General features: G+C 41.4%; 3 protein-coding genes across 5 annotated transcripts in view; 2 read left to right on the plus strand and 1 right to left on the minus strand.

The window, feature by feature from the left end:
* Nucleotides 1-8,133: 8,133 nt before the first annotated feature.
* Nucleotides 8,134-8,972, minus strand: rprma (reprimo, TP53 dependent G2 arrest mediator candidate a). The gene has a single exon (XM_084084666.1). The coding sequence runs from the start codon at nt 8,884-8,886 to the stop codon at nt 8,566-8,568; it is 321 nt and encodes a 106-aa protein (XP_083940792.1). The 5' UTR covers nt 8,887-8,972; the 3' UTR covers nt 8,134-8,565.
* An 11,058-nt stretch (nt 8,973-20,030) lies between these two features.
* galnt13 (polypeptide N-acetylgalactosaminyltransferase 13) lies at nt 20,031-58,517 on the plus strand (the record flags this gene model as incomplete). 3 transcript variants are annotated; one of them, XM_084083825.1, is made up of 12 exons in its annotated part: nt 20,031-20,172; nt 29,657-29,825; nt 32,891-33,057; nt 35,507-35,714; nt 38,299-38,469; nt 39,854-39,971; nt 40,285-40,465; nt 44,450-44,589; nt 45,881-45,979; nt 46,482-46,616; nt 48,109-48,138; nt 51,478-51,663. In XM_084083825.1, 12 exons carry the CDS (start codon nt 20,031-20,033, stop codon nt 51,661-51,663), a joined length of 1,746 nt encoding a protein of 581 aa, XP_083939951.1. The 3 variants fall into 3 exon arrangements, with proteins under 3 accessions (XP_083939951.1, XP_083939953.1, XP_083939952.1); XM_084083827.1 differs by lacking the exons at nt 48,109-48,138; nt 51,478-51,663 and adding an exon at nt 58,377-58,517; XM_084083826.1 differs by lacking the exon at nt 48,109-48,138.
* A 12,343-nt stretch (nt 58,518-70,860) lies between these two features.
* Nucleotides 70,861-72,089, plus strand: part of kcnj3a (potassium inwardly rectifying channel subfamily J member 3a) — a gene marked incomplete at both ends in the record, with an annotated part of 25,701 nt that continues 24,472 nt past the window's right edge. Inside the window, one exon of the mRNA XM_084084731.1 lies at nt 70,861-71,532. Coding sequence (XP_083940857.1) covers nt 70,861-71,532 — 672 coding nt within the window. The remainder of the gene's footprint in view (nt 71,533-72,089) is intronic.

Genomic DNA, 72,089 nt, shown 5'->3' on the forward strand with positions numbered 1-72,089 from the left:
ATATATATATATATACACTAGATGTTCATGCCGCTACGAGGCCCTCACGCCTACGTTGCACCGCCGATCCGACTGATATGCCCATATATGGAGATCTCTGTATCTGTCATTCCCTTTTATGCCCATATACTGTATGGAAATCCCTGAATCAGTATATGCCCATATATGGGCATGGTGATATGCCCATATATGGAGATTTATGTATCTGTCAGTCCTTGTCCATTTTATGCCCATTTATGGAGCTGATGTGTCATCATGATGCCATAATGACACATTGAGGTTAGACAACACACTCCATATTTGGGCGTAGCTGCATTGGGAACTCCTTATATGGTTATGGCTGAGTCATGGTGACATGAGCGTGACGACATAGTCACATGAGCGTGACGTCAGAGGTCTGCCGGCCGGTCATCCCTTATCCAATTTATTTTAAAGATATTTTTGGGGGCTTAATACAGTGTATAGACAATGGGGGGAGAGAGACGGGGAGTGACACGCAGCAAAGGTCGTCGGGATCTCTCTCTCTCTCTCTCTCTCTCTTATATAGTGCTTATAAATATATTATTATGCATATAATAGATGAAAGATTAGCTAATTGCTTTTGCTACGCTATGCATGTTTCTCTATTTTTGCCCAGTGGCATTTGAGCATGTCATTTGTCATCTTAAATGGTTGTGAGCTCACACACACAGCATGTGAGGTGGATGATTTTGACATTGAGTGATTGAAACTGTCTTTCCGTATTAAGAATATATCTTTTGCATAGAGTGACTTTTTTTTTTAATGTAGTGTAACTTTCTGAATCCTTTTCCCCCTTTACAATCTGTATGTTCTTACCTACCCCCCATTTCTTAGTTTTTATGACAGATGTCCTCTGTCAGTAAAACGGCTTATCTTTCCCCACACAGTCGACTCACAAGGGCTCTGCCTTCCACAAATCTGTCTCTTCAGTCCAAATCTGAGAGTAATTGTTCTCTTCAAAGAAAAAAGACAACGGGAAGTGTAAGGTGTCCCTATTTTTAAACGGTATCTCTTCACTCTACCCATTTTGTAAACAACATAATCAGCACAAAACTATGGATGCCATTAGCCTACAGCATTACATTTTGGCTTTCATATTTGAACCATCTGAACCTGTATCTGTTACATCTTTCTTTGTTGATGTGTTTAGTTTGGGCCCGTTGTTTATCACCAACAACACTGTGGTTGTGTTGCTTTCTAAAAGTTAAGCTGCAGCAGGGTTTAAATGGACGCTGACAGTGGTGTGATGGCAGGGCACCTGCAGACATTGCCAAGTGATAATGGAGACCAGGCTTGGGAGGGGGCACAGCTTCCGGCACAGCGAGAAGCAATCTGAGGAAGCTCAATAAGTCATGACCCTGAAGCGGTTTTATCATAGAGCACTCAGACAAACTTTCATGTGCTGTGACAGTACCAGAGAGCGCACCATTAGGCATGAATTCCCAAGGCAGTACCGCGGCTCTAAAACACAGGACACTTTGCTCAGCTGGCAAATCAGATTAGAGCTGGTATACCTTGCTTCTCTACGGTGTCATGCACTCGGTGCTCCTCCTGTTCCGCTTATCTCACAGAGCATTTGTATTGCTTCCGCATTCTGTTTTAGAAAACGACACAACAGTTATTTTAGTTATCTATTCTGTATCTTATCATTGCAAAAAATATTTACTGCCCTAGGGAAATGGTCTACAGTGTAACGCCAACATCATCAGTTTGCCCTTTAGCCACTATTTTTATTGAAGATGTTGTCCACTCCATAGGATAATCAGAGAAAGATGTGGGTAATGTGGCAAAAGATGCTTTAGCCAAAGGTTGTTCATTACTGGTATAGTGACGGAGTGAAGCTGACAGCCGGGGCTCAGGAGTGCAACGTGGAGACAGCCAGGACACCACTAGTTGGCAGGCAGGTCCGTACTGTCACCGGCGATTTCTACGGCTGCAACTGAAGAGAACACTATTCATCAGTGTATCTTTGCTCACCCAGGAGTTCATTTCTTCAGTACAGATGCTGGGGAGGAACATTTGTATATTAAGAAGACATTTTTCGTAGTTTTTTCTTCAATATTAATGATGTTGATTGCCTTTGTTTCGATGGGACAATGGCGAGAGAGAGACAAGAAACGGGAGAGAATCAGGGAGTGGCATGCAGCAAATCCGCCGCCGGGCTCTTGAAACCGGGACATACTGTTAGGCGCAAAAGCCTACGTGGTGCGCGTCTTAACCACTCGGCCATTGGCACCCACATGGGATTGTTCAAGAGGCATACAGTCACACATCAAGCATGAAGCACTGGTGTTTATAAACATGCCTTCAAATATCAACATTAAATGTGCCTTTGGCAGAATTCTGCACTCAATTAACATTTACAGCATTTGCAGTCATGTCTTGCTCATTCTTTGGTGGTGGTCTGGGAACAGAATAATATCTTCCCCACATCAGGCCCCAGGAGAGCTGACATGGCACTGAGCTAAAGAATGCCTCTCTGTGAGGCTGGCATGGAGATCCTCTGGTGGCCTTCACAGACACTGAGACAGCCTGTCAGAGCTCAACACAAAGAGCTCCGGGCAAAAGCGTATCAACGGAAGACCTTTTCAACGGTTTGATGAAAAATACATGTTCCAATACACTTGAGTCTTGGTGGCAGGTCAGAAGACAATGTGGTGCAGAAAGCTATAAAACGGTGGAGTTGCTGGCCGGACCTGGGTCTTATGTTCAAGTAGTGATCACATGAAATACAAATGATAATGTGCACAGGTTATGAAAAAGAAGTACCTAAAAAAGTAGAGGTATGCCTCTGCTTTTGATATCCCCCCTCTGGTCATTCATTTTGATAACGGGTGAAGAAATGTTTTATTCCTGCTTCTGGTCAGACTGAATTAAATACATAAATTTCCTTTTGGGAAATATAGTCTGCCTGATATGTATGATATGCATCACAGTTTTACAATTTAATTAAAACTTCATGTTAGCCACATTAACACTGGTGTCCCTGTTTTAGGCATATTTTCAAAACTAGACCCATATTGCACTGATCAGAGGAGCAATGGTCACTGACTTATGGTCATTTGAAGTGTTAAACACTGATGTAACACTGCTGTTACAGCAGCGACCCACATGCGTGCAATTTAGGCCTTTTGGTGTGACTATTCTCTTGTGTGCCTGTGGTCCCCAGGTGCCCTAACCTGGCCCCTGGTGTTACTACTGTCATGGCAGACCTCTGAACAGTGTTTGTGCCCAGTTTGTTGCGAATCGGAGCAACGGTGTGCCTCCCAAGTCTGCATGTTTGTGGCGTCCACTGGACCACTGTCCACCCATTAGGCAATTTTAATATAGGATGTCAAAATCCAAAAACGGCACTCTGGAGTGCATGGTCTGATTTGAGAGATCACTTTCACTTACAGGGAAATTAAGATCTTGTGGAGTATGTTGCATGTAGATGTAACCCTAACCCAGGTGATGATGAAACATTACGGAAAGATGTGTAGGCCGTGCTGACCCTATGGGAGACAATGTATATCCATTAAAAGTCACCTATCTGTCAGTGTTTACACAGAATAAACACTGCCATGGAAAAGGCTTCACATTCTCAAGTTTGGAATTTAAAGGCCACCTTCTTAAGTTTATCTTAAGATCCACAGGAAAATAAGCTCTTCAAACCCCTCACATCTGTGCCTTGAGGGCTGCCTGGTGGGTGGGGGGTGGGGGTGGTTACTTGTACTAATATTGTTTGGATCATTCCTCTGAATTTTTTTAATGAAAGGAAAAATATAGTTCATTTTCAGACGCGAAGCTGTGATGAATCTGCATGATTATTAAGTCAATAAAGCCTGAACAAGGATTGAAATGGAGTTTGTGATCAATATCACATCGTTACAGCCACTAATTTAGAAAGTGACTATTCCTGTTTTTTTTATGACAAAAAGAGTAACGAGTTACTGCTGGCTGTCCACCATAATGTCAAATGGTACAGTGTGAGAAATACCTTTTGAGGGTCATTTCAATACAGAATGAGTTTGTTTCATGTCCTCTATTTTATTTCAACAAGAGGACGATGGACTAACATGCTCACGCATGCTAAACAATACCATATTTTGATCAGTAATGATTAGATTACCTTCAATCACACTGAGTCCATTTTGAAGTGACACTACACAGTTCTAATTTATTACATTACTGCTGGCTTATTGTTGAATAAAGTTCTGACAGCATATGGCACTGGCACACACACACACACACACACACACACACACACACACACACACACACACACACACACACACACACACACGCACACGCAATGGGATTATGGTGGATTTAACAAGAGTAGGACTGGATTGTTCAGATGTTATATCCCTGTGATGTTTCACTGTGAAACAATCAACAGTGCATGAGTACCATGACTCATCCTGTGGCTGGGACCCAGCTGAGACGACAAGTAATGGAATTATTCTCCAAAACCAGTCCATGGAGATTTATCACAGCTTGAGCCCCCTGATTACTGATGCTGTCATAGAATCACGATGTCACATAATGCTTATTTTAGATCAACTACCCTCGGATCCCCTGATGGAAATGTCTGTATTTTGCTGGTAAGCGCGTGACCTGTGTTCGCTTTTTAAAAATCTATGAGCCACCACCACTGAAATGTGCAGCTCCTACTGAGGTCAGAGACCTAGTATTTCATGGCTTTGAAAGCAATAGCAAAGCAAAATCAATATGCTGTACTGTACATCAGATAGTATCAGCTACAATTAGCTACAATATGGGACTTATTTTAATGAATAAAATGTTATTTTAACCAATCTTTAAGATAGACTATGTTAATACAATATAACTAGCACATCTGCAGTGGTTGAGGTGGTCTACCTACTCTTCCATTGAGAAATGTTATGACAATGACTAGGTGACGACCATTTTATTGTAGTTGGGACATCATTGCAATTACCCGCCTGTTGGGAGAGGGTGACAAGGGACATAAAACGTATGGACTGTTGCTTTAACACAAATACATACTGTATAAGAAAATAAACAAACAAAAATGTTATAAAATCCCATAAATAAACCAATAATAGCTGTATTGTATTGTTTATGAGCTATCAGCATTTATTTGCAAAACCTTTCCTACATCACATGACAGCACTTGGCTGAAAGAAAAATAGGGAAGAGTGAAAGCAGATGAGGGGAAGAGTGTGACTGTGAACAGAAGTGAACTGGGTGAACAGATGATTGTAGCTGCCACGCAGCTATCTGCTGCTCTCAGTAGCTATCCAGTTCATCAACTGAGCTTCTACCAGCCAGCCAATCATAGGAAGGCAACCCAGGACCTGGGGCCATTTTTAGTCTATAATCAACACCCTGCAGATGCTGTGTCTGTGAAATGGAGTTCACATGCAGTAGACACGGATAGGGCTTAAAGTAGTCCTACCGTATGCTGTTTTGATCAGCGATATACTTCTGCTTCTTGCGTGGGGTATGAAATGGGCTTACCTAGACTGCAGGTACATACTGATTAGGTGAACAGGCTTTATTTAACTTATTTATTTAAAAGAAAAAGAAAAAAAAAGTAAAAAGTGAAACCATTAAGCTTGGGTTTGCCTTAAGAGGAACAATGCCTGTGATTATTGCACCTGCTGAATTCTGAGCAATTAGATCAAATCTCTGGCTTGGAAAACTCCCTCATTAAATCAACAGCTCAGACTAGAGATGCAAGGCAGAGTTTCTCGAAAGCCCATTGGCGGACTATCTGTTTGTTTTTAGTAAGAGTGCCATGGGTGTAGATGTGTTTTTGGTGTTGCTATCCTCTAAAGATCTATAGGGACACTAGGGAATTTTGAGTTGTCTGTGTCTGCCACCTAGGTAGGGAACTAAAGTGCATTTCACATGTAAAGAAATCTGAGGAAAAGTTGCTATGATACAGGTCTGCTGTTCAGCCTCAATATACAGCCACCTAATAAAGGCTCTCCAAAATGTTCAAAAAGAAGCTTTTTTCCCCCCGTTCTGAGAAAAGTGCATCAGGCAGGGGAAGAAAAAAAAGGATGGTGTTATATATCACCATGAAACACGGTTTACAATGGTGCCGCTGCAGACAGAAAATTGTTCTCTGCTGGATATTAAACTGGCACAACACTTTCCTGGAAGCTATTCCCTTGCACTCTAATGAAACAATCACAAGGTGTACAGGGAAACAGTCAGCACCATGTACAGAATATAATTGTCAGCTGTTTTGACCTGAAATTGTTAATTTCTGTCGGACTCATACCCATTGCATCATGAAGACAACCTGCGTCAGGGGAATTAAATATGGTTCTATATAGCTTCTATTTCTTTTTTTCTTTTCTTTGTATAGGTGTGCAGGTCCCCCGTATATTAGGTTTGGCTTTCATTCATGCTTCGGTTTCAGCATGAATCAAAACGGTATCATACACTCCACAGAAATGTATCTCAATAGTATGTATAGATGTTTTTAGGTGCATTCAAGTGTAAGGTAACATATACAGACACATACGATACTTGGTACTATTAACTACTGTATGCACACTTTGGACCTCATTATGTGATTTTCATATTTACAATGCCTCTTTAGTTATTTGCTTTTCCTTTTCTAAGACATGTTGCATGTTTCAGTTTGCATCACTGGGAAGTGTGTCGATAGAGGAATTTATTTATGGAGTGCTTTATGACCACTCAAAATTATTTAGGCATAATAATGTCATATTGTCATTTTCATGTTACTGTGTACGTTCAAATTACTGTAAGTAATATACACTTAACAAATAATACTTGCAGCAGCAAAAGACAGCAGTTACTGACACAGCCTCCATGTTGTGCTCATCAATGACAATACATCATACAGTAATAGGAATTGTCGAATAAAATACAATATTGTGATAAATCATCAGATTGATCTGTCCACTGTGATTTGAGGCAGGAAGAATTGAGGCGGTGGTTTTAGGGGGTGTAAGTGGAATCAAACAATATGAATCTGTATATGGAGCACAGGTGGGCAATCAGACTGCAGCATATTGCAGCGGCTTCATCATCCCTGGCTTGACAAGGCAAGTCATTTCTGAAGCTGTTAGTTTTACCCCGGGGACTTGGTGACCAGGTGAGCCAGGGGCAGATGCTTCCACCGAAGGGAGAAAATATGCAAAATGCTCCATGGATCAACATGATGTACTTTGTATTAGCTACTGTATGTGTCGCGTGTGTAATTTTGACCTGCCAAAAGGACTGCAGATGAAAATTTGCTATAACTCTGGTACTGAACACTACATGGTTCCTTACGAATCAAATCAAATAAATAAATTAAGACAAAGTGTCACTTTCAAAATGACAATTTTTCCAAATTACACAAAAGGGTCATTTCTGAATCCGATGTCTTTATATACATTTGATCAGTGAGTTGCCTTGTCAAAAAAAGTAAGAAACTCAGTGAATCAACTGAACACAGACCAGTAATAGCAGTTCTTTCAGTAAATACATTATTTCTGGGTTTATTGCACTAAATATGACTATAACTTAAGTCTTCTCAAATAGACGGTGAACTGAAATCATTGGAATCTCACAAAACCTATGATTCAATCAAAGTAATAGTCTAATTCTTCTTTAAAAAAAGGCTAGGATTCAGTCTCACAAGCTGGTCAAAGTAGGATATGCATAATTAATTGAGAACAAATGTCTTGAGTGGTATTGGATTGTCTTTGGATATTTAAAAGCTAATTATGAATTTTGGAACAGAGAATATGTAGGTATGTTTTCAACTATAGGAAAATAGGTCTACTTATAGTGAAAACAAAAGCTTTAATTACACAATGAATTTATTCCAATTATTACCAAGATACATGGGTATGCTGGGCTTTCTCTAGCTACTGCCCATGCTGTCAATCATAATTTACAAATGTCATCAGGAAACTTGGATAGGCAATTACATTGATTAACATAATGCATGTTGTATGCAAAAACACATACAAAAACACATGTTAAACACTCATTTCCTCAAAATTACTTTAGCAATATGCAAGAGGATTTAGCAGCAAAAAAAACTACCAAATTGTCACTGCTATGACAATAGGATGCTGCTAGACAAATAAGGTGTTCCAACTACAGTAGGCCTACTCAAATTACAACAGTGATTGAATACTTTATAAGACCAGGTGTTTAAACACACCACCTCATGGAGACTTTGTTTGTTGGCATATAAGATTTTAGTCACAGAAAACAACCTGTGCCTCATCAGTCACCTGCGGGATTCAAAAAAACACCATAATGACAGGTTTTTCTAAAGTTATTTTACCCAACAAGAAAGCATGTTCGTTTGGGTAATTAATCACCGTCTTGTCTCCCGGCCGTATCGTCATTGTAGTGTGGGACGCGTCAGCTGAAAATAGCCGATCAACAAGCTCACAACGCGTCCCTTTGCGACGCATTGTGAGCTTGTAGATCTGCTATTTTCAAAAAGACATTGAAGAAAATGTGAATTAAAAGCAGTTTCACACAACTTTAACGCCATGGTCCATATCAGGTCCATGCACATCCAGGTCCACATCATCAGTAGGCACCGACAATAACGGCTTCCACTTCTTTCGACGGTCTCCTGTCCGTCACCAAAAAGTTGATCATCCCCTCTGACTTTATGAGAAGGTTGCAGCCCAAGAAGAAGATGCCGAAGACGACCGTCAGCGACAGCACGCACATCACGGCGATCTGGACCACCCTCATGATGAAGAGACTCCTCTCATCCGGAGCGGTCGTTGCCACAGAGCCGCCGTTATCAGTCACCACGGAGGAAAAGTTACAGCAAAAGAAATCCTCCGTTTTATTGAAGAGCCCTAGAGCAGCGTCCGTCTGATTGAATCCGGTCAAATTCATCTCAAAATCTTGAACTTTGTGGGTTTTTTTTTTTTACAAAAAAAATTACAGACCTCTTTGTATTTATTACTTCTCACGATTTCTTGTTTTTTTTGTTGTCAGCGCAAAATAAAGTAATAAAGAGATTTGTAAAAAAGAAAAGAAAAAGAGAAAAATAATCTTGAACTTTATTTAGGTATCACCGATTATGCAAAGAATGGTAAAAGACAGGAACAAAAAACGCTTGACGCGAACCCAGAAAAAATGTCTCCAAGATGAGTGATGAGTTGTGGAAGTTTCATTTGATGCCGTCAAATCGGGTACATGCTCTTGTTGTGCAGTTTATGAATCTGCTTTGGCATCGCATATTAGGCTACTGGAGACTGATCATGCGTCCTCTACCCAGTTTCAGTGCAGTGTGAACGGCTACAGCAACCCGTGGTTATTATAGCCTACCTGTTTGGGTGAAACCTAGGGTTGCCAAGTCCGCTTACTATAAGCGACGTTGGGCTTCTTTTTCTGTAAGGTTGCTTGTTGTAAATATTGGTAGTTGCGAGTTGCGTTTTTTGGGGGGTTTGTTTCTAAAGCCCCTTACAGACCAAAACAGACTGGTTCTGACTACTTCAGACTACTTCAGACTGCAACAGACTGGTATTTGGTTGGCTGTTTGGTTGGTTGTTAAAGTGCAGTTGCTTATTTTGGGCTTGCTTCCCAAATGTCGTTTAAAAACAGTGGTTCTCAAAACATTTTCATGTCATGGACCCCCAAATTAATATGTATTTGTCTGCAGACCCCTCATCTGAAAGTATTTTATACCAGGGACCCCCATACAATATATAAAAACATTGTTAAAATGTTTTTTTTTAATTAGGCGCTTTGGTTTCTTGTTTCTCTCGCAATACCTGGCAACACTGGTGAAACCATTCTAGGGAGGGCAAGGAGCTCAGCGATGCTTGAGTAGGAGCGTCAAGAGCGCCATCATGAGACTGAACCAGCTGGTGTAAAGTAACTAAGTACATTTCCTTAAGTACAATTTTGAGGTATTTGTACTACTACTTTACTTGACTATTTCCAATTTCCAATTTCCAATTTCCAATACACACACACACACACACACACACACACACACACACACACACACACACACAATCTCAAGATTGCTGCAGGTTTCAAACGCCAGCTGGAATAGTAGTTGGATGTTGTCATTGCAAGAATTTCAACCATACACAGTTAGCCAGGCTTACTGCAAGGCTACCGCTATACTAGGCAATGATAGTTTGGGGTCTTAATGGGAACTTCAGTGAAGAATCGTGTTTGTTCCCCTGATACTGAAACATTACATACAATTAAATAAAAGAAAAGAAAAAATATTCGAAAGGGCCATAGCCTATTTTTCAACTACATTTTTGCACTTTGCAGCTCAGTGAAATCAGTAACCTAAAGCAATTATCATCAAGAGGTACACTGACATCTAGTGGACGTTTTCCATCCAAGTTGTATTTTAAGTGCACGGGGTTTTGGCATAGAGTTAGCTACTACTCTTTGTAAGGCACATTCTTAATATTGCAGCAGGGCTGCACAAAAAAGGTGAATATAACTCACTACCAGAAGAAACGTTGTATAATTGATAATACACATTTGATCAGGTTAGAGGAAAATATGAATAATGATTAATCATTTACACATAATCGCATCGAATAGTTTTTATTTAATATTGGCCTGGCTGCAGTTATCATTAAAATCTCTATGGTAGCAGAAGATGGCAGCATTGTCTACACGATGTCAAAATACAAATCGATCTAGTGCAAAACGAGTTAGTCATACAGATATGCTATTGACTGCAATGTTTTTTCTCATAGCCTAATAACCTAATGAACGCACCACAGACCCACGCACACACACGCACACGCACACACACACACACACACACACACACACACACACACACACACACACACACACACACACACACACACACACACACACACACAACCAAGAGGGAATGCACTGCAGGGAATGTTAAGAGCTTCTAGGCAAATACGTGAGCACATGTAGGCACGCAAAACCAAGAGGGAATGCACTACAGGGATGTAAAGAGCTTCTAGGCAAATAAGTGAGCACATGTAGGCCTATGCAAACATTCATGTAGGCCTATGCCTATGCAAACATTCATTATCTGCAATAGGCTATAGCCTAAATTTCGTTTATTTCTTAAATGTTTGTGTCATAGTGATAGGGTTATTCTTACACAGCCCATGCAGTTGCAAATGTTACACTCAATCCTGCAATCTAGCTTAAATGTTGTTAGTCATTACACTTGGGAAATTGGGACATGCCAAGTAAGCAGAATCTCATCTCGCCTCTATAAATGAAACCGCACCTTGCTGTGTAAATGAAACACACAGATGGGCTATTGAAGACCAAATTGCTGTTGGATGAAGCTCAAGTTAATTTAGCATTTTTCTTTTGTCATCAGACTATAATAAATGCTAAATAGGGAAACATTTATAACCCCCATATGAAAATAAATGACATATATAAAAATAATGACATAGCGCCATTATATGTGTCAACATTTCAACATGAGTAGCCTATTAATAGGTGTTTTCATTTTTGTACAGCCAAGGGGTCAAACATTTCTGTTTAGCCTCACACACAAACTTAATTGCTTTAATAACGGAATCTTCCTAGATCAGTAAAACATGATGTGTGTGTTAAATGTTAATACAATTTGCAATTATATATTTGCAGCTGTATAGCCTAGAGGTGCCTATGGGGTTAGTGATGCTTTAATTGGGACGTGCGACGAGTCCGACTACAGAAATGTCTACATTTACCAGATTCCCATGACCAGTGGTGGAAAAGTTTTTTTTTTTTTTTACCTAAGTAAACGTATCAATACTGCCATTTAGAAATACTCTGTTACAGTAAAAGTCCGGAATTAAACATTTACTTGAGTAAAAGTACAAAAGTATTGGTATCAAAATGTACAAAGTATCAAAAGTAGAAAGTAGCCTACTTATTATGCAGAATGTCCCATTTCACAAGTTGTATGAAAAAGATTTAAAATGTAAAAATGTAAAAAAGTATAAAAATCATTTGAAAAATGTATAGGGCTGAAGTGGTTAATGTATGTTTTGTAATAATAATCAAAATCTACAAAGTAACTATAACTAAAGTTTTCAAATAATTGTAGTGGAGTAAAAGTACAAATTTGCCTCCGAGATGTAGTGGAGTAGAACCCAAGTAAAAGTATTGGAAATTGGAAACACTCCAGTTAAGTAAAAACACCTCAACATTGTATTAAGTACAGTACTTGAGTAAATGTACAACTTAGTTACTTTACACCACTGATCCCCAATTCCCCATGACGCTCCGCCACAAGAGGATCTTATGATCGACACCGTTTTACAACCAATGACAGAGGAGGTATTTTCTCCTTTCCCACCAGGGTTGCCATGTCCGCTTATTATAAGCGACTTTGGGCTTGTTTTTCTGTAAAGTTTTGATTGATTGATTGATGTACTTTATTTAGTAAGACATGAGAACAACAGTACATGGAAGTACAAATTCACAATACAAGGTCTACTAAACTGGAAGACTCATTAAGCACTGAGCTTGTTCAAGATGAGATCCCCATGCACACAAATCATGATGACATATAAGAGACAGACAGATATACACACTGACACTACTATACAGAACGTCATACAATCAGCTTACAGGTTACTGGTATGAAGAGTGAAAAATATGTACAAGAGAAGAAAAAAAAGGCAGTTTTGAAAGTGAGTAGGGTTTTACACTCCTTTACTCCTTTTGGTAGGGCATTCCACATGTTTGTTGAATAGCATGAGAACGAGTTCATTCCCTTTGTTGAGACAAATCTGGGTTGAACATGATTCGTGGAGCTGCCTCTGGTGTTATGATCGTGGACTTCATTAACGTTTTGGAAGTATTTTGACAAATACAGGGGGATACCAATGTTGTGGTGTATCTTGAAGACCAGGCCCATTGTAAGTTGCTGTACTCTGTCCTCAACCCTAAGCCATCCAATCGTAGGCAAATGAGCAGGGGTTAGATGGGTTTTGTGATTGAGGCCAAGAAGTAGCCTTACTAGTTTGTTTTGGGATGTTTGGAGCCTTGTTTTTAAGGCCTTGGTGGTGTTGTGATACCATGAGGAGCATGCATAATCGTAATAACCTTGTATGAGGGCCCCTGCAAGAATCTTCACAGTATTCTTACTGACTAGACGGCCAATCCTAAACAAAAAACGTGTTCTTTGGTTGACCTTTTTGATCACTCTTTCGGACATTTTGTCACCGGAGAGGTTTGCCTCCAAGATGGAACCCAGGTAGGTAATGTCCTCCTTTCTTGTGATAACATCATCACCCGCTTTGATCGTGAAACTCTAAGCCTTGCTAAGGTTAGAACTGGACCCAAAGAGGATGGATTCAGTTTTACCCAGGTGTAATGATATTTGTTGTCGGAGAGCCAGATACGGATACGGATACGGAGATACGGTCGAGTTCAGAGCTGAGAGTTTTCTCAACCTGCGGCCTGTCCGTGTCCGAGACCAGCAGAGCCGAGTCATCTGCGAACAGGAACAGTTTGCAGTCGCAAGCTGAAGACATATCGTTCACATATATCAGGAACAGTAAAGGTCCTAGTATACTTCCTTGAGGAACACCACAAGTCACTGGGAGGGGAGGGGACTGGGTGCCGTTTACTTCCACCACTTGCTCCCTCCCTTCCAGGTAGGATCTCATCCAGCTCACCGACGTATCATCAAAACCTATTGTTTTAAGCTTATCGATCATAATTGGGTAATTAACGGTGTCAAAGGCCTTCTGGAGGTCCAGCATGACCATGCCGCAATATTTGCCATTGTCGACATCTTGTTTGATAGAGTCGTTCAAATAGAGAAGGCATGTGTCAGTGGAGTGTTTTTTTCTGAAACCAGATTGGAATTTGTAAATTAGATTTTTCTCTGCAAGATATTTATCGACCTGTTCATAGACTATTTTTTACATGACTTTCGAGATGGAGCTAAGAATAGAAATAGGGCGGTAGTTGCCAGGGTCTAATTGGTTTCCTTTTTTGTACAGAGGGGTCACCCTTGCTTTTTTGAAGTCGTTAGGGACCCGTCCCTGTTTGATGGAGAGGTTTATTATGTGAGTAATGATTGGAGCAATGGAGGCGGCTGAGTCTTTAAGAAATTTGGAGGGGATATTATCGAGGCCTGTGGCTCTGTGTTGTTGTAGTGCGCTCAATGTTTTTAAACACCTCATCTGTAGTCACAGGGGAGAGTTTAAAATCATCTTTAAGTATACCTAGTTTTTCGTAAAACGAGTCAACATACTCTTTAGCTCCCAGAGTGAGGGGGTAGTTTTTCAACCAGTTCTGAGGCTATGGTCGTAAAGAATATGTTGAGGATTTTACTCACTTCCCGATTTGTTGTAGAAACCTCAAGGTGAAGTAGTCTCCTTCACCTTGAGGTTTATGTTTGCGAACCTGGTTTATTTTTTTTTGCTGCAGCCTAGTTGGTTGTTGAATAGCTTTGTTAAAATTTTCTAAAAATTATAAAAAAGTACTCTTTTTTTCCTACCTTATTATGATATATATTTTTTTAAATAGCAGATCTACAAGCTCACAATGCGTCGCAGCTTGCTTCTTTTGGCCTTGTTTTCATAGACCTAGTTGCTTGTTTGAGTTGTTTCTCTCGCTAAATCTGGCAACACTGCTCTCCACTCAACGCTTCTAGGTTCGGTGCTGAGGTTAGATTGTGCTAGAAGCCAGAGTTGCCATGTCCGCTTATTATAGGCAACTTTGGGCTTCTTTTTCTGTAAAGTTGTTAGTAAATATTGGTAGTTGCGTATTGCGTTTTTTCTTTCTTTTTTTCGGAAGTGTAGTTGCTTATTTGGGCTCGTTTCCTTATGTTTTGATTAATTAATTAATTAAATTAATATGTATTTGTCTGCGGACCCGGCCCCCATCTGGAAATATTTTGTTCCAGGGATTTTTGGAAATAGCAGATCTACAAGTTCACAACGCGACGCGTTGTGAGCTTGTAGATCGGCTATTTTATTTCAAATAGCCGTTGTACGTTGTGTTTAAAGGGCGAAGTTCTCGCTTCTTTTGGACTTGTTTTCATAGACCTGGTTGCTTGTTTCTCTCGCAACACCTGGCAACGCTGCTAGAAGCATATCTTCGCCTGTCCGTTATAGCTAACATAGATGATTCTGTCGGAGAACAGGTGCATAGATACCTTAGACATATCTTATTTTGCACTGACTGACTGCATATAGAACTGGACCGTGTACAAAATGACTCGTTGAGATTGTAGTGCACGTGACGGGGCGACTGCAAAATAACTAGGGACAAATTACATTAAAGGAGTGTATAAATAGGTTTCATCATGCAAGCTATAATCGAACTGGACTATCATCAATTGACTACAGTGGACTACCGAGATTATGGACTATCTGGCTAGTGAATTAACTGCGTGGTTGCTATACGCTAATTTATTCAGTTTCATGTAATAATTATCGTCTTATTAGGTTATGTTTTGTTATGCCTATTCAACACGTTGCTGGAAAGCAAGACTGGAACAGCCTTAGGTTCATTCACTGCACCAGTGATTTCTGTAAGTAGCATGTTGTTATTTTGGCTTCATCAAAACAATGCTTGAATTCATAGCATATACAACACATTTATAGGCTATATATAAGTATATGTTTGACAGTGATGATGATAATGATAATATTGATAATAATGGTGGTGGTGGTGGTGGTGGTGATGATGATGATGATGATGATGATGATGTTGATGCAATAGTTAGTTTCAAGTTAGCCTTTTATCCAGTGTAGGCTATGTACAACAGGTGAGTACCATACATGTTATCTCACTCCCATCCCACAGCTGATAGCACAGCACATGATAAAATCAACATGCATCAACATTATAAGTACAAATGGATGTTTGCATTTATATTGAAAAATATGTTTTTTTTCAATTTTACACTTAGCAATGAGAATGATGTTGTACATGGTGTCTAATTACACAATGTCCTATTATCTATTGGGGAAAATGGTGAGTTCAATGGTGATGTTCAAGAGCACACTCATATGAACACGCCTCTACCTTTGCTGTTGTAGTGGTGTGTGGTGTTCAGAGCAGTTTGGGCTTAAGGATTATCCCTCCAGTCTGATAATCACCTGCTGTTCCTGCTGGTGGTGGTAGCTGTAACACTAGGGAAGGAAGTATATGTGTCTGAAAGGTTGCTGGTTTGAATCCCTGGTGTTGTGGGTCATCAAAAAGAGAATTACCCCCCCCCCTCCCCCTCCCACACATGCCTAAGTGTACCACTGTCTGAGGCGCCTTTTAGCAAGGCACTCAAACTTCAGTCTCCTCCATGTGAAACGTGTTCATTGACCAACCATGAAGGTTGTCTCATGTGTGAATGTGTTACTGCATGAATTTTAAATAAGCCATTGCTGGAAAAACTGCATGCATGCACAGCACAACAAAGATGTACTTGTACTGTATACTATTCTAATCTAATCAGTGGAGAGCACATACATTTCAAACACCTCTCTCATTAGGCCTGGCAATTGATGGATCTAGTTATGCATCATGTAGATTACTCAGGGATAGTAATTACTATTGTTAGCACAGTCTGGTATTCATCTTGCTGTACCCTTGTTAAATCATCAATACATATATAAATGCCTGGACGGCCTAGCACCAACTAGCGCACACACACACACACACACACACACACACACACACACACACACACACACACACACACACACACACACACACACACACACACACACACACACACACACACACACACACACACACACACACACACACACACACACACACACACACACACACACACACACACACAGAGAGAGAGCAGAGGGTGGCACGTGGTCAATAACGTCTGGGTGTTAAGGCATGTTGATGTTTTCAGTGGGATATGTGGCTGATAATGAGTGGAGAGACCTCATTGTAGCACACTGCCCAGCGGACAGGAAATATTCATTTGTGCAGATGGTTGGACTAATGACCCAGGCAACTTCAGAGGAGGCTATGAGTGCGGCACATGTGAGCTGCCCGTAGTGTTGTCGGTGGCACCAGACCTAAACACCACTCTGCCACTGATACGCCAAGCAGATGGTCCAAGATCCAGACAGACATGGTCAGATTGCTGAGGTGGAATTACCATAAAACTTAGTATGATGAGAGTGCAAGTGCTTTATACATTAAGAAAGTGTGGAGTTGCGAGCCCTTTAAAGCATCCACTTATTTTGTTGAGAATGGAATAGACATTTTTTTTTATCACTTATCTGTATGTCTGTGATCTTTCCTCTGTACTCTGAGCTCTTGATACGGACGGACAGACACAGTCTTGTTTTTGAAATTAGATAATAGTTAGCCCAGGGCCGTGGTGACAGCTCTTGTGATGGACATTCAGACAGAGACCATGGCGTGTGTGTTTGTGGAGTGCAAAGCCGACAGTAGTACGCTGCAGGAGTAAGATATGGAAATTAGTCAAATTCCCCTCAGGAGATGCTCAAGGTAGCGTGCATTGATATGGAAGTAAAGGACTATGAGAAGCTATCACTCGCACGCACGCACGTGCACACACACGCACGCACGCACGCACGCACGCACGCACGCACGCACGCACGCACGCACGCACGCAACGCCACAGATGCATGAGGTGTGTATATGCATCCACGCAAAGGAACAAACAGATCTCGCATGCACACATGCACGCACACCCACACAGCAGGAGTTATAATGACATTTTGTTTGTATAGAAATATGAATATCGATTGAAAACAGTCTTTTCAAAGTATGCATCTTAGAAATCAGAAAGTTGAAAGGGTTCTGAATGGAGTCTATTAGCCTGACAGAATGAATCTGAATGAATTTACTTTCCTCCGATATCCTTTGATATTCAAATCAGCATACTGCATCTTCAATGTACTGTTCTATGCACTTTATGTTGTGGCCTATACACAGTAAAATCCTCAGTGTTCATTTATCCCTTAGCGTGTATAAATGTAACCAAATAGCCCTTACAGGTTCATTTGGTTACATTTGTAAACTCTCAGTGAAATGAACACTCAAGATGTTACAGTGTATGTCATATGGATATGCATTTGTAATGCACTGCCGCCTTTGTTTACGTGCTGCTACTTTATATGCTTGAATCCGTTTCTCTCTCCTCAAATAAAATAAGTATTTCTTTGTTACATTTGGTTTCTACTGTATATTCATATCAGCTTCGCTTGTAGAAGTAGGCTAGATGTTCCTTCACCAGTCTATAATTTAGGCGTAAGTGAAAGTCATGTTCAATAGCAAATCATTCTGTTTTTCATCTAGACTGTGGCATACATTTCATTCCACTGAGGCCTCCATTCCCACAAACAGTCTCTTTAGTAGGAAATCTGTCTCCCTGATCTTGGTAACACAACCGATGAAGCGACAGAACCCTCCAAAGGGGAATTAGCTTTCTCCTTTCCCGTTTACCACTTAAACCCTGTGTACTTCGTTGACCGGGTTCCCCCAGGGGTCTATACTTGGTGTCCTCCTTTTCCCCCTCTACAGCAAATCTCTTAGGCGAAAATAGACGATTTACAAGCTCACAACCCATCGTGAGCTTGTACTGTACATCTGCTATTTCCGCCGAATGTTTGCGTATTTTTGCTGAATGTTCCTCTGTTATGACATGCCCATAAGTGGGACCCTAGGGTTAATGTAGTTAAAAGGAAGTAATCCTTGAATGTGGGAACACTCAGGAAGTTGATTACTAGTCACTTTAACGAGGGGATAATAATATTGATCCATTTAAAAGTTATTGTCAGACTTAAAGGACCACTTGACCAATTTTCAACACATCTTCATATAATTGGTCCGACTCCTCACTAATGCTCATTATAAGAAGGCAGTAAGAAAGTAATAGACAGCACTCTGAAGTCCTTCTGGTACTTTTAATTAATATGCACACGGACAGTGATACACGCTGAGGAAGGCTTGACGCTGAAACGCGTCCGTGTATGCTGTGACTGTCCGTGTGCATATGAATTAAAAGTACCAGAAGGACTTCTTACTGTGAATCTTTGTGAGCCGTGCACCCGGCAAACTGCATTATATACAGACTGAGAGTGCTCGTTTTTGTTTGCTACTCTGATCATTATAAGAAGGCACCATTGTCTGTATTTGGTCTGTGTCTCAGAGGAGTTCTGTGAACAGTTCAGAAACCTGTCTAGCAGCGACATCATCGGTAGGTAGGCTTATAGGTTTGGTCATTTAAAGAAATAATTCAACCTTGTCTTTTATTTGTATTTTGTATTAATGCAAGAGCATAGAAACAGAAGGAGACAACCAGGAGACGGCCAGGAGACAACCCACAGAGCCTAGTCCCTCCACGTGCCATAGCCTCCCCGAGTCCCGGCAGAGTAGTTCCGGAGAAGCGGACCGAGTGGCCCTGTCTTTCCCTATATGACAGACTGACCGTGGGTAGCTACTGGGACGTTAGTCGGGGCTTGATAAACCCCGGCTGGGTCACCTGGGCGAGGGTGTATGTTGTTGCGAGACCCGAAACACCCTATGACCCCATGCTACAACACTGATGATACTTCCAAGGTGCATCCATGCAATGTTTTCTTTATAGAAGACATTGCTCTTGTATTAATAAAAAAATATGTCTCTGGTAGGCAGGTCTCTGAACTGTCCACAGTGCTCATCAGAGACACAAAGTGAATAGACCGAAATGGTGCCATCTTATAATGAACAATAGTGAGAACCATTTATATGAAGCTTGGTCGAAAATGAAGTGGTCCTTTAATTGTCATGTTCCCCCATGCAAGTTAAGGTAGTTAATGTAATTAAATTTGTTATTTTGCCTTATTTTTTACCCTCTCTCTTTCTCTCTCTCCCCCTCCACAGTGGGATGACGCCCATTCGACGTCCACCTTCAGTCTCTCCCCTGTCTCCTCACCCTCTCATCTCACTCCAAAACCCCCATCGGTGGTTGATACGCTCCTGAGCACTTTAACCGCTTGCCCTGCCCGTCTGTCTGTCTGTCTGTCTGTCCGCCCTCTCTCTGTCGGACCACCTAGCTTGGCTGACGTCCCAGAGAGGTGATGCGGAGGTTTGTCTACTGCAAGGTGGTTCTGACCACCTCGTTAGTGTGGGTTCTCGTGGATGTGTTCCTGCTGCTATACTTCAGCGAGTGCAACAAATGTGACGACAGGAAGGACCGCTCTCTGCTCCCCGCCCTCAGAGGTGAGTGCTCCTCAGCGAGCCTATTTCACCTCTGGCCTGGAGACCCAGAGACCCATGGGGCCTAAATAGGGATCCATCAATCAGTGTCCAAGGCTCAGGTGGGAGAGATTAATTTCTCTTTCTCTGGAGACTGGCATTAGCCGTTCTATGGTGACTGTACTGTAGCTTTGGATGCATCTCTAAGGTTTTGTGACAGATCCAGGTGCTTTCCTCTGCCTATCGGGAACAAACGTGTCACTCAACCTGAAACGATAGCAGTGTCCTTTCCTTCTTTAGCGCTCAATTTCCTTACATGAAACCTTTCAAGCAGGGTTCCAAGAAGCTTGATAGGCTTCTTTCAAGGTTAGGTTGGGGCAGAAACTTCCCGGAGACACACAAAACTCTACTGCTGCTGAAAAAGAGTAATTAGCATTACAAAAGTCTTGCGTTACACACGCTTTAAGACAAGTTTAAATGTGCCAATTACTTGAATTCATGAACTGTGTGTTCAGGCAATAGTGCAATGCTGTGATTGCTTTGAGGGAATTAACTCAAAATGAGTCCAATGACTCTCAATTAGACATTCTGTTCAGGTTCAGTCTGCTGACAATCATTCAGCCATTTACTTTTTTGCTTTTTACATTTTCAGGCCATGGAATCAATTAACGCCCGCATGATTATGTATTGAATGCAATACAAAATATTGTCCATTCAGTCTATTGTGTCTCTTAAGGCTAAACAATTGCAGTTTGTAAACCCATTATAAATATAATGTATTATATTATTGAGTTCCATTGTTTAATTTCATTTCTGCATGTTTTATCCATTAAAACACTGGGTTCCTGTGCTGAGAGACCACAGTGTCAAGCTACTCTTAAACTACCAGAATTGCATATGGTAACAGTATGACTTTATGGATTGCCATCAATATATATGCTCCATTTCTTTCAATTTAGGCGAGGAGTCAGTGGCACTAGGTTTCAGTCAGTGGCACATCACCTGGTCGATAACAGACTTTTATAGAATGTGAATCTGAGGCAGGCAAGCGGTGGTCAGTTATTTCCAGTTTGATCAACATAAAGTTTATGGTCATCACTCCTGTCTACATGTTCATATACTGTTCTAGGCTTTTCCATATAACACAAAACACACCATGATACAATACCATGAGAAAATACATTTCCTTGACGAACTAAGGTAAAGTTGTGTCACGTAACTTGTATTTTATAATGTAGAAAGCAGGAACACAGAAGCATTACCACCCATGGTGTAGAAAAATTTATTTAATTGATCAGTGTGGCATAGGCCCATTTAACCACATGGTCTGGGCTACAGCATAAATATTATGCCCATATTGTCAACATGTATAAGCTATGGTGGCCACATACACTGCTGTATATTCATTGAGATGATCAAATTACAGTTTACACTGTGAAGGTGTGCTTGTGCTTTCTACACATATAGATTTGAACAGGATTTTGTTTCAGAAACATTAGTGGTTTTACATGATGTAGTTCATTCCACTGCTCTGGTAGTATTGCCGTCTGTCAGACAAAGTGTTTGATTTCTGTCACAGGGGCTGGTCATATATCATATTACTCTCACCAGGTGTGAAACCACATTACCCTCATTGCTGGAATGTTGCCAGTTTTGCCATTGAAAAAGCAGTCATCAAGCAGTGATCAACGTGGCATGCATCAAATGCACTATGGTGCTGGGATTTACTTGGCAGTGAATCGTTCCTTGACTCTTATTTAGGATGATATCTTCATGTGTTGATAACATCTTCCATATCATTTTAGGAATGTAAGTCAGTCAGTCAGTCAGTCAGTCAGTCTGTCTTGCTTGGTTCTCCTCATTGGCTTAAGCAATTGCTCTGAACTTGCATATGGCCATTGACCATTAGCATATGCATACCATGAGGAAGCCTGTTTTTCACTTTTCCCAAATTCAAGCTGTTTATTAGCTTTTTTGTAATCTCTGTCTAACTGTACGACCGCAGTTTTCGCCGTTACTGCGCATGCACGGCCACGTGCACAGCATGCAAGGCCACGGGTTCTGTTGTCATGGTCCCCCAGGCTATGGGATGTACTCTGTTAGCTTTTAGTGCTAACCTTAACTCTATGGTGCTAACCATAGAGTTAAAAATCACACCTGTGTGAAGGTAGCGGCGCCTTTGATATATTTTGTCATAGATGTGTGTTTCTACTAGAGAAACAATATTAAATCTCTGTACATTTATTTCAAGGCTTCCAGTGGCACTAAATAGTGCCATTGGAAGCGAATCACCAAATGCATTCCAAGGTAAGTGGCAAAAACTGATCTGTCATAGCTGATAGAGTGGGTACCTAAAAAATAAACTTTGTGTGTGCGTGTGTATAAATGTGGTACCAGAAAGATATGTATGTGTTATGAAATAACCTATACAATTTATAAGACATCATAGTGATGTCATGAATAGTAACATAGTGATGTCATGAATAGTGACCAATCAGAACGTTGACGGACCTGACCAATCAGAACGTTGACGGACCTGACCAATCAGAACCTTGGCGAGCCTGACCAATCAGAACGTTGACGCAAAAGCCTGACCAATCAGAACGTTGACGGACCTGACCAATCAGAACCTTGGCGAGCCTGACCAATCAGAACGTTGACGGACCTGACCAATCAGAACCTTGGCGAGCCTGACCAATCAGAACGTTGACGGACCTGACCAATCAGAACCTTGGCGAGCCTGACCAATCAGAACGTTGACGGACCTGACCAATCAGAACCTTGGCGAGCCTGACCAATCAGAACGTTGACGGACCTGACCAATCAGAACCTTGGCGAGCCTGACCAATCAGAACGTTGACGGACCTGACCAATCAGAACCTTGGCGAGCCTGACCAATCAGAACGTTGACGCAAAAGCCAGGTATAGAGGGCTAATATCCGCTCTAGAGCGGCTAGCGCCGCTAAAAATAGGTGCTAACAGCGTTAGCGCCCACAGGTTCTGTTGTTCAGGTTACGCTCCCCCGGGCTATGGGATGCACGGTCCCAACCAGTGGCATGTCGGTAGACTTTGCTACGGGCAAGAAGCTCTCGGTGCTATTAGAGCGATGAGCGTGTAGATCGTTTACTCGGGCATTGATGATTGGACGCAGTGCTTATTATGTGCAATCTCACCACATGTCAGAAAGTACGCTATTTCAATTATTTTCTCGTTGAGAGACGACACGAGCCGGCCGGCTACACTCTCAGAGTTACAGACCTGTAAGGGTCCATTTGGTTCCATTAGTAGGCTACACTCTCAGAGTTACGAATGCTCCGCGGATTTATTTCATTTGATAATGTGCCCATCCCAAGTTGATCTCTTAACAACTCTCTCTCCCATAGCCCCAGACTGTCTGTCTCACCAGCTGTGCTCAATCAATGCCATTCTTAACATGCAAGACTCCAGCAAACTTCTCCCAAAGTTTAACTAAGCATATAGGCTACTGTGTATAACCCCAAGTCTGCAAATGCTTTTGACTGCGTACATCACCGGGTATGGACTAGTGATGTCAAATTTAGTTTATATAACTAAACCCACCAGCTGTATTATCTGAGGCCAGGGCCTAGTGAAACAGACAGTTCAAATGTGGTAACATTTCAGCTTGCCTTTAGCTACTATACACATGTAGAAATGGGGGATTATATTGTGTAATGCTAAAAGAAAGAACTGTCTTTAATTGCCATATCCATCGCGTGCGAGACCATATCCTGGAATTAATCTTTTCCTCATAAGTGCAGATACAGTATTTCTGTTTCCCTTCAGTCGTAGAAAAGATAGTTGCAGTGTAGCCTAAACGTTAGCTATTGATTTAAATGTGATACTAAAGGGTTTACGTCACTATTGAGATGGCAAAGGGAGCTGAGGTGAAAAGATCATAGTCAAGCCACTCTTGTAAATTCAATATCTGGGGTGTGTCAAAGAATCCGATCCATACTTTCTCGTGTTATTCTCAGAATACAGAAAAGAACCTCCCCAAAAAACCTCAAGCGTATGAATTATTTAGATGCAGTACTGAGGCGAGTTGTTCCCCACACGAAGCTTGCCCTCCCTCCACAGCACTATATTTCACAACTGGTCCATCTACTGTAAATCATCCTCCACTGGCACATTTTGTTTTAAATTTTGTTTGTACCCCGCTTTTTGTTTTTGTTTGTTGTTAGCTTTGCCCTATTTCATGCTAATACTGTTTGCATTTAGCACCAAGGGGAGAGGAGCGGCATGATGCAATTCTGGAGGGCGCCTTGGAGCCTGGGCTCGAGTGATGTGGGGACGAGTACAAGTTTATTTGATACTTGTGTGTCATGCCAGCTGGGTCAGACTGGGAGGAGGAAGAGGTTATAAGAGAGGATGAAAGAACAGAGAGCTGATCCAGTCTATGGAGGAACCTAAAACTCCTTGCAAAGATTTTCTTCTGTAAAGTAAATCTAGCATGAAAATAGCCTGGAGATGCTAGAGGCCATCCTATGAGAATTGGATAACACAACGTGAGCTGCCTGCACATAGAGCCAGAAGTTTTACACTTGGAATGAACTTATTTGAACTACATTTTTGCTGTTGTTCCAGTTTATATTTTAACCACTTTAAACATGGCCTTCCTATTTTGGGCATGTCATTATAGCTTTGTTTATTTTATTTTATTCAAAAATAGCAGATCTACAAGCTCTCAACGTGTCAGAATGGCTATTTTCATGTGACGTGACACTGGTATTGTATGATGAAGTATAAAGTAGGGCTTAAGTGTTTAAAAAAAAAAATGTTGCTAAAAATCTCAATTCATAATAACAAACTCACAGTTCCAGACACCTTCGAATGTGCCACACATATGACATGGAAACACAAAGAAACGGGTGACGATGTCCATCTTTGTTCAATACTAAGCCTTGAAGTGATCATATCTCTACAGAGTCACACCTCTGCGTGTCGGGGGGAAGCTTTTTGCTGTAATGGCCCAAGATCAAGCAGCAGCCAGGGCCAATGAATTATGTTGGTAGCCCTCAGGACAAAGCCACTGTTTTCTTCCCTTATGATTGTGGTCATCATTTATAATGAATGCTCTTTGTCACGAGGTCAGTAAGGGTGTGTTGGGCTGGGAAGTTCCTTTTCCAAGGGTAGCCTAACATGCGTTGCTGTGGGGAAATCAGTTTAGATTTCGGGCCTGAGGTTACAGCCTTGACCATTCATCTTACTTCAAATAAGGTTAATTTGATAGTGGCAGTTAAAAAAATACAATACGGTCACTGTGAAGGGGTGAGTTTGTGCTATTCACATCTAAAATACATATATATATTATATAGACTACTCTATAGTGTATACACAGTAATTTCTCCCTCTCTCTCTATATATATATAATTATATATATATATATATATATATATATAGTATAGGCTATATATAGGCTACGCACGCACACACACACACACACACACACACACACACACACACACACACACACACACACACACACACACACACACACACACACACACACACACACACACTAAAACTACCTGTTCAAGCAAGAGTGTGAAGACTACCACTCACAGCAGAAGATCAACTAAATAATGAATGAATAACATTTACAAGACACTTTAAATGTGTTGAAATAAAACCGCTTCCTACAGTACCTTGTCAGGATGTCCTTTGCTTGGAGGCAAGAAAATCCTTCAAGTATCCCACATTTGGAATTTTTGACCCAGATACAAAACACTTCAAAATATATGGTTACACTACAAAATATATGGTTTAGTCAGGGACCCACTACATATTGTATACAATTATGCTGCAGATTAAACGTTTTCATAGATAGCCTCATAGACTTGTTTGACCGCACTATCATCAGTGTTGTGTAAATTAATGTTTTTTTGTTCATTCGTTTTCACATTATCTTTTAAATTAATATCTTGGATTCATGTTCATGTGTATTTTCAGATATTTAACCACTTTAACCCTCAATACTTAATAAACTTCACCTTTGTCTTTGCTCTCCTTTCCCTCTACACCAAACCTCATTGGTTGAGAAAATAGCCGATCTACAAGGTCGCATGTCACATACAGGTGACTCAGAAGATGACTTTTCAGGCAATTTCTTCCATTAGCATTAGTCTAGCAAGGTATCGACCAGCCCCATAACGGTTTGCTGGGAATGACGGTGCCCACTGCCTTGTTATTTGAAGGCCTTGGGACTCCTCCTTCATTACACTTGTGAGGACATGCTCACGCCGACCAGTTACAACTTAGATGTGAGTGGCAGTGGCTCAAGAAGTAGAGTGGCCGTTTGGGAAAAGTAAGGTTCCCGGTTTGATCTCCGTCTCTTCCTAGCTTTGTGTCAAGTGTCCTTGAGCACTGAACCTCTCCTGATTAGCAGGTTGGTGTTTTGCATGGTTGCCTCCCCCGTCGGCGTGTGAATAGGTGAATGTAACACACATTATTATTTTATACTTAGTTTGTGCCGTGCTATGAGCTTGTAAAACTGCTATTTTTGAAAAATCATGAAAATGTGTGCCTATCTTTATATATTTTTTAAAGCGAACATTTGTAACTCGAATCATCGCTTCTGGGGGTCCCCAGTCCAGACCATGTGGTTAAATGGGCCTATGCCACACTGATCAATTAATACTGGTAATACTTCTGTGTTCCTGCATTCTACATTATGAAATACAAAGTGACACAGCTTTACCTTAGTGCGTCAAGGAAATGTATTCATTTTCTCATGGTATTGTATCATGGTGTGCTCTGTGCCTAGAAGCCTAGAACAGTATATGAACATATAGACAGGAGAAATGACCATTAACTTAATGTTGATCAAAGTGGAAATAACTGACCATCGCTTGCCTGCCTCAAGACTCATATTCTTTAAAAGTCTGTTTTCGACCAGGTGATGATAAACCTAGTGCCACTGACTCCTTGCATAAATTGAAATAAATGGAGCATAAATTGTTGGCAATTTATCCATAAAGTCAACATATGCAATTCTGGCAGTTTAACCCATTAAGACCGGGAAATCATCTGCGTCATTTTAGATTTGAGCTAAAAAACTTTATTTTATACTTTGGCTATTCAAAAATAGCAGATATACAAGCTCATAGCGTGTTACTTTGTGCCGCACTATGAGCTTGTAGATCTGCTATTTCGACTTATGCTGGTGATGATGATAAGCAATATACTGTAGGACCATTCAAGCTGGTTTTGACGTTTTACTATATTTCAGATTTACACTGTAGCTCTTCTTCTGTCATAAAACCTTCTTCTACATCAAATGTAGGCATTTCCCTGTAAACAGCTGATCTCTGATGATCTGTGCCTATAGAATGATGGATTGGCGAGTCTAGTAAGAGCATGTGTTTGATGGACAGTTTGGTCAATAATTCCACTCAGCTCCGTAGCCAAGCACATCAGGTTTAAGCCTATGTCCTAATGGAGAGTGTCAGCGGCACCATAGAGAAAAGAGCCGGATCAGTCGAGGCTAACAATCCGACATACACCAGCCCATCTCCAGGAAGGGGCTAGAGGGAATCCTCTTAACCTGAGGCCATGCAGCCAGTGTGAATTGTGTGCCCCCCTCTCATGAAAATAACTGCCTCTACTCTGAGAGATTATTGGAGAGAGAGAGAGGGTACTGTGATAAATATGTGGGAGGTTATTTACCTTTGGTGCATCCCTGTAGTGATGAGAGTAGATCTGCAACTATCGATTATTTTGTTAGGGATCATTCTATTAATTGAATAATAAAGTAGCAAATATTATATATATATATATATATATATATATATATATATATATATATATATATATATATATATATATATATATATATATATATATATATATATATATATATATATAGGACTTAGCAGATTAGCCAAGAACTGGACAAAGGATGCTGCATATTCACAGCCCTATTTTTGACCGAAGACACCTGCACTACCCGTTACATTATGCATTGGTGTGGTTTGGGCGTTTCAATAATAAAACCAATCACCGTGCCAGATGCGATTGCCTTTAAGAGAAGACTGCGCAAGCCATTATCCCCAATGCAATCTTACGCCCTCTCCCTCTCTGCCCAATGTGCCATGGCCATGGAAGAGCGACATTGCCTTGGAATCAAATTATATTTGATTCACAGAATAATCACTCACACATTGCTGGTTATAGAGAACTTTAAATTACAGCAATCTGCTTGTGTTCTGGATTAATCAAACGAACTCTGCTGCAGCCGCACTGGGGCGCCTTAACATTGGACAATATACCCGACGTTTGCTTCATACGCTGTAGCCTTTGATTGCCTTTGAATAAAAACATATTGGATCGACACAATTATCACCCACATGTTGCTGATTATACATTGAGAATTTTGACATTATTGTAATCCGTTCATTATTTCCTGGGCAATGGATTAATGAAACTGAAGGGAACGAATGGCGACGCGCATCACAAATCATTGTCTACTTTGAATAGACTATCATCTTATACAAACACAATTGACACAAGGAATTGACACTCTCACTTCTGCTGATTATAGGAAAATTAGAATCACAGAGATACTGTACATGGAGAATTAGGAGAGAAGGAGACCTCTGAATGTTGTATTGTTGTGCGCCCAGCTCGACTCCTGACATGTCCATTGCTAGCACGCTCTACCAAACAAATTTGTCACGGGTGGTTTTACATTCCGCTATGCGCTTTCCCAAAGGTGTGTGGGCAATATAGCAATTTTAGGGAAAGCGCAACAACACGCCCACGGGCACACCTCCAGGCACAAATAACTGAGTCGGCATAATGAATAGTGGGGTATAGCGGCCGCAAGATACCGTTTAGGGTCAGTGCCAGCTCCCTTGTGCGTAATTCACGGGCAGCGGGTAATGCCAACGGGTAAGGCACCGGCAAGAATAGGGCCCACAGTATGTTTACCTAAAATCTCTGGTTCTCTGCATTCAAACATTTAAATATTATCTTTCAGTGCGAGGGGCTTCATGAGTCTGTGGTAATGTTCTTTTAAAGTTTTCTCCCAAATGGGGTCCACCCACCTGGCCGTGGAGAATGTCTGAAATGTTTGTGGTAGATCGATATTTCATGATTGGTTGTGTGATGTCTATAAGTCTCAGACCATCTTCAGCATCTCGCCTCAGTTAAAGACCCTGTTCCTGTAATGTCCGTGGCAGATGATGAGTAAACGTTAACTCGCTTCTCACAGCTGTACAATGACCGGTTTCTCTGTGGTAAAGCCATACTCTCCCTCTACGACAAGGATGACTTGTTTTTTATAGTTCATTTGGAGTTCATTTGGAGTTCATCCCACTTCCACAGGCCTCTTTATACATTATATAGAACTCTCTCTCAGAACAGCAGCCTGAGCCAACACATACAGTAGTGTGATCTGCAATTCTGACCTCCGGCACCAAGAAGGAGAGTGAGTTGGCTTCATGTACTGTATGTAATATTCTCGTCTTTCCCCCGCCTTGTGTTATAGCTGTGATATCGCGAAGCCATGAGGGCCCAGGAGAGATGGGCAAGTCAGTGAACATACCCAAGGATGACCAGGAGAAAATGAAAGAGCTCTTTAAGATTAACCAGTTCAACCTGATGGCCAGTGACATGATTGCACTCAACAGGAGTCTCCCAGACGTCAGGCTGGATGGGTGAGTTAAGCCAGAGTTATACTTACTGGTAGTTGCGTGCAGGTGTTAAACACCTAAATAGCCAATCTGCAAGCTCACAACGCATCATGCTACGACGAGTTGTGAGCTTATTGATAGGCTATTTTTGGTGCGCAACTAAATATAAATCAGGCATAAACTTAGCAGCATTTCCATGCACGTACACACACACACACACACACACACACACACACACACACACACACACACACACACACACACACACACACACACACACACACACACACACACACACACACACACACACACACACACACACACTGTTCGTTTAACAGCCTCTTCTTCCATATCCTATGCTTTGATAGCTCGCCATCATGCATCAGTGGATGCTGTGGTGCCTCTATCAAAGAGCTGATATTTCACATGATACTTTTATGCTTTCTCACTACTTTTATGTTTCTAGACTTTCCCGCTTTAGCGCTTTTATGTGTTGAGAGACTTTGGGCTCTGGGTTCACTCAAAAATGCTCCAGAACTCCATCTAGTTTATTCGCAGCTCAGCATGGCAGCAAGTATTCCTTTCTACTGTCTCAGCAGGGATGCAGACAGTGCAGAAGGCGGCTGTTACAACAAATTAACCATTCTTACTGTAATCATCATCAATTTGTGAGCAGCCATCTACGCACAGATCTCTATACGTGTAACCAGAATCAGATTCAGATGTTTTCGGAACTGGTTTTGTCTGATGTTGACAATGGAAAAAAACAACAACACGAATAATCATTAATTACGGGTACTGGTTTTGACGCTGGATGCATCAGATCCCTCAAGTGTATACATAACGTCTGACAGCTCGATGGGAGGGAAGCTTTGTTTACAGGCGTCTAAGATCCACTTGAGCCATATAATGAAAGCCCAAAGAGCAATTTGCGTGAAACATGAGCACATTCATCTCCAGCAGCTGATATGCACAGGCATTCTCCTCTCCTGGAGAAATGACCAAAGTGATTCATGTTTATGTATTCCAATCGAACATGAACTCTCAACAGCGCTTTCATTAAGCACAGTCCGAGGTCTCTGCCAGCCAGCTTTGAGGGAAATGATGTACGTCAGGAATAACTTTATTGCACACCACCCTCACAGCTGCCCTTTCCCGAAACAATTTCACTGTATGATGCTATTTAAATTCTCAAACGTAAAAATGGTGATCATATTTGCCCATACAGTCAAAATGTTGCACTACATTTGAGAGAGAATTAATTTGAATACCATAAGGTACCCCATCTTTTCTTCTACTGGTTCGATGGAAACATTCCAAGAGTGATATTACACTACACAGCCTGGCTTTGCGAAATGTCACCAGTCGCATGAAGAAAACTGTCCAGTGTGCGTGTGTGGAATAGCCAGCAACCACTGCCTCTGGATGGGGAATAAGACATTGTCAACTAGGCCATCCTCTTGGCCTAGTTGTGTCATTCTGTCCTGTCACTGTGAATGGATCTAGTATACGCTGCCTGCTTGGCTGAATTTTGCCACCCTCTGCCACCTCCCACTCCCCCTCTGACACCACACAGGCACCTCTCCAACTCCCATGCAGCTTCATTCTTTATTTAACATTGCTTCACTATAGCACCGTCACAGTCCCCTGACCTCAGTCATTGCCTTTGATAAGACACCCACCTAGTTCAGCTAAGGACATGCTGACATGACTATCAACCTTTTCACATACAGTATTTTACACCACATTTCCAACAAGAAATGCAGTTCCCGGTGAAACTGCATGGGCTCGCTGAAAGCAGCGATTTAGAAAATAGTAGAACAAAGTAGAACATTTCAGTCTCAGGCAGTGTTTGTTTTTGTGTCTCAGCTTTGAACACCTGTTTACGTTCTCCTAATTGTCATCAGTTACACACCTGCCTGCATAGCTGATGGTAGTATGGAGTTGGAGGGGTATAGGGGGTGTGTGTGGGGTAACTTACAGACTCCATTTCAACGTAAGAATGTAGAGCTATCTTAGGACTTGAATCGCTGTTGTAATTTATTTTTAATACTTTAATACTTTTGGAGCTATCCCACTTCAAACCACACATGGTCTGTTCAGGCCTGATAGCCATTTAAAGGAAAAAAGTAACTAGATTGGAGGGGTTTATTGTCAGTATCAGCCGAGAACACAGGAGTCTATCCCTGTTACAATGCATAGTCAAGAGCCCACTGACTGAGCTACCCAGACACAATAAACAAAGTACATTGACATTGACATTGCCTAAACGTGATGGGTCATTCCCCCGAAATAATTAAAGGCACTTGGCTTGTGCACAACAAACCGAACCGAAAAAACGCGAATGTCTGTATCTGTTCTTGGGTCTGTGGAGGACGCACCAAATCTCTGTGTCGTTGGGTGTGTGCGCAAACCAACCCGTCGGCTTAACTAATTGACAGAGATTCACGCCGCTGCGCCAATGTGGTTGTTATGTGGGCATCGGCTTCCCTGATTGGCTAACCCGGCTGAGTTTTGCATCATGTTTGTACCGCTTTGCCAATATAAGTGGCGGCGTGTGGGAAAATGTGAGATAAGCCTGAGACTCCAACATGTAAGACAACATGTACAATGACTGTATAGGGAGTATTACACAAACGGGTGGGCATGTCCCAACTTGCATCATTCTCGACTTGCGTGGCACCGTTTGGACAGTATATGTTTTATAATGGAAGTCAATGGGGCTCGTATCAGGCTGGACCCAAATTCATAAATGACTGACATTACAGGTTGGCCACAGCAGTCTGAGATCCACACTAAGCCACGCCATTCTCATGTGGATCTCCAGATCCAAATCATCACTTGTACAAGATGTACCATGATTCTACTCTCCGATGTTATCCTATTCACTTAAGCACATTAATCCTGGCGTCCCTGTTTTGTGCATGTCAGTATAGGCGAAAAATAATTAGGTACAGCATAGCATCATGTTCAACCGAGATGTACCCAGATTCTACTCTCCAACCTGTTTCCATTACCTTAATGCAGCTCACCTGTACTTCACTGCACTGCACTGCATTCAACCCCGTCCTTTTCCCTTTGTTGATTAGATGTAAAACCAAGGTGCACCCGGACGACCTCCCAAACACCAGCATTGTGATTGTGTTCCACAATGAGGCATGGAGCACCCTGCTCCGCACAGTTCACAGTGTCATCACCCGTTCCCCCAGACATCTGCTAGTGGAAATCCTGCTGGTGGATGATGCCAGCGAGAGAGGTAACTTGGTAGTCTGCACTATAAATAGTTGTTTGATTGAAATGTTGTAATAACATTCAAATATATTACACACGCACACATTTATTTATATACATATTAATTAATGAATTTATATACAGTACCTACAGTATATGCAGCCTTTGCAGGCATCATATTGTTGGACAAGGGTCAATAGGATAAACACTATAAAGCCCGAGAGCTTATTTGCATTATTTTCCCATATTTGTGGAGGTTGAAAAAATAGCTATCAATTGTCATTTGCTTGTATCATTTGTTTTCAACACATGTTTTACTAGATTATTGTCTCCGCCAGGCCGAAGGCATGGCGAGAGAGTATGTTTTACCCTCCGTCCGTCCGTCCGTCCGTCTGTCTGTCTGTCCGTCCGTCTGTGGACAGCTAATCTCTGCCACCGTTGGCTTGATCGCAGCCAAACTGTGCACACACACTCCCTGGATGCCAATTCAGACCCTCTGCCCCAAAATTTTCACATGGGCTTGTTATAGCACCACCAGGAGGCCGCTTTTGCTAAAACACATTTTATGACAGTACTCCTACAAAATGTGTCCAAACGTCACACAAATCGGTACACAGTATCTCTATAGTCATTAAACCAAACAACTTCTTCAGATTTCTCATATTCCATCTGGATTGGCTAAAAATGGCTTCCAAAGTTTGCAGGACTGCTCCGTTTTGAACAAAATGCCTCAAATCATGAACACAGCATGCAATTTCCGTGAAATTTTGCACGCACATTCTCACTAGGCCGAGGAAGAACTGCCACTTGAGAATTTTGAAATCAGCCTCATGGTGGCGCTACAACAGGCTGCTTTGTGTTTTCACCTATAACTGCACCGATCTGTGTAAAACTTTGTATGTGCACTCCCTAGCACATTGCCTGCCAGAGTTTTTTCAGATTTTTAGCTGTTGCCTGCCAGGGTTTTGCCATGTTTTTGGTACCTGTTCGCGTAGCCACAGATTTTTTTCCTCCAGTATGATTGATCCCCAGATGGTTTCTAATCACAGATGAGATTCAGGTGTGGTTTCACAAATGTCAACGAGGTCATTTTGACCTCGTTGACATGTTTGGTTGATGTTTCAATATAGCTCAAAAGCAGTAGTTTTAAACCAAAAAACAAAGTGAATTGTTTGTCCGTTTGAATTTTAACATTGAAGTGAATGGAGCAGCAAATCTTCGAACATTTTTAGCTCCTAATCTGTTCATAATTCGACAAGGGTTGAAATTATAAAAAAATGCAAAAAAAAAAAAAAATTTTTTTTTGAATTTTTTTTTTTTTTTTTTCCTTTTTTCCAAAGACGTATATATACGTCTTTGGCAGACAACAGCTGATAATTAAAAGACGTATATATACGTCTTTGGCAGCTAATGTGCTAGAGGTCAAGGAAAAACCTTTGACCTGCATTTTTCACATCTGCCTTTTATAGCGCCACCAGGAGGCAGGCTTATGTAAAACATATTTCTTTACATTACTTCTTCCGATTTTATCCATATTTCACGCAAATCAGTACACATGATCTCTATAGTCATGTGATCAAGGCGGATCTGTTTAATTTTTCATATTCCATCCCGATTGGCTAAAATTCACATCTTAAGTTTGCAGGTGTGGCCCGTTTTCAACAAAATGCCGCAAATCATGAACGCAGCGTCCGATTGTGGTCAGACTTTGCACGCACATTCACACTATGTTGAGGAGCAAATGCTACCCTTTTAATATTTGCCTGTTATAGCGCCACCAGCAGGTCTAATTTAGCAAAACACATTTTTTGAACAAAATGCCTCAAATCATGAATGCAGTGTCCGATTGCCGTGCAAGGCCTAAGAAGAAATGGCACCCTTTTCACATTGGCATATTATAGCGCCACCAGGAGGCCACAATAACCAACCTGACCTGGCGGAGACCTGTGCTCCGAGGAGCACTTTTTCTAGTTTATAGTATGATTGTTGCTGTTCCTTGGCACTAATGAAATACTGAATGTTTTTCTTCCACTTGAAACCTACAGTAGCATCACCCATCTGACCATTCCATATTCTGGGGAAACATTTGGCGAATATCAGCTATTTTCTGCAAAGATATTTAGTGTCGAGTGAGGAGGGGGCCTAATACAGAGCCTTTGGGAATCCGGTCAGCTAAGCATAGGGTTTAAAGTGGTCAATGTGTTTCTGAGGTGTAAACAAAGGTCACTGCAACTACTGTTCTGAGAGATTACTTTTGCAAAAGGGCAGCAATAGCTGAATGGGGTACTAGCCACAGTCTTAATCTCAACCTCTAATTGTATATTGTATGAATGTACACCAGCACAAAGAGAAACCCACACCAGAATGTACTGTAGGTTTGACATCGCGAATGACAAGCGAAAGGAACAACTCTGTCTGAACAAATTTGTCTGAACAAGCATGCAGTGATGCACACAAACGTGTTGTCCCTGCAGACTTCCTGAAGAAGAAGCTAGATGACTATGTGCGTACACTGGAGGTGCCAGTGAGAGTTCTGAGGATGGAACAGCGCTCGGGTCTAATCAGAGCCAGACTGAGGGGGGCAGCTGCCACCAAAGGACAGGTCATCACCTTCCTGGATGCCCACTGTGAGTGCACCGCGGGCTGGCTTGAACCTCTGCTGGCCCGTATCAAAGAGGACAGGTGGGAACTGAAATACTACATATTACATGCCTGCCTGGAATGAAAGGCACGTGCACTGTCAGTAGAATGGAGATGTCTTTTAGGGTACAGACTTCACTACATTCATTTTAGATATATTATATAATCTCTGAGAAAGAGAAACAAATCTGTTGATATCAGCTTATGTGTCTTTCTGTTCTTCAAAATAACAGAATCGTATTGGCCTTGAAAATCCATATTGGATGACCAAGTTTCATGATCTGTTGAATGAGATTGAACACTGAGGTTATTCTCAACATAGATGCCCGGTCTCCTCTTCACAAAACACCCCATCAAACACATTACAAACACAATGCAATGTTCCAGGGTGTGTAGTAGTGATGCGCGGGTCGGGTTTTTTCATGACCCGCCCCGCCCCGCCCCGCGACGGAACCCAACCCGCCTCAACCCGCCCCGCGAACCCATATATAAATCTACGGCTCAACCCGCCCCGCGACCCGCGTTTTTTTTTAATTCTGTAAAATCATGGTTAGAAAATAATCCCCAAGTGTATTCAAACTGTTTTATTGTTATTATTCTTATTCTTATTAGGAATAAAGACAAAACAAGAGCATGTTATTATTTTAATTTTTTTTGCGTGTGGGCGCGCGTGACCCGCTCACCCGCAGCCCGCATCATTTTCTCCGAAATTCTGACTCGACCCACCCGCGCCGCGGGTTGACCCGCGGGTCAACCCGCGCATCACTAGTGTGTAGAGAGGCCAGCAGCACTTGTGGGTTACACAAACAATGAGATGTTTTATTTTGACATGGCTAACCAGGACACACAAAATCTTGAGTGAATTTTGCGCCTTCTGACTGAGTTGAATTAACACTCAGTTACTTTTTATGTTTGCAGTGCAGTACTGCTGATCGGAGTGATTATTCATTCTGTTGTAGCTGCTGTTGCTGCCTCGGAGGAACAGCTAGCCCAAATTAGCTTTTTGTTTGGGTGAGCTGTGCTAGACGTGACGCAAATTGCAGAGATGCCAGCTCCATTCCAGAGTAAAAAAAGGGGATGTGTGATCGTAGCTGTGACATCTGCCTTTTCAAAGCTAATGCTTTCCCAGTAGAGTGCGAAATCTGATGGCTTGTTTTGACTCTAGCCATAATACCAGCTATGTCCATTATAAGTGACAGGTCTTATATTGTGCACTGTATTATTTCTGTTGAGCATTTGGGATATCACTTCAGTCTTGTTTCATATCTGTGCTTTGCAGGAGGAAGGTTCCTGTGTGAAAGTGTGATGCTATAATGGAGAGAATGATGATAATTCTTCCAACCATGCCCCATCTCTTATCTGGGGTCAGACATTCATTTGCCTCAGGTGCTTGGCAGAAATTAGTATCATATTACACAGACTATTATATTATAGGGCCATTACACTTTTATGCTCCTGCACATGTATCGATGTGTGTAAGTATGTCCAAGAGCATAGAGGTGCACAGACTGATTAGATTCTGTGTGCAGGAAACGTATAGTATGTGCTGCTGAGTGCATAAATCATGTACTATGGCCATATCATTGTATACTTTAAAAAAATCTTAAAACATTGTGAAAATAACCGACCTGCTAGTTCACAACGCATCACATCTTGACATCACGTTGTGAGCTTGTGAATCTATTTTCACAATTTTCTACAAGTTTTGAGGAATGTATGATTTTTTTTGCCATAAATGCCCATTATAGGGCTGTTTAAAAGAGCGTGGACAACAATGTGGAAATAATGATGGAAATATGACATTTCTGTTCATTTCATCCATTTGTTTTTCAGATGAATGGAAACTATTCTACGATTACACAAAACTATTTTGATTATGTAATAAGAAATAATGCGTACACCCGATTGACATCATATTTTATCTCTATAAAAGGTGATGTGTTTGGGGGACACTGGCCCCTACTTAAAAGTGTTGCTATGTTTGCCACAAAGACTTTTCAGTAACAGGTTGTAATATCTTGCATTATAATAATTTGTAACACATGCATAAGATCAATACTAGTGATGGTATGGTATTATTTGTAAATTAATTATTTGTAAACCTTACTTACTTCATCATGCAGCCTTTTCTAAGATGGCTACTTTATTTAAGCTTTAACTCAACTTGCGCTGGATCAATAATGCAACAGCGAGATTTTGCTAAGTGGATTTTCTCCTTAGCAGTCATGTCTGGAGAAATGACAAGCAGATGCCTTTCTCTGTGTATTGAGTTGGTACTAAAGCAGTGAATTATGCAGCTACAGCATAAAGCAATATGTGTGGTCAGCAGTTGGCAGTTAATTTCTCCTCTCACCTAAGGAAAGAACACTTACAAAACCATTAGTTATACAAAAGGTTTATTCAGAGTCTGAGAATGAATAGTGGCTGCTGGCTACAGTCTGGGGAAAATGGATGTGAAAGGAGACATTAATAACTTTAAAAATGTGTATGATTTTTTTTCCTCCCAATTTCATTCAATGATAATGGCGAGTTTAGTTGTATAATACACTTGACATTTAGAGTAACGTAAATCCTTTTTCATAAGCTGTCAAAACATTTCTTTTTTAACTGTTATGAATGTCCGCAGGAAAGCAGTGGTGTGCCCTATTATTGATGTCATAAGCGATGAGACGTTTGAATACATGGCAGGCTCTGACATGACCTATGGCGGATTCAACTGGAAGCTGAATTTCCGCTGGTACCCCGTTCCCCAGAGGGAGATGGATCGACGCAAGGGAGACAGAACACTTCCTGTCAGGTACACTTAAGAAAATGTGCCATCCTATGAAGCCATTTCTAAAGCATTTTCCAGGGGTCTTTGTGACTGACCTGACTGTGGCATAATACCCTGATACCAATCAAGTGAGGTACACTCAAACGTCAGGAAAAACCAACACACATTTAAACTCCAAATCGATGTTAATCATCTCAGCTGAGAGATAAGTTGATTGTAATGGTGGGAGGCTGCAGCACAGACATGGCTGGTTTACACGTGATCAATACATCGTTGTGCATCTTGTTGCGCACCGAAAATAGCTGATCTACAAGCTCACAATGTCTCGCAGCTCGACGCTCGCTGAGCTTGTAGATCGGCTATTTCCGGTGCATGACACTGGCGAGCAAATTCGTATAAATCAGGCTTTAGATTCCTGCTCAAACTTTCCTCTGATGACCATGAAAGCTTCCATTTTCACCTGCAGATAGAAATAGATGCGTTTCCTCTCAATATACCCCACCAATCTACAGTAGCAGCAAGCCAGTGAGTCAGAGTCTAAATATCATCATCCACATTGTTGTGGTTTCATTGTGGTATATACAGTAGGCTAAAAATAGAAACTAGAGAGTTTTCTCTGCGATGCTCTTACCCTTGCTAATGTTATTTAAACTCTTTTTCAGGTGTCGTAAAAAGCTTGATGTAAATTTGTCATTTTGTATGCAATGCATGCAAAGAGTGTTCCTAAAGGAGAACTTAGTAGAAAATATAACACAGGCCTTTTTGTATGGCACGTTTTATACACAAAGTGCTTTACAAAAGACATAAAAAGGCATAATGAAAAGGGGGTATAATGTTTTTAAAGACATGCGCAGTGCACCCAGGCACCAATCTACAGCCCCAACTCTGTCATTCGGTCTAGGTACCAACCTGTATTCATGAGGCTGTGTTTATTATTTTGGTATCCTTTCTGCCTGTAACACTGTACTCCATTGGAACCAACAATACACACCTTCAAATTCACCACTATGCGCAAAAAATAAACAGGTGGGGGCGCCGATGGCCTAGTGGTTAAGGCGCATACCACATAGGCTCTAATGCAGTTTGACACCGAGTCGAGGGTTCGATCCCCGAGCCTGATGACCTTTGTTGCATGTCATTCCCGTCTCTGTTTCCTGTCTCAACTGTACTATCCAATACAAGCCAGAAAAGCCCAATAAATTAAATAAACAAGTATAGGCTGAAAATATAATTAATTAAAAGATGATGGCATTGTTTCAAAGCATCCAACATACTTTAAGGCTTATTATATCCTGAATAGCGCTCCTCAGGAGTACATTAAACTGATTTCTATAATCATTACGAGGAAATATGATACTGTATTGCAAAAGGGAAACCAGTCTTTTAATGTGCTTTGTCTGTTCTGCAGGACCCCTACCATGGCTGGGGGTTTGTTCTCTATAGACAGGACATATTTTGAAGAAATCGGAACCTATGATCCAGGGATGGATATCTGGGGTGGCGAAAACTTGGAGATGTCTTTCAGAGTAAGTGACAGAAAATGGCGAGAAATTTCCACCTTGCTATGTCAGTGTCTTGTCTTGTCCCTAATCCCATTAACTCTGCTATTCCTATTTTGGACATGCCATTATAGGTGAAGAAATTTCACAAAGTTTCTGAAAAGTTTAAAATATATGAAAAGAAAATCATTCATCATTTAAAAATATTGCATAAATGGCAGTCCTACAAGCGTATCACAACATATCTCATTGCGACGTGTTGTGAGCTTATAGATGGACTATTTTTGCTATCCGATCTACAACGGTGTATATAGTGCTTAAGTGGTTAATTTGTCTGTAGATCTGGCAGTGCGGCGGCTCATTGGAGATTGTCACATGCTCCCATGTGGGCCATGTGTTCCGGAAGGCCACCCCATATAGTTTCCCTGGAGGAACGGGCCAAGTCATCAACAAGAACAATAGGCGTCTGGCAGAGGTCTGGATGGATGACTTCAAAGATTTCTTCTATATCATATCACCAGGTACAGCGCTTTGATCAAACTACACTTGCTAAATGTACGTATATCTTAGGGCAAATGTGTTGGGAGAATAGTGCTGTGCTGCCTGTCACGCGCAGGAAGCCAGACAATCCCACAAAGAACATTTATTCAACTTAGGGGAATTTAATAGATGTATTATTCAGTATGCATCGCTGTTGATAAGAACACATCTTTTCCCATGACAATACTAGCCTCCTGTCCTGTGCTAGTTATGCATTAGCTAAAATCCAACAGACTGTAATGAAAACGAAAATCCTTGCTTCATTTAATTCATTACTCTTTTGAGTCCTTTGCACTGTGTGCCTCTAGCTCATTAATGACTTCAACTTTCTTTTTCGTCTTCTCCGTCTTACATTAGTATTCAGTGGTGCTTTCAACACCCCACCCTCTATATCTCACTGTACAGCCACACTTTCTTTCCCTGACTTGATCTTTTATTAATGGAATACACAGTACAAGAATACGTTTCTAAACTTGAGATCCATCAGAAATGGGTTTGCTTTGGTCACATTTCACTGAGAAAACGGAGCTCGGTCAAAAACGAAATCATGGGGTTGGCGAAAGGGCCTTTCTGTGTGGAGTTTGCGTGTTCTCCCCGTGTCCTCTAGGGTAGGTACCCTCACAAAAACCTGAAGTAATCCTGGTCTCTAAACTGCCTCCCCCTGGTCAGCCGGGGCGCCTTATGGAGGGGAAAGGAACTGGTTTGAATAACGTGTTCCTTCCACGCGCTATGTCCAACTGATAAGAAGGCTTGTTAGCTCTAATGAATTGAAGGAGGCATGAGCTCGGCTCTGGGCTCTCCCTAGGTTGACAGAGGGAGTGTAGCGCCTAGGATTACTTATACAATTGGCACTGGGTGAAAAAAATGGGGTTGCAAAATCGTGGGATAAAAATGTATAAAAAAAAGAAAAGAAACAAAATCATTACACAGTGTCAGAGTAGCCCCTTTCGGAACCCTGTATACCTTTTTTATATTTGGGAAGGCGGTATCCAGGGTCCCTTGAAAGTCAATATCTTCTCCTATTCACTCGCTGGTACCACTCTCTGGTCTCTGACAAATAACATCTCTAAGGTTTTGCAGAGAGATTTAAAAGATACTATAAGCTGCATTAGGGTCCCATGGAAACGTGTGTTGATCGGCGCTAATCAGCATTGTTATTATTTGTTTAATCATTATTTAAAAAAAGTTTTCTTCTCTTCCGCACTCCATGCCCGCCTCCCTCGTCTTGTGATTGGCTAGATGCACTTTTCCAGCGAATCACAAGAGGGGCGAGGCGGGACATGGTGCGAGATGAGATGTAGTATATAGTAAAATCCTCACTGTTACATTATCCATGTGTGTGTTCAAATCAAATCCACCATCTTGGAATTTACGGTCCCGAAAAGCAACCAGGAACAAATGCTATTGGCTGGAAGGGCAGCGAGGGCGGGTAGAAACCCTAGAAGCATACCCTACTTTATCATCAATTAAAAAATTAATGGGACCATAATTTACAAAAATGTTTATCATAATAATTGAAGGAAGACTTTAAACTAGCGACTGAACGCATGAAGTATTTATGACAATGTTTATTAAGGTAATAAAATCAAGTGTAAAGTCCGGTCAAATCTCCATTGTAATCAACTAGAGTGAGGGCTCGCTTATTTTGGGTTTCCAAAATCGTGGGATAAAAATTTCCCCAAAAAATGTTTGAATGTTTGAAAAAAATACATGGGGGACCCCCTGGTTAACCTTGTTATTGGTGTTAAGTCGTTGGCGCTGCAGTCGAAATGGCAGAGCGCCAGTATTAAAGTTGAGCTTTGAACACTCGAAACAAGTGTTGGACGAGTTACACTTTCAAACAAGAGGGCGATACGCAAGCAAGATGGAGTAAAGGTGCCAAGTTGTCCTTCCACAAATTAACAACAATGCACACGCATTTGAAGATGAAACATCCAACTCAGATCGGATGCCTAGACTCCACAACAGCTATCCTATCCATACTGCGACTGCGAGGTCACGTCGCATGTAGGTGAAACACAACGCTAATAATAAAGATGGACACATGTACGTTAAACGTTACCAGTTGAACTGAAAAGCTCTATGAGGAGATTGTAAAAGATCTCCACTAATGCTTAATCAACTTTCCCGAACCTGTCCCAGTGTCCCAATCACAGACACATGGACGACAGGGGGCCCGTCCTAAATAGCCTGCATCAGGGCCCGCTTTTACTATGTTACACCACTGCCTACCCAACACCATGGTCTACATTTCTCATTGGAAGAGGAGGGATAGTGCTAGTTATTCGTATTGTATTAACATGCCCTACCATACAGATTGGTTAAAATACAATTTTATTCATTAAAACAATTTCCGGATTGCAGCTTTAAAATAACAGTCATGATTTTACGTATATCTTTTTTTTTACGTGTATCTGGCTACATGTGGAAGATGCCAGGCAACCTACGATATAAGGGATCGTTCATAATCTTACGGCATGACAGTGACCTCCTCTTCCTTTTACCACTAAAGACTTCCTCGGAGCGGCAGCCAGGTGGAATTCTCTGTGGGCAGGTGCCGAGGCAGTGATAGATGAGGCTTTCTGTGGACCATGGCCCCACATCGACTACCCCGATCCTCCAGGATATTAGGAGAAATGATACGTGCTGATGCTCGGCTTGGCCCCCCATATTGGCACAGAGGAAGACAGCGTGGCAATCAGGCAGAGCACAGGAGTGGCATCCAGTGATGCTATTTTAAAAGTCTATCTCCCTCCCAGTCCCTATTCTGCGCTGGCGATTTCACGATCAAAGAGGCCATTCATCATCTGAAACATCTGAGGCTCAGACCCTACTGAGAGAAGGCAAAGTGGGGTTGAGGAAGCGAGAGAGAGATTTTCTGCTTACACCTAATCTGATAACTTTCGATGACTAATGCCCCAGATGAAAGCGCTGGAAGTTGTTGAGATCACAGCAGGTGTTCTTTGCATTGTCTCAGGTCTGTGGTTGATGAGTGTACTGTCAGTCTTATAGTTTGGCTGAAACTGCTCTCTATCGTCTATCATCACAATTGTGCTCTTTCGTGATAAATTACCCCCTGGATTAATCTACATGCATTCTATGATTCCTCCAGAGACACTATGGAGAAGCCATCTGCCTGATGTGTTAGTGAGAATGTCTCTACCCAGTTGCTGACAAATCCCTTTTCGATGAATTGCACCTTGAGTTGATACCTCATGGATTTTTGCCTAAAGTAAATTACATTATAATACACAACTATGATAGCCTTTTATTCATATGAAATACTGACCCTCTCCTTTAGCAATACCTCATCTAGGTATCTAATGTATGTCTATGTTTATTACCTTAACTCAGTCTGCACAAACATGTAGTTCTAAACCTTGACCATCCAAATAGTTTTCAGATAAAGTACAGTAGGGCGCTTCACGAGATCTGATGATGCAGAAGGTCCCTCTTGTGGTCAGTTTTGGCGGTGCAAGAAATTAGGACCGGACTGGACAATCTTACTTCGTTCTAAACAATGTCCATTGTCTAAACACAACATGCAAATCCTGTCTCCTGGCAGCTGCAGTTTAATAACGCTATAATTTAAAGTCTTTAGTGTTGATTTACCTTACCCGTTTGTAACAGAATGCACAAATGGAACCAAATAGACCCGTAAAGTTACATTTTGTTGCTGTCGCACAGAAACCTTGTATCTTCATAATCCCTATATATTTTCACAAATTAATGCCCTACTTTATCATACAAGTATCGCACAAAAGTAGTGAAAATAGAAGATCTACAAGCTCACAATGATACGACATGTTGTGAGCTTGTAGATCGGCTATTTTCACTATTTCATATTACTTTTTTAAATAGTAATAAAAAATAGGAAACATTTTGGTCATTCACGGTTTCCACCATACATCAAAGATTTGTACACTGTACACTTGTCGTTCTTAAGATTTGACTGTGTATTGTAGGAGTGGTGCGGGTGGACTATGGAGATGTGTCTTCTCGTAAAGCTCTGCGCGAAGCCTTGAAGTGCAAGCCTTTCTCCTGGTATCTGGAGAATATCTACCCAGACTCGCAGATCCCCAGGAGATACTACTCTCTTGGTGAGGTATGAACTCTTCTTATACTCTGATCCCCAACAACACAGCAGCCAGCCATTCCAGGCAGAGCCTGGCTTTCATCTAGAGTGTCACAGTGTTAATATATACGTGTGTGTGTGTGTGTGTGTGTGTGTGTGTGTGTGTGTGTGTGTGTGTGTGTGTGTGTGTGTGTGTGTGTGTGTGTGTGTGTGTGTGTGTGTGTGTGTGCCCATCAATAAATCAACATGACATTTTTTTCCTAAATCCTTGTTCTACAGTGTTACACAAAAATAGCAAGAATATACTATCTACAAGCTCACAACGCGTTGCATCGTGAATGTGTTGTGAGCTTGTAGATCTGCTCTATATTGCAGTACCCTTGAGTTTATGTATTTGCTTCAAACCCCGTCTTTACACACAATTTATTTTATTACAGTACGTACAGAGTGCAGGTGATATTAGATCTGCGAGCAGAGTGGGGGGAAAGCAATTGCTGACACACAGCTTACTAATAGAAGAATGTGTCTACTCTGTCTGTGAGTGTGTGTGTGTGTGTGTGTGTGTGTGCGCTCGTGCGCGTGTTTGCGCACGCGCACCTATGATAAATGGAGGCCATCTAAAAGTAATGTGAGTGGCAGTAAGGAGTTGATGGTGAGATGAGGTTGTAATCCTCAAACTTTAATACTGCTGAGACTCCAGGATTCCTCAGCTGTGTGCTGCAGTACGAAGCTGTCTCGCTCTCTGTTTCTCTCAGCCACTGCGGCATTCCGCTCAGCTCCCGTTGTCCTCGTACGAATGATTCTCTCCCTCCATAACATATGGATCTCTTTTAACAGCGGGAGCCGTTTGGTTTTATATTACCCAATTATGAATGCCACTGTCCTTGCATCATAGGCATAATAAGCCGCTTATGCAACATATAAAGGCAGTTCAATATTAGAGCTAGCGCAATGTGCTAGTTTATTAGATAGCACAATGAATTATAAAGTCGTAAAGAACATTTTTATGGCGGTGGTGGTGGAAAACTGTGTTGTCCTATCATTTATCCTTTTCATCTGTAAATGTGCCATGATTATGAGTAATATTAGTGCCACTTCCTGCAGCAATATAATTAATGAGTTTAGATTGCACCTTTCACTGAATGGTAAAGATGTAATTAGACTTGACATCTGTGCCAAAATGATTGTGGAAACTAAAAAAGGAACAGCAGGAAACAGGTGCTTTAGATTGTCATTTCCTGGATAGAGTTTGCTGTCTTGTGGATTTGAAAAGTTGATGTTTATGAGGAACTTATAACAGTGCCTGTTTTACTACCCGTAGATCAGGAATGTAGAGACCAATCAATGCGTGGACAACATGGGAAGAAAGGAGAATGAGAAAGTCGGCTTCTTCAACTGCCATGGCATGGGGGGAAACCAGGTGAGGATCTGAATGAAAATTTCACTTAGCGTTGCATTTGATCCAGGATAACACAGGTAATGCAATACCTGCATCGTGACATTTTTCACAATAGCAGCAATACATAAAGACTATTTCATTTAATGCACTTTATCCAAAACAACCATTTACAATGTTGTTATGGTGTCCCTAAAAAGGAACAGCAGGCTTTCTGCACTACATGTGGAAAGCCAAGTTTCTATCTACTGTTCAGTGGTCATATCCAGTCAAGAGCCCGCTTACTGTATCCAGTAATTTGCGCACACACATACTACATGCACCTACACAGACCGTTTCCGTATGCGCTCTTCACTGGATATGCAAAATTATTTTCACAAAACAAAAACTAAACTAATCTAGAAAACCTGCTTTAATAACGAATCAAAACTAAACCGGAATTGAAAACAAAAAGTCATAACGAAATAATAATGAAAAAAGAAAAAGAATGAAAGATAAAAAAAATATAATAACCGTGGTTCCCCAGGTGTTCTCATATACGGCAGATAAGGAGATCAGAACAGATGACCTGTGTCTGGATGTCTCCCGTCTCAACGGCCCTGTGGTCATGCTCAAGTGTCATCACATGAAGGGCAATCAGATGTTTGAATATGATACCGAGGTAAGATCTATGCTTCACACAGCGCTGTTAACAGGCAGTGGTGGACATTTACTTGAGTATAGATTCTTTGAGTATCTGGCTGTACTTTACTTGAGTATTTGTATTTTTGGATACTATAGTGTATGACTTTCACTCCACTACGTTTCAAATTATTGTACTTTTGACTCCACTACATTACTAGAAAGGGGAGAATTATGTTATGAATGAACCACTTAATTCCTATTTCAAATCCTATATTAAAATTGCCTAATGGGTGGGTCGGTCGGTGGACCACCGTGGCACTGTTGGGGCCCCCAGGGGCCCCCAGTCAAATGCACATATAGTCCCCGTCAAATGCACAGATAGTCAAATGATCATGATTTGGAGATCAACATGCACTGGTGTCACACACAACATAAACCAACAACACATATACTGTATGGAGATTTGATTTTCAACATGCACTGATGTCAGATACGAAGGAAAACTGTCAGAAAGAGACTCGCTCACTGCATAAAAATTAAGGAAAACTCCTTAGACAGACTTAAGAAAAAATATACTTTCTTTATTTTAAATGCTCATGGTGTGCTCTGTGCTCATATCGTGATTTAAAAAAAAGCAAAAGTTTCAGTCGTAAGAGTGCTATAAGGCCTTACCACCGCACCTGCAGTCAACCTTGACCAAAGGACAAAGAAGGGTGCAGCAGTTTTCCCTGTTCTCTGATGTCAGACAACAGAAATTATGTCAAATGCACATATATGGAGATTTTCAACATGCACGGATGTCAGACATAACAGAAACCATTCAACATGAACTGATGTCAGAGTGTCAGACAAAACAGAAATTGTGTCAAATGCACATACTGTACATGTGTCACGCACATACATGCACATGCACACATACATGCAACGCACATACATCCACATACATGAAGGTTTTCAACCTGCACTGACATCAGACACAACAGTGGATCGGCGGTGTGAGGGCCACGTAGCAGCCCGAACTCTAGATAAGAGGGCTGCGTAGAGGCAGCTTATTTAATTTGTTTTGGAATATGTAATTTTTTTAATACAGAACATACATGTTTAAGCAATATTTGACCAGGAGTATCTATACTTTGACTCAAGTACTGGGGTTCAGTACTTTGTCCACCACTGGTTTGATTGAATACTTTGATTGAATACTGTATTAGACAGAAATGCAAACAGCACAAGGTATTATAATAGCCAGACATTTGGGCTAAAAGGCAGCAGGAGAATGTGTCCTACATGAACTCTCGCAAATAATAGCTAGGCTCAGATTGTGAAATATTACTGATTGGACTTTTTATTGTACTCGAAAGAGACTGCAGACTCATAACAGCAAAGTGGAACATGCACTTCTTCTAGCCACCAGATGGTGCTGTGCACCAGTATTTGCTATTTACTTCAGAGACCTAGCACGAGCTGCATAGTGCACCGAACAGCTCTAGTTATAATAAGCCATATGTTGCCAGTTTTTTCCTCTTATATAGTATGTTGGCAAGTGGGAATATGATTTTAAGGTAAGCTGTCCAAGCGTTTGCCTTTGAGTGTTGTCCTTTTGTTTTCATTACAGAATCTGTAGTGATATCCTACAGCAATATTTAGATTGTCATTGCTTTTGATTGTGGTCTGTAGAGAGAGACTGTGTGAAGTGTAAATGGACATTACAGCAAATCATTTAAATCCGGGTTTACAGTACATAGCACCACGGCAGAGACAAACACACAGGTGTCTGTAGCCAATGATGCTATTGCACCCGGACACACCATTAGATACTGTATAAAATATGTACAATACATATGTACACTGTACAGTATGTATAGAAACAGCATCGGAGTCCCAATCTGATGCACCAAATAAACATTTGCTCGACCAACCCAATCACCAGAGGAAAACGTTGGCATTTTATGTTTCGGCAAATAACGGATATGTTGAATGTCGACGTTTGTTGAATCAAGAATACAATTTATATATATATGTGGACCTTGTTGACTCAACACGGTCCGTGTAGAAACTAACTAACCGTAGGTGTAGTCTCATTTACTTTAATTGACAAGTACTATGTGTAGTTTCAAAATAGATTAGAACTGATTCCCACCCTATCAGCAACCCGGACAGTGCTGAGTCGACAGCACGGCAATCACACCACTAACTTGGGCGTTCCTGACAGCTTCCTGACAGCTTCAACTAACTAACTTCAACTAACTCGGGTGGCGCAGTGGTAAAGTCCCTGCCCACCACCACGGGGGTTGTGGGTTTCGAAATCCACCGTGGTACATCCGGCTTTGTCGGGCGTCTATACGAACACAATTGGCCCGTGTTGGGAGGAGGGAAGCTGGGTGGGGAGGGTGATATTGGTCAATGCACGTACTCCTACCGGCTGGGGCGGCACCCATAGACATATAAAGGTAGACGCCTCCTCCGGCTCTGAGGCATCTGTATCTCGGGCGCCATTTTAGAGAAGGCAAGCTTCCGCGTGTGTCACAGAAGGGTGCGTTCGGTAGTCCAATCAGAGGCAGGTGGGGGCTGGTCTTTTCGTAACCCAGCCCTTAGCCCTTTAAGCAGCAACTAGTCAGTTAGACGCACTTTGATTGGCCATTGGTCAACTCGCTGTGATTGGCCAGTAGTCACTTTGAGTGCAGCGTGCCTCATCTAAAATGGAGGCCACGATACAGGTCGCTCCAACGAACTGCAGAGGCCAATGAGGTATCTAGGTTTCTATATCTATGGCGTCACCTGTTATCTATTCTTTAATATGGACACCACCCATACCCTAGGTGGGGTTTTAAGTGTATACAGTAGATGGAGATGCTACACAGTAGTTTACAACTGAGTCATGCAAGGCATGTGTAAAATGGACAACATGCAGATCAATATATACAGTATATATATATATACAGTACACAGTATTATTTATTTTTTTCCCCACAGATTTTTCTTAATGTTGACAGTTCATCTATGTTTGTTTAATATTTTTGCTATTTTTATGTGAAGTGCTTTTGGATGCATTTTGTTCTTGTTATTATTATTAATTTAGATTAATAGTCAAATGAAGACAAACATGTTATTTGATATTCCTTGTTATGCAAGTTGTAACACTTGTCTTTCAGCATTTGACCACCTTAAAGGGCAACTTTAGGGATATTTAATGTAAATCCTATTCAAAATCCGATCAGCATTTTGATTGTGTTTCACGTACAGTAGGCTGCCAGCTATCTTTCAGTGCCAAGATAGTGAGCTCTTAACACATAGAGCACTTTGGGAAGTGTTATGTCAGATTTTCACATGTCCTCCTCACAATGGAACGATTGGATTAAAGCAAGCACTATGTAACTTTCCTCTTCTACCCTGGATTTGAACCCGGTTTCCAGCGGAAGTGCTGACATTTTTACCATTGAGCTAATTAGTAATAGAGCCTGCCTGCTTACTCAGGGGATACATTGAATCGTGAACATCAGGTCAAAACGCCAGATCCTGTGCCTAGGTGAGACATGACCTTTGACACGATCTAAATGTCTCAATAGAAGAGCACGGAGACAAAATACATACCCAATTGTATAAGTTATATTGTATTAACATACTCTACCATACAGATTGGCTTTTAAGTTGCCTTTTAAGGAAGAGATGTTGATGACATAAGAAACCCCTAACTTCACAATATATTCTGGATTATTAAAAGTTTCTCATAATAAGGTATAAGTTATTTACTCTCTCACTGGTAGGGTACAGTGTTAGAATAAGATGGCATGTCACCTATCTATCTAATGATAGAGATGTCCTCATCTGCTGACAAGTGCTGTACAGTAGAAGAGGATAAGAGAATAATCTGGGGGCCCTTCCATCAAGCCCTGCAGAAACCCTAGGAGAGAGCCCAAGTCATTACGCTTTGTTCTCTGGGTACATCCTTAATATAAAAATCTGAATAATTCATGAACGAAGAAGGCTTGTGCCTGTCATAAACAGCATTGGGGGCTTTTCAACACTGTCAATGGACACGGTTATTCTTAGCTCCAGTTTGACAGACAAGAACAGATATCTCTGAACCCTTGGTGGCTACAATCCCATTAACATTTCATCTGGTCATCAGTTTCGGCTTCACAGAAATACCTGACTTTTCCATATTCCTGCTGTTCTGATCTGGCATTGTGACAGACAGACAGACAGGCCCCCCTTCTTTCCGCCTACTCAGCTATGGTTTGAGCCAGCGATGAGCTGTGCTCCTTGTGTTCTCACCAGCAAAAATAATATACCAAAACACCAGTACAATGAATGACGGCTGTCAGATCATTTCTCTAGACTCTTTTCTCTGTGAATTTTAGGCAAGGTTTGTGACTTGGCCCATAATCTGATTATTAAAATGTAGGCTACTGTACTTCTTTGGTCTTGCAATACACATGCTTGTTAAGTTCTGTAATTCACCACATGAGCCCTAGCGTCCCTATTCTGGAAATGTCATAATAGACGAACATTTGGCAAAAAAAAGGCAAACATTCTGCAAAAACGAGATATACAAGCTCACAACGCATCACAATGCGACATACCTCTCATCCAAAGGGAACCCCCCCCCCCTGTGTCCTGGGACAGGCTTCTGGGCTACAGATTACTTAGCTACATTAGGAACTAGCAGACAAATCCTAACCCAATAATCCCAGATTATTGGAGGTTTAATAAATAAATAAATCATTGCATTTGTTTTGTCCAAAACTATTATATTTCACAGACAAGAACATATTTCATGAAATGAAGAATCATATTAGTCTTGGCCAGGCTGAGCATTAAGTGATGACCTGTCAGATGATATTGGCACCTCTCACCGTCTTCCCAATTTCCTCCCGGGCCACTGCCATGGCTACCTGCAGAAGCACACATTCTTCCACGTCACCACCCAGTCCTGTCTGACCATCAGCCACCTGGAGGATGGCACCCATGGCCCCACTGTGGAGACCTGTAACAACAGCCCTGTGCAGACCTGGATCCTCCGCAACCACACCCGGCTGGAGGTGTTTAGACGCCTCTTCAACAACCCTAATGATTATTTTTTGTAGCCGCCCCCCACCCTCCAGGTCTGGGCCAGTGGGGGTCTAGGGTCTGGGATAGGAGAAGGTCAGTACAACTAGCCTGTAGTGTAGTCTGGGTCTCAGTTTAAAGGGATAGTTCACCCCCAAAACATTTTTTTCACCCCATGGTGACTAATCAAATTCATGGATATGTTTTGTTGTTGTCGCATTCCTAAGCAAATAATTTGATAACCAGCGGAGCGGTAGGCAGCGGTTCCGGTAGGAGACACAAAGGAGACTCTTTGTGTCTCCTACCGGAACCACTGCCGGTCATCACATTATTGGCTTAGGAATGCGACAAAAACAAAAGAATATAACCATGAATTCAAGTCTCCATGGGGTGACTAAAAGATAGACAAAAAGGCATTTTGGGGGTGAACTATCCCTTTAACTCCTGAACCCTTTGTAGTGGTCTAGACTAGAGGTGTGTTTTACTGACTGTGAGCCGGAATTAGATTTGCTTTGTTCTTGCTGTGCACTTTAATAATCACACTGTGCAAAGGAAATATTCACGCATTCCACTTTGTTCAGATGCAAGTGCGTTGGACAGTGACAACTGAAGCAATCATGAAAGAAGTGTTTCATGAACAAAAATCCTCCACACTGCTCTTGCTCAGCAGCATCAGTTTTTATTCAAATTGACAGACGTTTCGGTCCCTCTGGACCTTCATCAAGAGTAAGACAATCTTACTCTCTCAAGAGCCGTGTGCGGGATTTTTGTTCATTAAATACTTTTTTTCGTGATTGCTCCAATAATCACACTGTAAAAATACAGAATGTTAACTGCTTTCAACCTGGCTTCCCTATTTTGGGCATGTAGGCATGACATTTCATACCTTGTTAAAATAGCAGCACAACAAGCTTGCAGATTGGCTATTTTTGCTATTCTTCGTACAACAAAGTATATAGAGTTCAAGTGGTTAATTTAACTCTGAGAGTGTAAACATTGACCTGTAAGGGTTACACTCAAAGTAAAATGAACACTACGGGTTTTACTTTGAAGTTAGTTTAGAAGAAAGTATTTTATTTATTTATATATTTCATTTTCATAATCTCTGCTAGGAGCAGTGGTGGAAGAAGTACTCAGATATTTTACTTAAGTAAAAGTACCAATGCCACAGTATAAAATACTCTGTTACTAGTAAAAGGCCCATGTTCAAAATGCTACTTGAGTAAAAGTAATAAAATGTTTGAAAATAGCCGATCTACAAGCTCACAACGCGTCGCGGTGCGATGCGTTGTAAATCGGCTATTTTCAAATAGCCTAGGTATAGAATAGGGATAAAGTGGTTAATGTATGTTTTATAATATAATAATGTATATCTGCAAGTAACAAGTAACTAACGTTTTCAAATACTTGTAGTGGAGTAAAAGTACAATATTTGCCTCTGAGATGTTGTGGAGTAGAAGTAAAAGTATTGGAAATTGGAAATACTCAAGTAAAGTACAAATACCTCAACATTTTACTAAGTACAGTACTTGGGTACATGTACTTAGTTACTTTCCACCACTGGCTAGGAGAGATACCTGTACAGTATTTATACAGTACATGTGCTAAACTTGTCGTCATGACATTGAGCTTACAGGTACTAGTTAGAAAATATGCATGAAAATAGTTTTCTGGGCCATTAGTAGCTATTACCGGTGACCTTTGGGAATTAATGAATAAAGAGAGGAAGACAAACACGTAAGGCAATGACAGACATCCCATCAGAATGGAGCTGTGTACAAGATGCTATCTGCAAGACCTTTAGCTAGCCTTCACACCGAATTAGATCTCATTTGACATTTATTTTCCAACATAAATATTTTATTTTGATGTGAAAATTCACGGGCTGTCCCTCGGACTGCGCAGTGCCAGCACTTGGTGAAATGGCGCCTGGAGAGGCGGAGGACATGTTTATTTTTAGCTGATCATTTATGCACCGGGCAGATTGAAATGGGACTGCCATTGTTTACAAGTTCTTTTGAAGTGATCCTCCATTGTGAGCATAGCTTTCATGGTCCTGTCCTCTCGGGAAGTGAGCGCTGCATTTGAACACTGCTATAGCCGTGGAGCAGCTGTGTACACTGTGTGCTGTGTCCCCATTGTCAGAGCAGTGAATTTCAATTATCACCCTACTCTACCACTCTCACTCTACCTGTCTATTCACATGTTTTTTTAAGGAAAGCTCTTTAGCTCTGCATTTTGAGCCATTAAATGATTATGATTTATTTATTTATTTATTTCAAAATCTAATTAAGACGACAAAGCCCTTGAGATACTCCATCTAATTTTCAAGGTGGTCCTCAGGCACAAAATATGGAAGTTAACAAACAGTTAAACCTTAAGTTGTGACCTTATCCTCTTCCACTTTAGAATGCCTCGTCATACTTTATTATTTTGGTGAAAGCAATGCAAAAATAGTGTAATAAGTAATATACTCTAGTCTACACAAACAGTAACATTTTAATGCAACTTGGTAACTTGGCAAACTGGTAATTACAATAGTAATGTGTAAATATATTCAATTTTGAATACAACTTACCCAACACTGATTATAAAGGTAAGAATTAAACCAAAAATAACCGCTGTTGTGAAACACCAATGGCATAGTTTATCAAGAAGAAGAATGGTCAACCAAATCAAAAGTAGTACTTTTGGCCGATAGGTCAGGACATTACACACAGGGACCTACCCACAATCCAACCCTTAATCCTGAGTGCCAGGCAGGGAGGCATTCGGTACCATTCTTATAGTCTTCGGTATGACTTGGCCCAGGATTGAACCCGAGCCCCCAATACAACTATGATTAAAAATTAACATCTCAAATATTTTAGCTGTGGTGCCAATAATCTAAATTGGTGTATAAGTATGAAGATCTAGTAGTGAGTCTCCTGATTTATGAAGGGGAGTAACATTTCCAAATTGATGGAAGTTTACATCTACAGATAAGGACAGATTCAATTGTATTGGAAAGTGAGAAAATAATGACTTTAGAAGCTAGCTAATTTTATAAACTTAAGCCATCAGGTACAAGGCAAAGCCAACATTTAGAGCAGAAATATATTGCATAATTTCAGTACATAAAATAAGGGGAAGAGTAACAGACGAAAAGTGATGCTTGAAAACTTTCAACTGCTCAGATAAAGTGCCTGTCATTTTGTGCATAGCCAGGCTTGTTCCTTAAAGCACAGCAGCCTGCGTCTCTGTGTCTCTCTTAAAAGGCTAGAGTGTTTTACTGTATCATGCCACAGTTTCGTCACCAGGCACTGTAAATTGGGTAAATGACTCCTGGGGCTGGTGTTCCGTGTCAAAGTTTGCTGTGGCGAAGTGACCTGCTGTTAGATGACCTGATTTGCTGCTAACTCTCACAAGTCCTTGTGACACAGCCAGGCTCGGACAGAGAATGTAGCTCCTGTGACAAAGCCACTTAGGCAGCATTAAAGCCTAAATTATGCTTCCTCTCGCGACCATGCCACTCTAAAAATCTGTTATTTTTTGCGAGCAATGCGGTGATGAAGCACAAATTAGGCTTGTCAAATGTATGCTTCAGCAGAGATGTGTTCTGTGGCATGTCGCCCTGACAATTTGAGGTACTTTTACTTTACTTGAGTATTTCCATTTTCAATACTTTATACTTCTACTCTATTACATCTCAGAGGCAAATATTGCACTTTTTACTCTACAATTATTTGAAAACTTTAGCTACAGTACTAGTTGCTTTGCATATTTAGAGTATTATTACAAAACATATACATGAACCAATTAAGCCCTATTTTATACTTTGCGTATTCAAAAATAGCCAATCAACAAGCTCACAATGCATCACATCACGAGTTGTGAGCTTATAGATCTGTTATAATCGAACAACTTTGTGAAATGGGATATTCTAGTACTTCATTTGGATGACAATAGTTTTGTACTTTTATTCAAGTCACAGAGTATTTCCACATTGTGGTATTGCTATTTTTACTTAAGTTCAAATTCTCAGTACTTCTTCCACCACTGATCTCCTGACATAAGATTTCTTGGTCCTGGAGACTCCACCAGTGTCAGCACAAGAAGTGCACATTAAACAGGGATTCAGTAGCTGTCAGCAAGTCCAATGTGCTCCTTGGTGACAAAGGGGAGGGGGGAGGACTTTATTCCTCACCCAGGGCTGATGGTTAGAAACTGTCCTCATTTAATTAGCTGGTCTCAGCTGTGCACACACAGCAGCCACTTGCTCCTGCAACACTGGTTGGTTTGCTGGGAGGCTGAGATGGGAGTTTTTACTGCCTCAGAGGAGCCATGAAATAATTATGAGCAAAAGACAAGGGCCCCACATTTCTAATATTTTCATTAAATATGGAATGGCTGTTCGTCCTCCCTCTGTTGTAGTCTCTCCCCTGTCAGTTATGCAACCAGAGTAGGTTGGATCCTTGAATGAGAGCAAAAAGGATATCTTCATTAGTGCATTACTGATCATGGCGTGCCTTTAGTTCTGATAAGGCTGATGTTTAAATGAGACATCAATAAGTCTGTAATAGCGTTGCCATAATGATTTGTTATGCTGGGATTCTTTATTTTTATTTCATTGATTGTATTTATTCCAAAAGTGCAAGAAGACTGGGGCTCATGGGGCAGTGATTCCATCAGGACAATACTTTGAATAAGACATTTTCAGTTCTATATTATGGCAGGTGTTGGCAGGGGTTTAACAGTGTATGCCACCTGCTCTCTGTGATGTCGCTTTGTTTGAACAAAGTGCCCTGCAAGTCAGTTGTGTGTATGTGCGGATTGTGCTCACACACGCACGAGAGAGCGAGAGAGTATGTGTATCCAGGCAGAATGATCGTCAGAGATTTGTATTTCAAAGCTCTGAGTGAAGCTCTTTGCTCAAATATGGTCTGGGCATCTCATTAAATTGGAAATCCTCTGTCAACATTCAAATCACAATCAAGTTTTTAATGAAGGATCAAGGATTACTCCACACTGTCTCACTGTAAGAAATAAGAAGTGGTCTCCGCCTGAGAATACAGATCATTATCCCTGATTACTTCGCTTTTTTTGGTAATCTTTCCTTCCTATATTTTGTTTGGTACTGTGTTTAATGACCAACAATCATCTCTCATATTGTGCGCAAAGATGTTAACCTCTTTAACACTTGAAACACTTCAGCAGCAGGTCCTTTTGAAGCTAAGAGTGACTCTTAAGAAAACCATACTTTTCCAGCCCTCTAAGAGTTTCTCTTAAGAAAACCATACTTTTCCAGCCCTCCGTTCTACAGTAGCTCATTAGCATCTTCAACAGAACACAATTATCGCATTTGTGTCTGTATAGCATGGACTATACCTCACGTTTAGTCAAGTCAAGGGCTTATCAGAAGTGAAACCGGGGGCACGGTGGCGCAATCGGTAGTGCTGTCGCCTCACAGCTAGAAGGTCCTGGGTTCAATTCCCGCCGGGGATACTGTGGGCGCTGGGGGCGTGTCCTCTCTTCCACTACATCAGTGCCCATACCCTAGGTGGGGTTGGTGAAAGGGCCTTTCTGTGTGGAGTTTGCATGTTCTCCCCATGTCCCGACTAGGGTAGGTACCCTCACAAAAACATGCAGTAATCCTGGTCTCTATACTGCCTCCCCCTGGTCAGCCGCGGCGCCTGATGGAGGGGAAAGAAACTGGTTGGAATAACGTGTTCCTTCCACGCGCTACGTCCAATCGGGGAAACTCCCCCCTGTCGGGTGATGAGAAGGCTTGTTATCTCTCATGCATTGAAGGAGGCATGAGCTCGGCTGTGGGCTCTACCTAGGCTGGCAGAGGGAGTGTAGCGCCCATGATTACTTAGACAATTGGCACTGGGTGAAAAAAAATGGGATTGTGGGATAAAAAATGTTATAAAAAATAAAAAAGTGAAACGTCACATCTCGGTAGAAAATAACGTGGAGTCCTCAGTTCTCAGTGATCATTACTGCTATGGAGGCTGCTGAAGCCATTGAGGTACAAAATTGCAGAAGTACCGTATGTTATCGCAGAGGAAATGGACATAAATGGTTAATTAAGGCCATTGAGTCTCCCCCCTTCTCTCTCAGTGAGTGTCATACGTACTGCTTTGCTTGTGATGGTAGTCAGATGCTGAGATTCATATTATCTCACTGTAATTAAATGAAACTCATCGCTACAGGTGCATTTGATATAATGTACATGGCATTTTATCGCATTCCAGGTTTCGTTGTTAGCACTGAAGAGACAGAATGGAAAAGAAAGAAAAAGGAGTGGAAGAATGAGAGGGAATGGGATAGAAAATATGGGTCAAGTGATGGGTTTGCGCTCAGATTATCGCAAGTACACAGCCTACACAGCAAAAATATAGAGGATGAAATACCAGATCAGACATATTTAAAAGGAAAATCCTCCACTTGACTTCAGTCACTAATTATGACCATGAACAGTCAAACCTGATCAAGAAATCAGAGACACAAGATGTACAGTAATCTGCTTAATAACTAATAAGTATAACAAGGCTTTAACAGGTGTAACCCAGACAACTTACTGTACATGTGCATGAAACTAATTAATCTGTGTGTGTGTGTGTGTGTGTGTGTGTGTGTGTGTGGGTGGGTGTAACTGAGCGTTTGGTACATCTATGTCTTATGTGTGCGCTGTGTGTATGTACACTTGCACGTGTCTGTGTGCATGTGTATGTGTGTTGTTGTTTCTTGTCCCCCTCCGTCTCTGCAGCGACTGACCCTGCTGCACGTGAACAGTAACCAGTGTCTGGACATGCCCTCAGAGGAGGACAAGATGGTTCCCACATTGAGAGACTGCACAGGGAGCCGCTCACAGCAGTGGCTGCTCCGCAACATGACTCTGAATGTTTGAGGCCTAGTTCAGACCAGAGACTCGCAACAAGACAAAGCCGCTTTAAGCACAATTTATACTTTGTCGTGTGACGATGTTGTGCACCAAAAATAGCCGATCTGCAAGCTCACGATGCAGGTGCGACGCTATCTGAGCTTGCAGATCAGCGATTATTACGACGGAGCATAAATTAAGCATTAGAGTGTTGCGGAGAAAAATCCCAGTGGTCTGAATTACCCCTGAGGCCTCACCAGCCCGCCCTTAACTCCACCCCTGCTGGCTCGCTGCACCTTCACAGACATCCCATGCCTTCTGCTGTGACTGCCTGGCCCCAGGATACTGTATGCACCAGGTATCTGGGCCATAGCCGCCTGTGTTCCTGAGTGTCCAGAGGACTTTCCCTCAAGGCTCACCATGAGACGTACTATCTGCACAATAACGACTGTACCTCTCATTCGGTCCATATCACAGGCTACACTGGATAAAGTGCCCGCCTCAACTTTCCAGACAGGGAGAATGATTTTCAGGGCCTGCTGAGTAGTTGTGTACGGGATGATCTGATACTGGAGGACTCACACTGTCTACCATACAGTACGTGCAGCTGTGAGCCAACTTTCAACAGATGCATCTACTGAGCTATGCAGGCCCTCTTCTACTTCTTTTTGTCTTTATATGGCAGTTGGCATACAGTATTATTGCTTTATCACCACATGTGCAGGCCACTTCTGAGTCCCAGGACTTAAAATACAATGCATAACATATAGATCATCACCTGGGTGTTGGTTACCGAAGGGAAACACTAATGTGATCATTTTGTTCATCACATACCCATAGCCTTATTTAGTCACAAAGATGAGAAGAAAATAGCATTTGGCCAACGCAGCAACCGCAGTGGCCATGTTGGATTCATTGAGTACCTCAATTCCGTAGCTCAGCGTGCAGTGGCATTTTGTTCAGATCAATTGGTCAGCCACTGTCATATCAGCCCTAGGGGATATCAGCTATTTGCTCAAGGTGTTGGATATCGGAAATCACCACCATATCAACATCTCTGTGATTTCATCACTCGTCCAGGTCAAGTAAAGGCTGATTATTATGGTCACAAAGCATCTCTAACACAGAGCGTCACCATATGCATCTGTCCATACTGTAGGTGTTGCCTGCAAATGACCTGCGTTGTGCTCTGTACATAGATACAGTACTGTACATTAGTCTTTAGGTATATTCCTGTAAGGACATTATTAACAGATGTTGGGATGAGTGATGTTGCTTTGAATGATGTGTTGAAATCTAAATAACAAAGCTGAATATCCCATCATCTGTACACAATTCACGTGGGGGAAATTAATGCTGCTTTAATATCCCTGTTCTTTTTAAAATAACACCACGAGGAATCTTACAAGGTTCATGTTGTTGGAAAGGAGTATTATGCAGCTTTGAAAATTCATGGCCACATTTCCTTGGAAGTGTCCCTTGGATTGATAGAATGCGAATGCCTTAAAGTACAAGATTATTGCAATTTGTTTGAGGAATTGAGGGAAGGAAAAGAGCATGGCTTGGAAGTACGATAGCTCTTTCTGATGTATGCAGATAGGATTCATTTCTGAATGTAATTGCTTGCCCTACATGAACATGTGTTCTGAAATAATTTGTACTGCACTGTGGCGCTTTCTAATCCATATGGTATCATCAATTCCCTCTAAGAACTCTCATTGTTTTGATCAGGTCATATTTCAGTTTTAATATTATTTAATATTAGGACATTTCCCATTTCTTTACAATATTACTGAGCAAAAATTATGTCTAGGAACTGAATAGTTGCGTGTGCCTTTAGAATGTTGGTTGGTGTATTCCTTTATTACGTTTTTTGAATATTGAATCATTCTTTCATTAAAATGTTGAATGTTTAGCCTGTTTTAATTTAATTTAATTGCAATAGTATATGAATATTTAATAGATTAGGGTATCATTAGTTCAGTGGTTCCCAACCTTTACTGGATCAGTGTCCACGGCCCACCCATCTGACCACTTAGCATTTAAGCGAGGAAGTAATATCTTTTACATTCTTTTTTTTATATGAATGTTACATTATCATTAACCCATTCAATGCGGGAACGCATCTACAAATGTCTTCTAAAGCGGTTTTCTGAAAACCGTATGTTTCTATAGCAGTGGTTCTCAAACTTTTTCATGTCAAGGACCCCCAAACATTTGAGTCAAAAATGTTTCCTTTAAAAATATATATATATATTCAAATATTTTCACAAATGTTCGAAGATTTTTCTAAAATAGCAGCTCTACAAGCTCATGATGGTGCACTCGGTGCCGCGCTATGAGCTTGTATATCTGCTATTTTTGAATAGCCAAAGAAATCTTAAAATGACACAGATGCGTTCCCAGTCTTAATGGATTCAAATCTTTGTGTTTTGCCAAGTTATATGGGCGGCCACTTGCAATACCCTCGCAGTCCACCAGTAGGCCCCTGCCGATAGGTTGGGAATCAATGCGATAGTTTATGCCTGACAGAACATGCAATCCTACAGTACATTCCCCAGCAAATGTGACAGGTACTTAGATTGTCAAGTAGATCGCTGACCTAGATCAGGCAGGAATTTAGGAAACATTATTGTACATAATACTGTTAACATGTTTCTACCACCCTTGTTATTGTACATACAGAACCAATTATTTTTCTAAGACTCTGTACAACTTGAATGCTCCTTCTCAGAAAAGGAAAATTGAATGGTAACGGATCATGACATGAGGTATTGTGTTATTTTATTATGAAATATAATTATACAATTCCTGGGCTTTTTACAGTGCAACGTGCTTGGAAAATCATTATGAGTCCAATGGAAGCCACTGACAGACCTACCTTAAGCCCAATTTACAGTATACTTTGTTGTACGATGCTGAAAATTGCCGATCTACAAATTCACAACGCGTTGCATTACGACACGCTCTGTGAGCATGTAGATCTGCTATTCTTGGCATGCAACTATGTCGTCGTACGATGGAGCACAAATTAAGCATTAGGCAATTACACATGAAGGAACATCAAATAGTGGAACACTATCAATGCTGCTTGAATACTGAATCCTTGCCAGCTGTCTGCTTGGCATTCAGACTGAAATCCAATCAACTCTTTCATATTACGTACACATTTATTGTTTTCCATTATCTTTAAGTGCATGGTACTATGATAGGAATGTAGTTTGTGTTTCAGTGTACTGGTCGTCACGTGATGTTACATGTTTGTATATTTCCTTTTTTTGTAAAAAAAAAAAAAAAAAAAAGGAACAAAAAAACTAGGATGAATTGAAATTCATTTGACTGCTGGGTTTATCTTAACTGGTGAAGCTGTGAACACCAATAAATCAGTTGTTTAATAAACCTTGTTCTTGAAACTTTTAAGACCCCCATGTATTGCATTACCCATCTTCTCTGGGTTGGAGGAGGAGAGTGTGTGGGCTTTTAAAAGTGGTCATTTACAACCTCGTTTTCCTGGTGACCATTAATGACCCTGCCACTCTGTTCAGCAACAACCGTTTTCACCTGTTGTGATATATAGTGATTATAAGGCTCGTTATTTTGCAACCATGTGAAAGATTTGACCCTACTGATTAACCCTCTGAGGAAATAACAGATCCTTACATACAGTATTATGTACCTGGATGGAATATTGTCAGCTTGCAAGGGAGATTAAGGGTTGGAAATTGTATAGTTGAAGCTGGATACTAGATTGCAATTATTACTAGCAAAATGTATTGGCTTGATCAAGATTTAGTCACTATTACTCTGGGCAAATTGAGAAATGGGATATAAAACACAGTGTTTTACAAATCCACAGTACGTCACTCCACTACTGTAAACAGTCACACTTTTTTCCCTAATTCCTCGCTTGGGAGGGAGGGATGTCCTTTCAATACATATTTGCAAACCTCTCGGAGGTAACCACTCTGGAGTTATTAATGGCCTCTCATGGGGCTTCCATTAATGGCACAACACATCAGCACCTCACCACAGCCTCTGCAGGGGCCCTGTAGGACTGGCCCAATCAGGCGGTCTCACACCTGTATGAGGCAGAACTGTTCACGGCAGAATGGACCCATGGGGATAAGATAGCCAGGCAGTGGCCCAGCAAGGGTAGTCCATTAGTGGGTGAGATGGTTTAAAATAATACGCCTAATGGAAGCCTTATCTGACATGGCTCACTGTGGCTCTCAGAGGTAGAACATGATCTGAGCTTCTCTCACCATGGAGACTGCCAGATAGTTAACTCTTTCACTTCCATCACACAGTCAGCAGCGGTGTGCAGTGTGGGCTCCGTGGCTCACACTGAAGCCTAATATTATAATAATACGATGCCGCTCACTAGTAAAATAACTGCATTTTCAAGCAGAAATACGATGCCGCTCGCAGAAAATAACTGCATTTTCAGGCAAAAAATGTGACACATCAGCTGAAAAACTGGAGTAGTAGATGTAGTATAAAAATGGTGGGTATGGTTTTAATTGGGGACAGTGCTAAACCAAATGTATAATTATAGCCGATTTATACTTTGTCGGACCGAAAATAGCAGATCTACAAAATTGACGTGTTGTGATCGTGTAGATCAGCTATTTGGTGCACAACTCCACCGTACTATGGTCTAAGTCATACGGCCATGTTGCTCACCGAAAAGAACTGATTGCCCTTATCATCTGACCCTTACTGCATATCAACAACAAGAGCAGCTTCTTAACGCTGTCAAATAGTATTCTCCACACTTTTGTTCTTCATTCCATTTGTCTGTGTCTCTAGTGTATTTGATTGTGTGCGAGGCTGCCTTCCGTGTCTTCCCTGCTCGATATATGGGATTCCATCTAGTCTCCAAATCCAATAATAGGCAGAGGGAGAGTGGGTGCAGAGAAGGGGATAATCAACACAGTAGATGGAGCCTTTTCTTCCTACTCAAGACCAGAGGAGAAAGGCTGCCCTTAATTGTTGAGGGGACCTGGGGTTCCAAAGCACCTGCATTGAAAAGCAGCTTTAATTAGACATGGTTTGAGGCTAGGAGTCTCAATGGGGGTCAGTTCTTTTGCCATATGGGAGGCGCGCACGCACGCACACACGTACGCACACGCACGCACACACACACGCACGCACACACACACACCTAGATTTACAGACCCAGACTAGGATTCCACTGAGGTTCCTCTGATGTTTACATCCTCTGGAGAATTTATTTTATTGACTGGAAGGGAGGAAGTAGCCCTAACAAGCTTCTCCTATGTGATAATACCCTTTTAGCGACCAAAGCAGTGATTAGGAGGAGGGGCTCTCTGGCTTTCAACAGTAATTGTGTTGTAATCAATCACCAATCACCAGGAACTGCTCCAGAAAATAACCCAGTTGTGATGCTATTTTTGACCGCAGCGGCAACCTTGTCTATCCTTGTACTGCACGTGAGGGATGTACTGCTTTTTCCCTTTGTTTATCCTATACAAACATTTCTTATTTTACCTACATTGTACAATCCCCCCCCCCCCCTGTGAAGCTGTTGCCATTAGTATAACCATCCTAACTAACAGACATTATTTTGCCCATAGCCAATACAACCAAATAGTATGGCCCAAGTTTCCATGCGCCTGTCCCAGGCAGTCCCTGTTTGTGGGCAGCTGCAATGTCCTTTGATTACCACAAGATGCTGACAGTTTCATCTATTCCTCAGGGTCTCCATCATTTGACCCAGTTGTGTTCAGGGAATCACTTAGTGATGCTGCTGTGCCCCTCCAACACATGGTTTCACATTACATGGTCAAGGATGGAGGAGGACCTCTTATTCCTTCATCCATGGTTCAGATGACGTTAAGACCTCATTTTTACCCGGGGGAAATGGTGGAGCACCCATCTCAAGTGAGCAGAAGATTGTTGGTTTAAGGATTCAAAAATCAATACTGTGCCAGCAAAACAAGATTACGTGGAATTTTGAATGCGGAAGTAGCGAGATGGTGAGAGGATGAACAAATCCATCAAGCCTCACATGAAAGCAGCAGTCTTGCTCATGCTGTATCCCTGATTGTGGAGATTATGGGGAGATGGAAAATTAAAGGAGATCGGCTAGAGTGATTGGCTGATTCCCTCAGAGAGTGACCTCAAGTGTCATGCTAGCTGATACAGAGTGCCGGATAAATGCATCTCTTCTACACTGGTCTGATTAGATTAATAAATCAATTCCAGCTCCCCACCATCAGGTGTTGCCCGTGCTATTTAAAAAAAAGCAGGTTACACAAGAACATCAAATTGTTTCTCATCAGGGTCTAATGGGATTGTGTACATTGGCAGGAGCTGGTAGTGCCTGCTACATGCCCCTTCCTAAGATTTTGTAATAATGTTAGACGAGGATGGCATTATAGCAGAAAAGAGAAATCAATCAAAATCACCAGAGGCATTTTTTTAATCTGCCCCTTGGAAATGCAGGTTCCACACAGAGATTCCAGACTAATATCTACGCAGTGATATTAGTCTGGCCAGGCCAGGCTACGCCGATGCCATGTGTCGTCATGGCATCAGCAAACAAATCAGTCAGCTCCATATATGGGCACAAAAGGGGACATGCCCATATATGGGCATATAGGCTACTCATGACATCAGGGACTCCATATATGGGCATAAAAGGGACAAGGACTGACAGATACAGAGATCTCCGTATATGGGCATAAAATGGACAAGGACTGACAGATACAGAGATCTCCATAGATGACATCAGGGATCTCCATATATGGGCATACTGTAAAAGGGACAAGGACTGTCTGACAGATACAGCGATCGACTGACAGATACAGAGATCTCCATATATGGGCATATCAGTCAGATCGGCAGTGCAATGTAGGTGTGAGGGCCACGTTGCGGCACGAACCTCTAGTTTTCTCATATTTTCTCTGATGTGTAACTTCTCACAAAGTTACACATCATCTCAGTGTGTGTGAACCCAGGACTTTTTTTCCTGTTCAGTTTTGAACAACAAACCCAATAAGACGAGTAACATTACAAATTGTATGGAGCGGTGATTCTGTGGCTGTGTGACACTATTAAAATAAAGATACTTTTCCATTTCTCTGTTATCTTGCTGGGAGCATGCCATAAATAGCACACTCCTCTCCAACATGTATAATTGTCTTCCTGTGACTGAGTTATCCTGTGGAGTTAATCCACGGTGAAGAGAGTCCATGAATTCTGAAATGTGTCAAAAAGGCACTGTAATAATATTACATTGTGTGCATGCATTTTTCATAAACCATGCTTCAAACTGGGAACGGGTATCTGTGAGTTTTCAATTAACTATTATTGTTATCAGGTTTGCCACAAATAGGGGTATCACCTAAAATTCCCGAGCCGTAAGACATTAACAACACGATGAAACCAATGAATAGGCTATGGACAGACCAGACCATTTTGAATTTATGTAATTACTTTTTTTAAATATATACTGTATGTACACAGACACTGACAAGAGCAGGGGCTTTGGCTTAGATGTATATAGCTGAGAATATGGCAATTAAAAATTTCTAGCTCAAGGTACAGGCTGGGTGTTCAACAGCTCACACTAATAGCTGTTGCTCCACAAAGTAGTTCCTTCCTCCTAATGAGGGGCAGAAGGAGCACATAGTGGACCTGTGTCCCCCTGTCCTCATTATAAAAGTGTACAGTCCTGCAGCAGTGGCTGGTGTTTCCCTATGATGAAGACCTGGTGATTGATGGGCAAATCTTTTCCTGCCCTCCCCCCTTGAGGGGATTGAATTATAGAGCTTCACAGACAGCAATTGGAAGCACATTAAGAGTGCACTGACACAATCGCCAGCACAGACCTGCACTGTTATGCAACCATCGTGGAAACGGTTACAAGTTTACCAATGCCTTCTGCTCTGTTTTTAGATGTGTATTTGTACAGTAGGCTATGTCAGACTCAAGCCCTTTGACATAATAACGGTGTCACGCACCAAAAATAGGAGCCAGAAATCTAGGAGCTCACTATGCGTTTTGAACTTGTAGATTGACTATTTTCGGTGCGCGACACCATTAAATGACTGAGCATAAATTAAACATCAGACTGGCGGTGAAATTATCATGTCGGGGAGGAGGAGGACAGTTGAGTTGTAATGAGGCTGGTAGGCTCTGCCACAGACCAGACTGACTCTACCGCTTTATTGATCCCCGGTGGGAGCTCAGACAGGGAAACCAAAAAATTGTTAAATCGGTTGGAAAAACCACTGAGTGAGACATTTACAGCAAATCTCGGCATAAGGAAGTGGAGAGCAGAGCATGCTTCCAGACATGAGAGCGGAGGGTAAGAAAAGCAGTATGTTTCGCCCTCACATGTCAGTTCAGTGATACATACTGTAATGTTACCTTGTGGGTGGCTGTCATGCTTGATTCAGAGGTGAGGCAGGGTTAATCACAGCGCTCAGCTCTGGGCAATTCACCACTGTGGGCTCACAATGGCTTTTCAACCTTTTTCATTTCAAGGACCCCAGTTTGATATCCATTAGTCCACGGACCCCCAAGTGATATGTTTTTTTTTATTCGTTTTTTTTTTTTTAATCTCTGCAACCCCAATCTACACTATAAATCCTCAGTGTTATTTTAACCCCCGAGACTGTACAAAGAGATCGACACGTAAGAGTCCATTATGGTTCCATTCGTACAGTCTCTGAGTTACAAACCTGTAACTCGTCAAGGACCCCTGGGGGTCCCTGGAACCCCAGGGGACCACTTCTTTAGACCATGCAGGGAGGGGAGTTTCTTTGAAATTCCAACAAAACTTTGAACCTATATGCATATAGCACCCAGGTTTAGACAACAATATGGAAAACAAATGTTTCCAGTTCAGTTAAATAAATTGCAGCTAAAGCTGACTATTTTAATTGACTGAAATGAAAGTGAATTGATCACAGCGCTGGTTCCATATTGATCTATCACCAGTTAATTCTGGTCTGAAGAAGACAAAAGGACAATGCACTAATCCTCAACGACTGATAAATTGATTAAGTGATGATAATGGCTTATTAGCAGGTATGGATAACACTTATTGATTTGGGAGTGCACAATACTTAGAGAGAGAGAGAGAGGGAAAAAGAGAGAGCTAAGGAGAAGGGGGAGGGTGGTTATATTGCCTTCTACAGTATGTTTGAGACACACAGCGTGTAAAAGCTATAGGGTAACCAGGGTGTGGGTGTATTCCTTGGTGGCAGTGGGCTTGGTAATATGATGAGTGAATCGTGCTTTAGTGCATCGCAGTTGCAGCACCACCAGAGTTCTTTGAGCCCCTTGAGATCTAATACAGTTCGTAGTTGAGTGTCAGCAGCTTTCCTGCATAACCTGTAACACTATTCAGAGCCTCCTCTGTTCGGAGGAAAAACATTCAGGGAATAAAGCAGGTGCGCCCATCCATGGGATTGGGGAACGAGGGGGGGACAGGCTGTTTGTCAGTGCCTGTTAGTAGGGGTGACCCAGAGGAATAGTGAGTAAAGTGGGTGTATCTATAACTGTCTACTAAAACATGGGAGGTATCTTCCTTGTGCTGAGGCTGATGTCGCCTCATATTGTAAACAACAGCCTATGAATTACAGTAAACGTACATAATGAATAATAATTAAGCAGACCAGATGCTCTGTAGTGCAGAGCTAATGAAGTGGATCAAGTACTGTCATGATAATGTTCTGATTTCATGGCACTGTCTTGGTCATAGAGATTTACATGATTTCCCCAGCATCTATTTCTTTCCCTGACATACAGTATCTCAACGGAAAATACTCAGGGAGTTTTCTTTGATTCCTATCTTTATAAAACTACATCCTAGTTAATAATAATAAATACATAAAATAATAATAATAAAATATAAATTATAATAATCAAACTATACACCATTAGGAAATGTTGCCTAATGTGGTGGCTTTATATTTAGTGTCTTGAATGATACAGACACGCACGCACGCACACACACACACACACACACACACACACACACACACACACACACACACACACACACACACACACACACACACACACACACACACACACACACACACACACACACACACACACACACACACACACACACACACACAATTGTATTAATTAGTGTGATTATTTCAGCAACAATAGGAATGTTATTTTTGGTAATCTGCCAGTTGAACCGTGCTATAAAAATGGACTGAGTAGCAGGGGTGGAAGAAGTACTCACATTTTATACTTAAAGGTAGGGTAAGTGATTTTCTTTGGTTAAAATAAGTGTTAAATAACTCTATATTCTGATAGTACTCATTGCTATAGAATGTTTGTTCAGTAAAAGGAGACTCCTTGTGTCTCCAGTTCTTTATAAAACAGAAAATGCATTTTCGTTTCAGTTTCATTTCCAATTTTATCCAATCAGGATAGAGAACTCAATCAGAATATAGATTAAGCAAGTGAAATTGGAAGTGAAGACACTAAAAAATGAGCAGACAAAATTGGAACTGTAACACTACAAAAAAATAAGCTTAAAAATGGGTACTTTATCCTGATTGGCTGAGATTTTGACAACTACCGGAAAATGTATTTTCTGTTTATTAAAGAGCTGGAGAGACGGGGAGACTCCTGCTACTGAACAAACACTCTATAGCAATGATTACTATCAGAATATAGAGCTTTAACCTTTCAACAAAATACTTTTTGTTTTAACCCAAAAATATCACTTACCCTACCTTTAAGTAAGAGTATACATTCTGCAATGTAGAAATACTCTGTCACAAGTAAAAGTCCAGAATTCAAAAAGTACTTGAATAAATGTACAAAAGTATTGGTATCAAAATGTACTTAAAGTACCAAAAGTAGAAAGTACTCATTATGCATAATGTCCCATTTCACAAGTTTTCAGATATATAATATGTATTAAAAAATTAAAAAAATAGCAGATCTACAAGCTCACAATGCTCATTGTGAGCTTGTAGATCGGCTATTTTCAAATGGTCGAAATGTATATAGGGCTGAAGTGTTTAATGTATGTTTTGTAATAATACAAATCTACAAAGTAACTAGTAACTTAAGTTTTCAAATAAATGTAGTGGAGTAAAATTATAATATTTGCCTCTGAGATGTAGTGGAGTAGAAGTAAAAGTAGGATACTGAAAATTGGAAATACTCCAGTAAAGTCAAAATACCTCAACATTTTACTCAAGTACAAACTAGTACTTGAGTAAATGTACTTTACTTTACACCACTGCTGAGTAGCTGATATCTCTTCCCTCCCCCTCTAATTCGGTCTGTGTAGGGCAAGGCAATAGTGAGTGCATCATTGCATACGAAACGTGGAAGTGCGCAGGAGCTGTGCAGGGAAATCGAGGGAAAGAAAACTCGAGGAGCTGAAAAAAAAAACATCTAGTGGATCCATCTGTCTGTATTATTAGGTAATCACAAAGAATGTCCTCGAAATGCCACGAGAAGACCGACAAAGAATAAAGAAAGAGTCTGGCGAGTAGGCTACCACCACCAGTGATGCGCGCAGGCAAAATGACGACGGGGCAGTGATTTTTCTTCCCAATCCACAGTTCATTTTGTAACAGCCATATGTGTGCATGTGTGAGTACAGACACAGCATATGTATACGGATCTTCAAGGAACACTTGGGGACGGAATTCTGCCCAAGAAGAAGGAAGTGCGCACAGACCTGTTTCACCGAGGAAACCATTTTTTCCATTCATTACGCAGAGAAGTGCTGTTTCTATGGGGTATTGAAAGGTTTTGAAGTTGAAAAAAAAGAGAGAAAAAACTGAGGGTAGTTTTGAGGCAAATGTGGATTAGATAAGACAGAAATTCCCAACGCACCAAATCATAAAAGCTGTTCAACCTGGACTGTCTGCGACTGGCGCGTTTGGATAGCTCGTCCTGTGCGTCGCCCATTCCTCATATGGCTCCAGTGTTCATTTTGTTGAAGACAAAAAGACTAAAAATATTTTGATATTTAGTCGACTAAGACTAGACTAAGACTAAACAATTTCAGATGACTAAAATAGGACTGAAACTAAATGATGTGTTATTCAAAAGACTAAGACTAAATCAGAATTTGCTGTCAAAATTAACACTGCTCTGGCTTGGTAAACTGCTCTGGTCCATTATTGACATTTCATGGCTGTGTTGAAGTGCAGCAACAGTAGTGTGTGGAGAAACAGGACGATGCGTGATTAGTCAGACATTGCACTTTTGCTCGCCTTATTTCCAATTAGGGGATAATTGCGCACGGACATATAATCGGAACAACCGCAGCAACTATACAGCCACACGTCCTGCAAAATACTTCTCTTTTGAATCCTTTAATTATTTCTTTTGCTGCTGTCATCGTAGTATGTCTGCACTCCGAAAGAAATTCGGGGACGATTACCAGGTAGTGACCACCTCCTCCAGCGGGTCCGGATTTAACCAGCCTCCCCCGGAGAAAAAGAAGAAGAGGCAGCGCTTCGTGGACAAGAACGGGCGATGTAACGTCCAGCATGCAGGCTGTGAAACCAGCAGATACCTCTCAGACTTGTTCACAACACTGGTAGATCTGAAATGGCGCTGGAATCTATTCATTTTCATCCTGACCTACACGGTGGCATGGCTCTTCATGGCCTTTATGTGGTGGATCATAGCCTACATCCGAGGAGACCTTTACAGAGCCCACGATGACAAGTACACGCCATGCGTGGCCAATGTTTATAACTTTCCCTCGGCGTTCCTGTTCTTCATAGAAACCGAGGCCACCATAGGATACGGTTACAGATACATCACGGACAAGTGTCCCGAGGGGATCATTCTATTCCTGTTCCAGTCGATCCTGGGGTCGATCGTCGATGCCTTTCTTATCGGATGCATGTTCATCAAGATGTCTCAGCCCAAGAAACGGGCCGAGACGTTGATGTTCAGCGAACATGCGGTCATTTCCATGCGAGATGGGAAACTAACTCTTATGTTCAGGGTCGGCAACCTGCGTAACAGCCATATGGTCTCCGCACAGATCCGCTGCAAATTGTTGAAAGTAAGTGTGTGCCACTAACTTTGGCCCAGGATGCCCCCCCCCCCCCCCCCCCCATATATATAAAGCAGTGGTTTTCAACCTTTTTCATATCATTATTTATTCGGCATTTGGGCCGCGGTCCACCGTTTCTCAGACCCAAGACTTTACAATATTTTGTTGGATGAGATTTTGGCCACAATTCCATGCTGTGTTGATGTTGGTACTAATAGGAGAGATAACAGGCCAACGTTGATCAAAATAACAATTATTCTACTTTCTCTAGTTGTGTAGACTTCTTGTAAATTAAGTAATGATGATGTTTAACCATAATGTAACTCTTCAGAGCGTAAAAAACATGGACCCGTAAAGGGACAATTTGGTTTCATTTTACACTCAAGAGTTAAAGATCTATAGCCCAAGGGTCCATTTGGTTACCAACTCTCCATCATTTTGCTGGGGACCACCTGGAACCCCCTTAAGGACCACTGGTGGTCCCCGGACCACTGGTGGAGAACCACTGAAATATAAAGAAATGTATTTTTCAATCACCATTTGTCAATTTCTATTTCATTTGCAAC

This window comes from Gymnoscopelus microlampas, assembly GCF_963454915.1.
Source record: "Gymnoscopelus microlampas genome assembly, chromosome: 17".
NCBI lineage: Eukaryota > Metazoa > Chordata > Actinopteri > Myctophiformes > Myctophidae > Gymnoscopelus > Gymnoscopelus microlampas.

Coding starts and splice junctions, on each gene's coding strand:
- rprma (XM_084084666.1), bottom strand. CDS start 8,886: ATGAATTTGACCGGATTCAATCAGACGGACGCTGCTCTAGGGCTCTTC.